We start from the raw sequence: 71,776 nt of genomic DNA, 5'->3' as shown, positions 1-71,776 counted from the left end.
ACGGGAGGTCAACCTGGTTGGAGCTGGAATCTTTTTTTCTACCTTCCAGTCAGTTATCTCTCCTTCTCCTGGGATGAACCCACCCGTCAGTATGGGGGTAAGCAAGCCCAGGTCCAGCAGCTTCCTGCTGCACAGTGGGCAGGCCTGTAAGAGCGGGCAGGGGCTTTACGTGCAAACAAGCACGTAGCCCGTTTAGAAGGCTTCTCCGGAAGGTAGTGCTTGAAAGGACGCCTGGAAGAAGTGAGAGAAGGAGCAGTATGTACAGCCATCAGAAGAGGAATCCGGCTTAAGCAAGGAGCCAGGGCTAAAACCCGAAACAGAAGCTGGCTGTGTGTATCCCAGGAACATCTGGGAAGCCAGAATGGATGCAGCTGTGTGAACAGGGCTGGGTCAGGAGGAGGCGAGGTTGTCCAGGGAAGATCATCACAGCCAGACTCATAGGTCTAACTTGTTTGGGGATAGAAGACAGAGAATCTCCACACAGAACGTATACAGAGGACTCACGTGATGTGATGGATGGATTGATCAGGAGCCCACCGAACTAGGCCACACAGCTTGCAGTTTCTGCTACAGTGGCTGTAGGGAGAACGTCCGTGTAGACTCCTAGGTAGCACTGGAGGCTTGGCTGTTGGGATGAATATGGAAGAAGAGGGGAAAGAGGAGTTGAGATTAGGGGGTTGAGTTGTCAAAAGATAGGTATTGTCATTTACTGAGTTGTGAAAGACAGGAGATCAAAAGCCAGTTTTGGGGTATGTGGGCTTTGAGCTGTCAGTGACTGTGTCTGTCTGTACGAAGGCCTTGCTGTAACTGCTGCAGTCGCCATGGCGCAATGTATTGTTCTCGTGCAGAATGAAGCCTGGGTAGGAGACGCCGGTCTCTAGCTGTGCTTCCATGTATCCTAGGCCGTGGCTCTCTCTCTCCCCTACTTTTGTCACAGTGCATTGCTTTCATGTTTATCACGATAAGATAATGACTCCAGGCACGATAACTGTATATTCCTAGGCAATAATTAGCTGGAATCAATACGCCTGCTGAGTCTGTCTCTTGTAATTTAGAAAGCCCTTTATTGTGGGGAAGTCAGAACCATTAGACTTTCATTTATGTCTCAGGAGGCAGGATTAGAGCATGGCCAGCCTCAGCTCCCTGGAGGCCTGAGAGGTCAGATATTTTTTAAATGGGCACCATCTCTGAAGAATGAAGACCCTTGCAAAAAAAAAAAAAAAAGGAGGGGGGCTGTCAATATTGAGTGAGAATCTCGCACTCCTAAGGCAGACAGGCAAGCAGGCTTGGAATTCTTTCCCCTCCAACTGGGAGGTGCCGTGGTTACCAGGATGGATGGCATTTGTCCCAGCCTGTTGGTTTGTTTTCTAAAATTCTAATATGAGGAAACAGGCTCAGTTCCATCAGCAAGATCCTCTTAATTGCCCCCAACACACTCTACCTCAGCAGACGACACCTGTCTTTCTTCATCGGAGGCTACATTTTTCATCTCTGCCATTGAGTTGGAAGTTTGTCGTACATGGGTGTTTCTTTAACCTTTTCTGGATGGACCAAATGTTATTGATTAGGAACGGAGATGTGGACAGGAGCCATGCAATCTTTCCTGAGCTCTTAGCAGTGAACTCACGGTCGCCTCTTCCCCTCTCGTGTCTCCTCAGGTGTGGCTCAGAGCTCCGGCAGGACCAGCAGCAGCTCTTGGGTGGGATCACTGAGCTGGACATCAACACAGGGTGGGCCCCCTCAAAGTTGCTGGTGCATGGGGCCCTAGCCTTCCCCGTGGGACTCGATGCGTCCCTAGGCTGCTTCCTGGCAGGTGCTCGCTACGGCCGGGGCCGGGTGGTCTTGGCTGCTCACGAAAGCATGCTCTGTGCGCCCAGGTTGAGGCCATTTTTGCTCAATGCTGTTCGCTGGTTGGCCAGAGGCCAGAAGGGCAAAGTTGGGGTGAATACAAGTCTTAAAGCTCTGCACTCGCTTCTGGAGCACGACCTGGAATGCACCCTCGAGTCCCAGCTAACCCAAGACTTGTGTGTCTACTGCTGCAAGGCTTACAGTGCCAGGGGGGCCAAGACGATCCAGGAGTTTGTGGCTGAGGGCGGGGGGCTGCTGGTAGGCGGGCAGGCCTGGTGGTGGGCCTACCAGAACCCAGAGCGCAATCCCCTGGCTGGCTTCCCTGGAAATGTCATCCTCAACTGCTTCGGCCTCAGCATCCTGCCTCAGACCATCAGCCGGAGCTGCTTCCCAGCCCCGACTCCACGCATGCAGAAATACCACCTCCGCAAGGCGCTGTCCCAGTTCCAGGCGCTGTTGAACGGCGGAGGGGGGACCATGGCAAAGAACTACCTGGCGAGGATGGGGGAGGATGGCGCGGCCTTCCTTCGGATTCCTGCACGGGGCCTTCCTGCCTATACCTCCCTGCACCGGCTGCTCAGGAAGATGCTGACCCAGGCCGGCCTCCCGGCTGTGAGCAAGACAAACCCAGTAGCCAAGGACTCCTGCGAGGCCACGCTTCTCTGTCTGGCCACGGAGTTGGCGCACTCGGGCACTGACTGCTCCTGGCTGGCCCAGGGCCTCGGCGATCAGACCTGCTCCCCCAGGCTTCCCCCGTCAGACCATCCCGTCACCGTGGAGGTGGAGGGAGACAACCCAGGTAGGGGTGAGCCGGGCTTGGCGGCTGATTTGGCAAGGCCTGGGTGGGGCTCACCTTCAGGAAGGCCGGCTCCCTGCTTTACTAGGCGTTTTCAAGAAGATAGGGCTTAGAGTTAGTTCCATGTAAGTAAGGCCTAGGAGGGTGGAGGTTCAAGACTAGACTGGGCATAAAAGTCAGACAGTGTCCGGGGGTGTGGACAGCCGGACTCAGTGGGGGGGGGGGGAGCGGAGGGCTCAGCCTTCTCGGGGTCTCTTTGTCAGGCGACGATGAGGCCTGGGTGAGCACGGGGCTCTACCTCCTGGAAGGGCAAAGTGCGGAGGTCTCCCTGCCGGAAGCTGCTGCCTCTGCCGGCCTGAAGGTAAGGCCAGCCCCCTCTCCCAAAAGCCCCTCCCCACCTCCCCATCCAGTTCATGCCCCCACCCCGGGCACGGGGGCTGGGGGACCACCCTGCCCATCCCGGGGTCCGTGGGGGAGCAGTGGCATTTCAGACCCCCTCGGCCCGCTGGAATCTCCAGGCTCCCTTGCAGCAAAGGCCTGGCTCTGCTGCTCAGGCCTGGGAAAGGCCTCGATTCCGCCTGGTAGGAAGACGTCATCGTGCCCTCCCCGTCAGCCTGAGCCCTGGCTTGTGCCTAGCGTCTCACCAAGTCATGCCTGAGGTCTAGCCACTGGCCCGCCTTACCTTTGCCTGGAAAGGAACACACGGGCTTTTCAGTCTGCATGACCTTGGAGTGCTACAACTTGATAGGCTTCTGTGCGTCGCTCACTAGTAGAAAAGGGAAGTTGGGAGCTATGTCTGATTCCCTCCCTCCCTCCACACACACACACACACATACACACATATATTCACACATACATACCCACACACATGCCCACAGACACATATACACCCCACGTACACACCTCAGAGACTTGCCTTCCCCACACACACCGTGGCCCCTGCCTGTCCAGGTACAGATTGGCTGCCACACTGATGTCCTGAGCGACGCCAGCCAACTGTGTCGGGCCCCCGTGGTCACGCACCGGTGCTGCATGGACAGGGCCCAGCGGTCAGTCTCCTGTCTCTGGGGTGGCCTCCTGTATATCATCGTGCCCAAACACTGCCAACTTGGCCCAGTGCCCGTGACCATCAGGGGGGCTGTGCCTGCCCCCTACTATAAGCTGGGTGAGTGGACCGGCCCGGTGGGGAGAAGAGCTGTGGCTCCAAGAGAAGTTGGGGCAGTGCGTAGCAGGTTGGTGTTTAACTCCAGGTAAGACTTCCCGGGAGCAATGGAGGCGGAGTGTCCAGGAGAATGCGGCCCCTTGGGGTGAGCTGGCCACAGACAACATCATCCTGACAGTGCCAACGACGGATCTCCAGGCCCTGGAGGACCCCGAGCCTCTGCTCCAGCTCTGGGATCGGATGATGTGGGCCATAGCCAGGCTGGCGGCCCAGCCTTTCCCATTCCGCAGACCCGAGAGGATTGTTGCCGACGTGCAGATCTCCGCTGGTGGGTACCGAGGGGAGCGTGCCCAGCCAGTGCGCACGGTTTAGTCGGCCTTGCTTCAGTTTGGTGGTGGTGTAGGGGATTGTAATCAGGGTCTCGCATGCACTAGGCCAGAGGTCGGTCATTAGAGCCACGCCCCTTCCTTTTTCCTTTTATTTTGGGGATATGATTCTTGTTGCCCGGGCCAATCTGGACCCCAATCTTACTACTAATGTTTCCCATGTATTTGGGGGTAGCCGCCCGGGCCACCATATCCAGCTTTGTTGATGGAGATAGGGTCTCACGAACTTTGCCTGGGCTGGCTTTGAACTGAAATCCTCCCAGAGTAGCTGGGATGACAGAGCAAAAGGAAGTTTACAGATAGAAGGTAAATGATTGCTGTCTACAAGACCCATTGGACAGTCTCACGAACTTTGCCTGGGCTGGCTTTGAACTGAAATCCTCCCAGAGTAGCTGGGATGACAGAGCAAAAGGAAGTTTACAGATAGAAGGTAAATGATTGCTGTCTACAAGACCCATTGGACAGTCTCAGAAAACTGGTTTTGAGCGGTCACTAATGGTCAGTGGGGAGAGTATCCAAAGTGAACTATTTCACTTTCAAGGAGAGTATCCAAAGTGAACTGTTTTCTTTACATATAAAGCCAGCGTTGAGAATGAATGAGGAAATGGAATAATGAGGTTTGCACTAGGTAGGTACTGAGTGATTAGAAGTCAAAAGGTGGGGCTGGGGATATAGCCTAGTGGCAAGAGTGCCTGCCTCGGATACATGAGGCCCTAGGTTCGATTCCCCAGCACCACATATACAGAAAACGGCCAGAAGTGGCGCTGTGGCTCAAGTGGCAGAGTGCTAGCCTTGAGCGGGAAGAAGCCAGGGACAGTGCTCAGGCCCTGAGTCCAAGGCCCAGGACTGGCAAAAAAAAAAAAAAAGAAGTCAAAAGGTGCAGGAAGGAACTCGAGAGCTCTGTCCCCCACATGGGAAGATTGCTCTGAACTTCTACTTACTTATCTTTTTTTGGGAAAAAAATAAAGGACAAAGCTACTTCTGTCATAGAGTATAAATCTAGATGGCCGTGTAGATTCGGGGGGAAGAAAGGGGTTCACTGAGCCTGGCCTGGCCTCTGAGACTTCGGATGGAGACAGAGGACCCACAAAAGGAGCCCCGGACTCCAGCGAGGACCACTATTGGGAGTGCATTCCTGTACTCCCCAGAGTAGAGCCGCGAGGACAGGGTGGTACGGGAAGCAGGTGCTACAGCAACTCCCTCTGCTTTTCACCCACCAGAGAGAGGCCTTCTGCCATATTAGAGACACTCAGGTGGTGAGGAAATGTTCCATGGCGGAAGGAAGTGGAGGAGAAGGCTGGAGTGGCGCTTCCTTCCTGCTGCAACTCTCCCTCCCCCTTGCCAGGCTGGATGCACGCGGGGTACCCCGTCATGTGCCACCTGGAGTCGGTGCAGGAGCTCCTCCACGAGCCCAGCATGACAAGCAGTGGAGCGTGGGGACCTATCCACGAGCTGGGCCACAACCAGCAGCGCGAGGGGTGGGAGTTCCCCCCGCACACCACGGAGGCCACCTGCAACCTGTGGTCAGTGTACGTGCACGAGACCGTCCTGGGCATCCCGCGGAGCCGGGCTCACAGCGCGCTGAGACCACGCGAGCGAGACAGGAGGATCAAAGCCCACCTGAGGAAAGGCGCGCCCCTGAGTGACTGGAGCGTATGGACGGCTTTGGAGACATACCTGCAGGTGCGGAGCAGAAAGCAGGGAAGCCTTCAGAGGCAATCCACGCCCTCCTCCTCCATCTCCTTGATGACCTCCTCCAGCCTGGGGCACCGCCGCCCCTCCGAGTGGGACGCAGGGCTGTGGGGTGGTGGGTGGGTGGGTGGGTGCTCTTGGAGCCCACGCAAGCACCATGAGAACAACCCTGGTCCCGCTCACTCACAGGGATACCACGGTGCAAGAGGAAATGAAAAAAAAGTATTGCCAGAAACAGAGTATTTGTCTCTATTCCCCAGCACGTTGGTGAGGCGCTTGCGTCAGCGCTGAGTGAGGCGTGCTGAGCCTGAGTCACTGCCTCCGCTGCTGGTTTTATCCTTCATCTCCTAAGAGCTTTCCATGCGAGTCACTGTCTCCTGTGTTTCCCTCCCCTTCGTTTTATGGGTCGCTGGGTCCCATGGATGTTAGTGTCCTTATACAGTGACAAGGACTTGACAACAGGGCAGTTGAATGAGAGTAGAACATTGTAGGAGATAAATGGATTAGCAGGGGTCTCAGATTTCTGTCATCCATCCGAATCAACATACATTTTTTGTTTTGTTTTGCCAGTTCTGGGGCTTGAACTCAGGGCCTGAGCACTGTCCTTGGCTTCTTTTTGCTCCAGGCTAGCACTCTGCCACTTGAGCCACAGCGCCACTTCCGGCTATTTTTTTCTATATATGTAGTGATGAGGAATCAAACCTAGGCGAGAACTCTACCACTAGTTCATACTCCCAGCCCCTCAACATACATTTAAAAAAAAAATAACTGATAATTCCAATAGGACAACACAAAGTCACGAATTAAGCCAGTTTCCTATGAAATAAGCACACATTTCTGTTCTCTCTCCACCCCTAATTCTGTTTTCCATTTCAACCTTTGTGAGTTGTCAGAGCTGCTTCCTGGATCTCATCCCTGTGCTCACTACTGCAGTTCTACTGGTCAGGGTGCTGTGGCTTGCTTTCCAGAGTTTCACGCAAGTACCATTCATGGAGATTATGAACTTAGAACTGAAACGTGGGAGCTGATGACAAGCCCTACCCTTTTGCACCCTTGTCTTCGATGCTTTTGTTTCTTTCAATGATATGCTGAAGGATGGTTGTAAGATTATCTCAGTCCATGCACAATTTTGCATTGTACCCCTCCCTCCCTTCCTTCTGTTCTTCCTTCCTCCTCCTCCTCCTCCTCCTCCTCCTCCTCCTCCTCCTCCTCCTCCTCCTCCTCCTCCTCCTCCTCCTCCTCCTCCTCCTCCTCCTCCTCCTCCTCCTCCTCCTCCTCCTCCTCCTCCTCCTCCCTTCTTTTTGTGGTAATGAAGATTAAACCCAGGTGTTTGTCACGAATGGGTCAGTTAAAACTTTACTTCCATCCCACCCACCTACTTACTCACTGTCTAAGAGGACCCCTGCCTCTTCACATGTCAGTCACCCCCAGTGACTTGTGTCTGCCGGACAGACACAGTTCTTCATCGTTTTTGCCAAGCACCGTGCCTGGCACATTGTAGCCAAGTCACAGATATTATATGTTTAATAAAGTTTATTTTTTTGATGCATTAATTAATAAGTTATAGGCAGGGAGACTGTCAAAGGCCAGTCTATCGAGAATAGATGAATAGTACTGAACTCCGAGGGAGGCTTACCTCAAGCTTCACCTGTCTTGGGTTTTTTCATCCAGATTTCGAGAATTTTCTTCCATAAAATGGGGGAGAAAGGACTGAACTCGGGGCCGGAGCACTGTCCCTGGCTTCTTTTTGCTCAAGGCTAGCACTCTACCACTTGAGCCACAGTGCCACTTCTGGCCTTTTTGTATATATGTGGTGCTGAGGAATCGAACCCAGGGCTTCATATATAAGAGGCAAACACTCTTGCCACTAGGCCATATTCCCAGCCCCTAATTGCAGATTTCTATAATCTTATGTACATGAGTCTCTCTCTCATTTTGAACAGCTTACAATATGCCTGTTTCTTCCCTCTTTGCCTAAAAGACAATAAAAGAGCAGATAGTCAGAGATCATAGGTGGCTTAAAAAAATGCAATTATTATCATGTCTAGAAAGTGTTGGAAGTCACCAACACTGATAGGCCAAATATTTAGGATATGGTAGTTTCAGGGTTGGAGGCATGGCTCAGGCGGTAGAGCACCAACCAATGAGCAAAAACATCAGAAGCTGAGTTCAAGTCCTGGTCTGCAGCCAACAAAACAAAAAGGATACGTGGTGGTTTCCAGTCTGAATCAGGCCCAAGCTCATCCTGAAGCTGAGGAAAACACTTAAGATTTGAGATTATGTTTTGGTATAGATAATAATAACAACCGTCATTTATTGAATATTTCCCTTTGCCCACATATTACGTTTCCCACAAGCCCCTCTGCTAGGCTAAGCATTATTGTTTTACGGCAAAGGGCTGGAGTGAGCCATGGAAATGACATTCGTGTGTGGGAGTAGGGTGGAGAGATGGGACCCTGTGCTGGTGACAAAGGGGAAGAAATTACAGTCAATGAACTATACTCTTGAATATGCTTTGGCAAACCTGACTCTGTTTCTGGCCCTGTTTTCTCTTTCCAGCTCCAGGAGACCTTTGGCTGGGAGCCATTCACCCAGCTTTTTGCCGACTACCAGAATTTCTCTGACCTCCCCGAGGACAACACAAGCAAGATGAATCTCTGGGTGAAGAAGTTCTCTGAAAAAGTACAGAAGAATTTGGTCCCCTTCTTTGAAGCCTGGGGTTGGCCTGTGCAGAAGCAAGTGGCCGAGAGCTTGGCCGGTCTGCCCTGTTGGTTGGAGCATCCCATGACCACGTACCTGGGTACCAACGAGTAAAAGACGGGAGCAGTTGGGGCAGCAGATGGAAAGCAACCCCCTGAGATCCGGCCTGCCGCACTCAGTGCCTTTGAAGCATTTTCTCAACCATATGATTGCTTGTCTTGACAATCAGCCCACGAGAAAGCCTCGTGAGGACAACTAATCTGGGACATGTCCCCTCGCAACTCCTCTCAGCTCATTCTTGTCTACAGTAGGACCATTTCCTTTGCTCTCACTAGTATCCGTTGTTCAAATGGTCAGGAAATAGTTAACTGCAAGAACAATAATGACCGCTGACAGAGAATGAAATCCCGGAGTCGGAATTGGGAGTTTAGACACAGTATTGTCTTTTTTTTGTTTCCCCCAACCATATATTTATTTTTGTTTTGGTAAGCTTTCTAAGAACCATCTTTAAGTAGCTGTACCAAGCCTTCACCATTCAATAAAGCCGTTTATGAATGCAAGGCATCTTGATCAATGTTACCCCTTCCGCGTTCTCCCCCATCCCTCACACCCCCACCTCTGCCCTCAGTTTCCCTAATGGTGTAGGATATGCATTGGATTTTATAACTGCATCCTCACTGCCCCCCCCCCCACCTAAATAACACACTAGCAGAAAATGTGAGAAGTGTTTTCATCTGGGGTGAGGCCTGGGAAACAGAAGGAAAGGCCTGCCTTAAGATACACTCCGAAACAGGCATAATTTGTCATAAAATGGACTTTTAAAAAGTTGAAATATAGCGTTTCTAGGTATGTTGTTATGGTCCCTACACCGATTACAACATGATCTACAAGCTAAAGTTGGACTTTTTGAAGGTCATAAAACGCAACCCACTAACATTCCCCTTTCTTTTTCTTTTGTGGCAGTGCTGGGGTTTGAAACACAAGGTGCTTGCTAGGCAAGTGTGCTCCCCTCTGAATCTTACCTCCAAGTCCTTTCACTCCAGGCACATGCATCTGGGCTGTGATCCACCTATTTTAGGTTTCCTTTTGTAGTCGAGGTAGCATGCATGAAAGCACCAGCGCACTCAGCTCTAAGTTAAGAACTCTTCTGCCCAGGCTGGTCTAGAAGTGTGACCTTCCCAAGCTCAGCCTTCCAAGTGGCTTGGATTACAGGTGTGTGCTAGCTGTGTGCTAGCAATGTTCTTTAATAATAAAATACATCATGCTCACCAAACTCTAACTAGGGCACTGTACAGTTAAAGTAATAATTACAAGGTGAATCATCAGACCCGCACCATATTAACAGATGGTTGTTGTCAATAACCCAAGTTCCCCAAGTCCCCCCAAGACTATAAAATCCCTCCTACCACCAAATGGAACACACTATCCAGACCTGGAGATTTTTCCTTTGTTCTCCTTTCGGGTTTACTGCCTGTGTACACAACCTTGAACAACGTAGTTTATTTTGAATTGATTTTAAGTTTTATAAAAAATATGATAAGGTCGTATTTCAGTATCATCTTTTATGATTTCCTTCTGGTGTCAAACATTGTGACATTCTTCTGGGTTGATACCTACAGCAGGAGGATTTTTTCATCTCCACCTAGTATTCCACTGTATTACAATGATTCACTCACTCAGTTCATCTATTTTGCTGTTTTGGGGACAGTTCACTTTTTTTTTTTTTTTTTTGGCCAGTCCTGGGCCTTGGACTCAGGGCCTGAGCACTGTCCCTGGCTTCTTCCCGCTCAAGGCTAGCACTCTGCCACTTGAGCCACAGCGCCGCTTCTGGCCGTTTTCTGTATATGTGGTGCTGGGGAACCGAACCTAGGGCCTCATGGATCCGAGGCAGGCACTCTTGCCACTAGGCTATATCCCCAGCCCGACAGTTCACTTTTATAAACCTGTTTTCTATGGTTTCTGGTGCAGATGAGCAAGATTTTCCCTAGAATATCTTAAAAATAGTACTACTATATCACAGAATAAGAAAAACTTCCATTTTGATAGATAAAAAAGAAAGTTGAAGACAAAGCCAAGTTAGAGACATGGGGTCACTTAGACTTTATGAATTTCCATTGCTTTCAGCACTCATGATCATGAAGTTATTATACATTTTCAGTAGGTCAAAGTTGTGAATACTTTATTATTGTGGTTTTAGTTTGTTTTCCTGCTAATGAGGTGCCTCATCTTGCATGTGTTACTAATGTGTTTGATGTTTTACTTTTTGAAGTACCTATTCAGACTTCTTGTGCATTTTTCTATTGAGTTTTCTGTGCATCCTATTTCAGATTGGTGATAGATGTGGCTTCAAGTATTTCTGTGTATTGCAGAAGCCTTCTCCAGCTCTGTGAGCTGCCATGTCATCTTCCTTAGAGAGTCTTTCCAGAAATATGACTTCTTAATTTTGGTGTTGTCAGAGTTATCAATTCACTTTTTTATGGCCAGTGCTGTTTGTAGATTGAGTGACAAAAAAATTCTCTCCAGATTTGATTAAGCTTTATGTTAGTATTATCTCCCAAAAGTTTCATAATTTTCTCTTTAAGCTTAGCTCTTTCCTTGAGTCTTGTGTGTCATGAGAATCTAAAGGACAATTTCCATTTTGAAGAAATGGATTCTACTTATAGCAAAGGTCATTGTAAAATTCTTTCCTTCCCCACTGGGCTCTACAATCATTCTGTATATGTGTGGGTCTTTTTGGAGGCTGTCTAGTCTTCTATACTGATTTTTTCTCTATTCTGTGTCAATGCAATAGTTCTGTGATATCTTTATAATAAATCTTATATGGCTCAAATGGTAAACCACTAGCCTTGAGCAAAAAGTCAAGAGGTGTAAGGCCTGGAGTTTAAACCCCAGGATGGGCATATACAAAGACAAAAAGATTTAAACTGACTGAACAGTTTTTTTTTTAATCAAACAATCACATGCTGCTTAAAGAAATTCTCTGGGTAAGAAGAGTAAAGCTAGAAGCATTACAATTCCCGGCCTCAAAACATACTACAAATCTAGAGTAAACAAAATAATACAGTGCTGATACTAACAACAACAAAATTCACACAAGAACAGACACAGAGACAATGGAACAGAGTAGACAACCCAGAAATAAATCTATGTATTAATAATTATTTTGTTTTTAACAAAGATACCAATAAAACACATTGGATAAAGGAAAGTCTTTTTTTTTTTTTTTTTGGCCAGTCCTGGGCCTTGGACTCAGGGCCTGAGCACTGTCCCTGGCTTCTTCCTGCTCAAGGCTAGCACTCTGCCACTTGAGCCACAGCACCGCTTCTGGCCTTTTTCTGTATATGTGGTGCTGGGGAATCGAACCTAGGGCCTCGTGTATCCGAGGCAGGCACTCTTGCCACTAGGCTATATCCCCAGCCCTTTTTTTTTTTGGCCAGTCCTGGGCCTTGGACTCAGGGCCTGAGCACTGTCCCTGGCTTCTTCCCGCTCAAGGCTAGCACTCTGCCACTTGAGCCACAGCGCCGCTTCTGGCCGTTTTCTGTATATGTGGTGCTGGGGAATCGAACCTAGGGCCTCGTGTATCCGAGGCAGGCACTCTTGCCACTAGGCTATATCCCCAGCCCGGAAAGTCTCTTTAATAAATGGTGCTAGGGAAACTAAATAACCTGTTACATAAGAAATAAACTAGACTTCTTCATCCTTTTACTAGCTTGCCAATTAATTCAAAATAATTTTTTAAAACATAAGTGTAATACGCCAAAGTATAAAACTGCTAGAAGAAAACACACGGGAAATGCTTCATGACATTTCCTGAGCAGAGACTTTTGGTTTCAACTTTTAAAGCACATATAATAAAGCAAAACATTGGCAAATGGGATGATAGAAAACTAAACAGTTCCTCTACAACAAAGGAAACAACAGTGAATAAACAACCTAAAGTTTGGAATAAAATATATTTAGACACATCTAAACTACTAAAAGATTAGTATCAAGGACACACACACACGGACCAGACATTCAAAAAAACAAATTCAAAAATGGGCAAAAGACTTGAAAAGACCTTTCTTAAAAGAAGACATGCAAAGGGCCAAAAAATATATGGGAAAAATGTTTCATATCACTAACCATTAAAGAAATGGAAATCAGAGCCATGGTGGAATATCAACTCACTCACAGTGGGTAACAGTTGTCAAAATTATTAAAAATAAAACTACACTGCAAACAAAAGAACCAATAAGAACAAGTCTGGTGAATATGAAGAGACAGAGAGACTCTCAATATAGTTGTGGTAGGGGTAAATTGAGGATGAAAAACTGCAGTGTGGAGGTTTCAAGAAAGGGAACGAAGGAAAGAAGGGAGGGATGGAGGGAGGGAGGGAGGGAGGAAGGAAGGAAAGAAGAAGAGAGAGGAAGGAAGGAGAGGGAGGGAGGGAAGGAAGGAAGGAGGAAGGAAGGAAGGAAGGAAGGAAGGAAGGAAGGAAGGAAGGAAGGAAGGAAGGAAGGAAGGAAGGAAGGAAGGAAGGAAGGGAAGGAAGGAAGGAAGGAAGGAAGGAAGGAAGGAAGGAAGGAAGGAAGGAAGGAAAGGGGAGGGACGGAAGGAGGGAGGAAGGGAAAAGGAAGAAATGAAAAAAAATCACTAGTGCTACACCAGAAACCAAAAGTATTGATCTCATAGCACTATAGTGATTCCCAGAGTTTGGACAGGTGTAGGGGAAGAGGAGGGAGAAAGGTTGGTCAATGGGAACAGGGTATAGGTGGATGAGAGGGAACTTCTCTTGTTCTGTGTCACAATAGAATATAGGCAACTAATATCTGCACATTTCAAAATAGTGGAGAGCATTTGGGATGTGCCCAACACAAAGAGATGTATGTGTCTATATGACTAAGATGATAGACACACCATTTACTCCAATCCCATTATTGTATACTACGTGTATATTGCATTGTCATCATGGACCCCATAAATATGTACAATTTTATTATATGTCAATTAAAAGTGAAAGTAGAATTTTTAAAAATAATAAAATTAGACATCTTTATCTTCTTATGATCTGAAAGGGAAATATTTGACCAACTAATGTTTAACACATATTTTTATATGCACCAATGATCTGATTGGCATATTTGTTTTCATTTTCTATTCAGATTTTTATTGAATGACTTTCAAGTTTAATAAAAAATATTTGTTCAAATAGTGAAATGATCATACATTTTTGTATCTCTTTTCATCTGTTAACATAGAAAGGTTTATAAATTCATTTTTAATCTAAATCAACATTAGATTTTTATATCAGCCTCATTAGTCCTGTACATTATGATTCATATAAATCATTGTTTCTAAATATGATTCTTAATATTCTTATTTCTGTATTTACAGGTTAGATTAGCTTGTGATCTTTCTTTTTAGTGTCCTTGACTTGTTTGATTCCAAATCTACATCCTGCTTCACAAAATACATTACTGGATGTTCCTTCTTCTGCTTTAGTTGGAAAGGTTTCATAAGATTATAGTTATTTGTTCCTTGAAATTTTGAAAGAACTCACCAGACATTGTGTCTGGAATTTTCTTTACAGTAAATTTTATCTTTATTTGCTGATAATATTCCCTTGATAGTTAAAGAACGATTAGAAGCTATACTTTTTCAAGAATCTATTTTTCTGTCTAAATTTTCAAATGTATTGACTTAAAAGTTACCCATGGAATCCTTACATAATTAACCAACTTCAGTATGACCTGCCGCTTTGCTTTTCTGTTACTTCTTATTTCTGCCTCTCTCTTTCCTTGATCTGCTTTAGCAAAGATGAGACTTAGTTTTATTTTTTGCTTGTTGGAGTTGGAACTCAAGGCTCCCTGCCTTCTGGGTACCATTAGAGCCATCCCTCATTCCTTTGCTAAGTTTTAGTTTCATCTTCAAATAGAGTCCCATGCTACATTTGCCTTAGCAGGCCTGCAAAAGCCATCTTCCTGACTTTACCTTTTAAATAGCTGGGGTGAAATGTGTTCAACCATGCCCAACTTATTGGTTGGAGCCACATCTCACTAACTTTTTACTTGGTCTCGCTTTGAACTGTGATCTTCCCAATATACCTTCCTAATAGCTAAAATGATAGGTGTCCACCACCATGCCTAGCAGATTTGATTTCTCAAAGGACTAGGATTTCCTTGTTTTCTGCTTTGGGGAAAAAGTGTATTGTTATTTTCAAACCACTTGTGATGATGTTTTCCTCCATTCACTTCCAGCTCTTTCTCTTCTCTAAAATTAAGTCTTTTCAGGGCTGCCTGAGTACTGTCCTCTTTTGTCAGGCAGAGCAGATTTTCTGATCTGTCTTACTCCAGCTATAATAGCAAGGTTACAGTGAAAAGAACAGTTGAAAATTCTATTAGATGCAGAGGTAAACTATAGAATACAAGCTAGCCCAAACTTAGATGGAACACATATCTCCACCATCCACTAAAATATGTCCCTCATGCATTACAAAAAATTAAATGGAACAAATGCATTCAGTAAATTCATCACTAGGCACAAGAAAAATGGTAGATTCCAGGAAGTAGATGTTTGACATATTAGTTCTTGGTGAGTCTACTTTCATAGTCATGAATCTTCCCAGATCTCTAGAGTTGCACCCAGAGATCTTGTGCAAGGTCACTGCTACAACTGGTAGGGTCTGTACCCCGGGCTAGTTTCCACCTCTCATTGAAGGGACAAATTATATAACTCACACTGCCCAAGTTGGTCTGCAGTACTACTCCAATTTCCTAACCCAGGATCAAAGCACAAATGAAACGTCAAAGACTGAGCCTCCTCCAAGGAAACCAAGAAAAAGGGGCCCCTGAATTTCCTCCTCCCGGGCCTGTACCCCAAGAGTGGGACACTGCAGGCCTCTGGCTTTTGCTCATTTTGTCAAAGGCTTGTCCTGAACCAGCCACCATTTCATAGTCATCCTTGTTTGCAACTAATTGCGACCTGAGCTTTGTCAAGATTGGGTCACTGACCACAGGAAAATATGGGTCACTCACCACAGGACAATAACAAAACAGGGATTTGACTACTGACCAACACTTAACACTACTGGAAAAAATTCTAAAGCCTAAGCCACTTAACTCAGACCCCAAGTAAAAGGCCCCCAGGGGACGCATGACTTGAATGAACATTTGGAGGGTTCAAGGGAGTGTCACCTGCCAAGTGCCACCCTCCCAAAAGGAAGCAGGAAGAAGGATACACTGAAAAGTAATCAGGCTGCTCTCTATATATAGTCTCCAGTCCTGCACTCTTGAATTCTGCACAGACTCTCTTCTCTCCCAGGAGATCTAAACTCCAGTCAGAAGACATCCAGGTGAGTTTCTCTGTCGTTCCCAGAATGTGAATTTTCCCGCTGTGCAGGTATGAAAGGAAGTTGCTGTCATTCACACGCCTTCCTTGTGTCCAGGAATTGGGAGCTGGGTTCTGTAATCCTCTAGTCCTGCTGTGTGCCTTAGTCAATTTCCTATTATTGTGACAAAACACCTGAGGATGTGTGACTCACGAAGAAGTTGATCTTAGTGCACAGATCTGGATGCCGAGACGTTCAAAATAAGAGCGGTTGAATTGGCCAGGACCTTGTATGGTTTTATCTCCTGCTGGAAAAGTGGAAGGGCAGAGAGGGTTAGGGGAGGCCACACTTTCCAAAAACATCTACCTGTAGCAACTAACCCAGCCTCGTGAGCGAAAGAACTCCTCACTCCTGAAAGAAGGAACCCAGTTCCCAGAGAGAGGCCTGGATCTCCAAATCCATTTCCTTGTAAGGCTCCACCGCCTCCTCTACCCAGCTACATTAAGGAAACAATTCAGACGTGAGGTGTGATGGGTCCAGACAAACCTCAAGCCATAGGCCAAGGAGAGGAAGCACGCCCTGGACTCTTGGGTTAGGGGAAGGCGTAAGTAAAGTGTGCTCGCACTGAACCCGCAGTCTGCGCAAAGTGTCTGCAAGAGGGGGAGATTCCACATGTCTCTCTTTTCTCATTCTAGTGTTCTTGCTCCTCTGATTCTTTTCCCTTTGCACAGTTATTCTTGTTAGCTCTTCACAGTCTTTTGTGGCTGTCGTGGACAATCAGAGTCTCAGGGTTCAGGGGGGGGATTTAGAGCCCACCCCTTTCACTGCAGAAGAAAACTACCGCCCAGAACAGTGTAAGAACTGTCTGTACAGATGTCATGGAGACCTTGGGATCCAATAGCTTGAAATGCTCGAGTTCGGATCCCCCGAGAGACCACCAGAGACCAAGACCAATGCAAGCAGCACAAAGGGCGTTTATTTTGGGCTAGCTCGGTCCTCTGTGCACTCAGTAAGCTGGTGACGCTAAGAGGCCCTGAGCCTAGGGCTTCCAGCTGTTTTATACATTCTTTGGGGAAGGCAGGGACTTAGCAATCTTTTAAAAAACCAACATACACCGCGGGAAAATTATAAAATAATTCTAAAGCATGTTTGGTGCATTTGGTGGCGGGAAAGGGTCATTGGTCAGATCAAGGGACTGATGCATTTAAAATTGATTGGTTAAGTCATAGGGGTGTAGCAAGGGGGATAGGTGCACAGCTGCAGGGTTTTAATTAGATACTGGAAACCACACCTGGGTGGGGGAGTTCTGGAGCAAATCCAAAACTTGTTTTTCTTCTCTGTCGGTCACTCTTATGGGTGTTTATGGTTATTCTGAGAACTCTCTGTCCTAGGGCATTTTATGGTCTTTAGGGCTTACAGTAAGGTCAGACAGGTACAGAATGGGGTCTTAGTACACTATGGAGTTACTCTGGTCCTTCACTCTGGCTCTTCAAGATGAAAGATGGAAGCAGCCAAGAAGAGGCATCAGAAACAAAAACCAAGTGCCAGGTGTGGGTGGCTCACACCTGTACTCCTGGATACTCAGGAGGCTGAGATCTAAAGATCACAGTTCAAAATCAGCTTGGGCAGGAACATCCATGAGACTCTTATCCCCATTTAAGTGCCCAAAAGCCACAAGTGGAGCTTCTGGCTTAGGTGGTAGAGTGCCAATCTGAAACACAAAAGCTTGGGGACAGTGCCCAGCTTGAGTTCCAGCCCCAGGACAGGCACTAAAAAACAAACAAACAAACAAAAAAAAAACCCTCACAGTCCCTTGAAATGGAATGGTTCCTCACAGAAGATGGAAAATCCCCGAATCAATGTATTTAAATGTAGTGCCAACCCCTTCCTGTGTCATTTCCTGTACACACAGCTTCCGGGTCCTTCCCTGGGCCCCTTCCACAGAGGCCAGACTCCGTCCTCCATCGTGGGAGCCACAGGGCCCCTGCTACCTCAGTGATCTCTGCGCTTCACCGAGTCCTCTCCATGTTGGGGAATGCCCGGGATGGGGCTGTGTGCCAACAATTTCATTATTTGGTTTTACCACTGAGACCCCTCTTTGCATTTAAATCAGCCACCTCACAGCTCACTTTGAGGAAGAACCTGTTTTGTAGCAGAGACATGAATCTCCACCCATGACCCCTCCATCCTGGGAGTGCTTGGCCCGGTCCCTCACCCCCAGGCGCCCAGGGTGGGGTGCACAACGCCTGCCCCGTGCATGGCTACTGCTATCATAGGCTGGTGACCTAGTGTCTCCAGTCCATGCGACAGGCTTAGTGTAGAGGGGAAATGGATGCCAACTTCTCCTCACTTCCTGGCCAAGACATGATGGCTGATTTAACGGATACCTTCTGCCTTCCCAGGCCCTCCTCCCTCCATTCCTCCATACGTGCTTCAAACACACTGTGCTTCTCAAACAAAGCCAGGAGACAGATGCCTTATCTTTCTCTACACACTGAATCATGTCTCTGAAATGGATTCCCCTCCCCACTGCCCCCCGGGGCTGACCAGTTCTCTCTCTAGAATTTGTCAGGTGAAATAACCGATGACTTTGTCCAAAGTAAAGTTTCTTTGTCTAGGCCTCTGACCAACTCTTTGCTCATGGATCAAAGGTACTGACTAGACAGGATATGAGCTAATCTGCAGGTACTCTGGGAGCCCACAGAAGGAAATATGCTTAGTTCCTTCAGCTCTCAATGGGATAACCAATCTTTTAACTGTTTGTGAGCTAATCCCCTACTATATAGCTACTATATAGTCAATCAAAATACCTTGCTTAGCCTCTGTGTTTCCCATATGAATAAGGTTCTGCTCCCCTCTCTTTACCAGCTCAATAAGTAGGTGCTATTTCGTTGAACTGAGCAGCAAGCAGTGTGTGCCTCTCAATGGTATACCTGCTCCCAAATGGACTTTAAAATGGATTCAAACCATATTTGGGTTGAAAGATCGTGTGTTCCTCTACCATCTATGATATAGACTGTTCTCAGGACAACTAGAGAGACTTCTTCTAGTCATTTAAAATTTTAGAAATGCGTGCTGGCAGAGAGGCAAAAGAAGTGAAGAAAAGGATGGAATTTGGGGAGTGACTTGACAGAGACTAGAAATCACAGGTCATGTCCATATTCTCCATGTCTTTACGGCGCGAAGCAATGGGAGAAAAGGCTGAAAAACTCTGCCAAGGCAACGTCCACAGAGCTCAACTGCCAGACTGAAGAAGTGTTCGTTGCTTAACTGTAGTGAAGCTCGGGGGAGGCTTTGTGAAGGGAGTTGATGTGAGAATTAAGTTTCCAGATTGTTTTGGTTGCAGAATGCGGTGCTGAGATCTTGAACATGAGTCACGGATCATAGGAGCAGTGGCTCATCCTAGACTAGACAAAGTTTGATGTCCACGTCTTCAAGGAGAAGAGTGGAAGAGATTTCTGTAACTGTAAGAACGTGGTGTTTCATGTCCTCTGAGAAACCGCAAAGACTGATAAGCACAGCAGAATTTGCTTTTGATGTTGTCAAGTGCCAAATGCTTGGCTTGTGTTAATCCCATCCATCTTCATACTGACACTTCCCATGGCTGATATTAAGTCTCATCCCCGTACAGTTAGGAAAATCAAGCCTAAGGATTTGGATGTCAGAGTAACTTTTGCGAACACAGAGGTGGTCTCAATTTCCTGAGAATAGCGTTTGAGTTAATAACAGTGACATTCCATATACGGTGCAATAAGGGATGGATTCATCTCCACAAACCCTAGGCGAGGGATTAAAAAATGGGGATCACCTACACTTGTCAGAAATGGACAGTTGTAAGCTCTGACAGGAAGCAGAGGCCTAGCAGATGGGAGAGCTACACCAGTAGCAGAGAGCCTTGGGGAGCCTCTGGGAGGGGGGGGGGGGGGAGGATACAAAATAAAGGCTGAATAATGAATAGAAGCCAGGACAGTGAAGAGTCTTAGAAACCAGCCATTGGAGTTGATCTGGAGCTCAGGAAATCAATAGGCAGGTGAGGACTCTAATTATACCAAGGCTGGCCACAGCCACCTCGCAGTACTATAGAAGAGAAAGGCCTCTCGCTTTCCCCAGCTTCGTTTTTGCTCATTTGCTCACTGTACTCAATTGTTGTTCCTCTGCAGCAGCTGACCCAACCATGGGAGAAACCGAGCACACAAGCAACGAGGAATCTTTTGCAGATCTCATGGAGGGAGTGTCACGTTGGGATATCAGTAAACAACACATCCCCTCTGAACTCCTCCTTGTGGGCAAGAATTCCTTTCCAGTGATGGTGAATGAGAAGGGCCAGGTGCTGATTGCCGCGTCCTCCTACGGCGAAGGGCGCCTCCTGGTGGTGGCCCATGAGTATTACTTGTTTCAGCCTGGTTTCACTCCATTTCTTGTCAATGCAGTGAGCTGGCTCTGCCCCGTTCTTGGGGCTCCGATTGCAATCCATCCATCCCTGCAAAGTGTAGGAAACCTTCTGAAAAAACATGGAGTTGATACAAAAGTGGAGTCGGAACCTAGTGACCCCCAGGGGGTTTACTGCACCACTGCCTACCAAGAGAACTTAGTGGAGAAGCTGTTCCAATTTCTGAAGGGTGGAGGGGGCCTGCTCATGGCGGGCCAAGCCTGCACTTGGGCCAATAAGCATGGCCATGACAAAGTGCTGTCCAAGTTCCCTGGGAACCAGGTGACAAGAGTGGGTGGCGTGTACTTCACGGGCATTCAAGGGAACAGAGACAACTTCAAGGTCTCTCAGAAGATACCTATGATTCCACTGGACGTCAGGTGAGCAAGGACTCTCTGAGGGGGGGGGGGGGTCTGAAATATCTGCGGTCCTGGGAGGTTTGAATTCTGGGAGGGCCTCAGGAGCTTTCAGTCCCGCAGAGGACAAATTGGTTACTGCTCAATCCTTGCAGATTAGTAAGGTAACTGTGGCCTTTGCCACAGTAGTCTCTGTTTCTCTACTGAGCACTCCCATTGAGAGAGGGCAATTTTTCTGTTTGGCTTACAGTGGAGCCTCCCAATTATGAATAATTAAGAAGTGGTCGGGAAGTGGGTGAGAAGTGTACATGTCTGTGTTGCCTACCATCATACTGCTAATATCTCGGGTAGCCCTTGGCATAGTTGATGAATGAAGACATGAAAACAAAATTGAGCCTCAGTGTATTTCAAGGATAGCAAAGAAATGCAATATAAGCCAGGCAGCTTTGCAGCAGTTAACGTTTCTCTCTAGAAGCAAAGTGGGATCATCGGAGGAGTGTTCTAGCTGACCCAAAGCAGGTCAGTAATAGAGTTGATGGCTAGCATCAGTCTCCAGAGTGGAGCAGGATTTGCTGAGAAGTTCAGGGAAAACCTGAGAACTAGATAAATCAATGTTCTTTCTCTTCTCACTAATTCGTATGTGTGTGTATACATGAACATATATATATGTGTGTGTGTATATATATCACTTTGTCACAGATGAACAACTTTCTAGAGAGTGTCTATGGCATAAGTTATTTAGCAATAGGAATTTGGATCTGAAATAATACCTGCTGTTACTTAAAGTTTCAAAATGACTTGTGTATAATTGCCTATAAATGTCAATTTTTTGTGGGAAATGTCTATTTTTGTACTTTATTTTTTTACTTACTCTTTGTCTTTTTCTTGTTGATGACAGAGTGCATTGTTCTGTGTTGTAAATATTACTTCTTTGACTATTTTACACATTTCAAGATTTTCCTCCACCATTTGCTCTTTCTGTTTGTGGTTCTGGTCTTTGAACTCAGGGCTCTGAGTTTGCCAGGCAGGTGCTCTATCACTTGAACCTCAGCCTTTTTTGCTTTCGTTATTTTTTAATAGGTCCTTGCATTTATATGTCTTCTGCTCTAAACTGTGATCCTCATATTTTATACTTCCTATGATAGGCACAGGCCAGCATGCCCAGGTCTGATTGGTTGAGATGGTCTGGAGACACAGGCTGTGGTAGAACATTTACCTAACAAGTACAAGGCCCTAATTCCACCTCCAACACAAAAATAGGAAGGAAAGAAGGAAAGAAAGAAGGAAGGGAGGGAGGGAGGAAGGAAAAAACAAAGGAGGGAAGGAAGGAGAAAAATGAAAATATAATAAAAGTCAATATAGCTCTGATGGAGATAATTTGAGAAATTCATTGCCTTTTTATTTGTGTTACATGTATGTGTGCACATGCCCATATGACACATGTCTTCTACACTTATGGACAAGATCGTTCTCTTTAGAAATGATAGGCTGTTTTCCCAACTTGATTTATTTCATATGTCTAATGATCCAGATACACCGCAGGCAAGTCAGAATCATCAGCAAAACGTGGACTGAGACAGACGTTCATCCTAGGACATTTCACTGGGAGAATTTATATGTACTTTTCAACACCTATTAGGCCTAGAAACAAAAATCTCACCCTTATAGTGTTAAATACTCTCCGGTAAACCTGATTTGAAGATATAGAAATCATCGTGTATAATTCATTAAAGCACTGAAATGGCTTCTTGGGCAGTTAGAAAAAAAATGGAGTGATTTTTTTTTAACTCGACTGGATTGAGAAGTAGAAAAGAACTGCACATTTTTCTCTATGTGATAATCCCAGAAATGGAAATGGCAAACCTCGGTTGGGTTTTCCCTTCCTGAACGTTTGGTACTCAATGAGCTTGGGTCTCGGGTGTTGCTCGCCTCTCTGTTTTCCACTTCTCCCACCGGCTCTCACGTGGGGAAATGTCCTTTTCCTAGGTATGATGAAGAGCTCAAAGAGGACCAGAAGCAGCTCCTGAAAGGAATCTCGGAGCTGGACATCCGGGCGGGGGGCATCCCCTCGCTGCTGCTGGTGCACGGAGAGCTGGCCTTTCCCCTGGGCATGGACAGCTCCTTGGGCTGCTTTCTGGCAGCTTCCCGGTACGGCCGTGGCCGCGTCGTGGTGGGAGGCCACGAGAACCTGATCCTCAGTCACAGGATGCACCCGTTTGTGCTCAACGCTCTCCACTGGCTGGCAGGGAGGAAGAATGGGAAAATCGGCTTAGACTCCAAAATGAGCGCTCTGGGCCCCATGTTAACCAAAAACAAGTTGGAGTGGACCAGCACGAATGTGCTGAGCAATGACTTGAGTGTCTTCTGCAGTTTTGTCTCCCTCACCCATATGGACCCCCAGAAGGTAGAGGAGTTCGTCGCGGAAGGCGGAGGGTTGTTGATGGGAAGGCATGCCTGGCTGTGGAGTCTCCAGCACCCTGATTTGAAATGCATGCTGCATTTGCCGGAGAATAAGTTCCTTGCCACCTTTGGCCTTGGCATCACGGATCAGACAGGGCAACGAAACCGCTTCCCAGTCCCCAAGCCTGAAGACACAAAATACCACATCCGTACCGCTCTCTCCCAGCTTGCCACCTACCTGTACAGCGAGAAGGGCTCCATGCAAGATAGCTGGCGGGAGAAGCTCATCAAAGACTGTTCCTACCTATTCCAAATCCTCAACTACGATGCACCCATCTACAAGTCCATGAAGTGGCACATACTGCAGATGATCAAGTGGGATGGTTTGCCACACGTGGGCAGGGAGAGCCCCATCACCAAGGGTAGCTCGCAAGCTGTCCTCCTATCTTTGGCTATAGAGCTGGTCAATTCAGGAATTGCCAGCTCCATGTTGCTGGACCACCCTGCCTTTCTACCCACCACGGAATCTCCCGTCACTATTGAGATCCAGACAGGTATGGACTGGAGGGAGGGCTGTGTAGAAGATGGGGGGGGGGATGGGGAATGGTAGAGTGGACAGTTTCCGCATTATTCCAGAAGGCCTTTCCTCTCAAAGGTCAACTCATTTTTTATCTTGACATCTTACAAAATGTGTGTGGTGGTATGAGGGCTTGAACCCGGGGTTAGGGTGTCTTCCCTGGGCTTTTTTCACTCAAGGCTGGTTCTCTACCACTTGAGCCACACCTCCGCTTCTGACTCTTTCCTGGTCTATTGAAGAGAAGAGTCTCATGGACTTTTCTTCCAGTGGCGGGGGCAGGGGGGGGGTGTTGGGGGCTGGCTTCCAATTGCAGTGTGCGGATCTTAGTTTCCTGAGTGGCTAGGATGACTGGATCCTAGCCCCCATGAACTTTAAAGAAGACATACTTTAGGAATTCTGAGTGGGCGTGGGCAGCCTGAGTGGGTTAGCGAGTGCCTAGCAGAGCCCATAGCTCTTGAAGCATCTGTGCGAATTGTGGATGAAGGTGAAATCTTGCAGATGGAATGACCTCAGTGTTTCTTACGACTCTTGTCAGAAAACCACCACTCCTGGGTGAGCACTGGCCTCTACCTACCCGAAGGGCAGACTCTAGAAGTAACAATGCCTGGTAAAGCTGTTGGTGCTAACTTGAAGGTGAAGTATCTGTCCTATTATGTCAACTTCTGGCATTTCCAAAGCCCCTTCTTCTCCCAATAGCTTCTTGGATTCTTTCAATAGTCCTACTGGCCATACAAGGAAGGTCCTATTCTCATTTTATAGACATTTTTAAAGCCTGTCCTAAGCAACAAGTAGGGTACAGAATATAAAACACTTAGCAGAGTCTGGCCCATAATACAGACTTGTGAAACACTAATTCCTTTTATCTCTTCTTTGCTAAGAGCCAAAATTCCACAGACAATTGTTTCTTTCTGTAGTACCGGAAGCATTATCCAAATATTGTCTAAGCTCCAACATGTTAGAATTACTTCCACAGAACCAGACACCAGTGACTCACCCCTGTAATCCTAGATACTTAGAAGGCTGAGATCTTAGGATCTGTTTGAGGCCATCCCAAGCAGGAAAATCCATGAGACACAGGAAAACAGAAGTGATGCTATGTCTAACATAGTAGAGTGCTAGCCTTGAACAAAAAAAAGCCAAGGGACAGCTTCCAGGATCTGAATTCAAGCCCCATGACCAATAAAAACGAAAAAGAGAAGAAAAGGAAAAGAAATAATAATAAGTATGTCCACGGCCTTTCCTTACCTGAGACTCACAGAGCCGTATTTACCATGGGACTGGTTTTGTTTAAATACAAATGATCCCTGAACTTTACAGAAAACAAGGAAGAAATGCTCTGGAGCAAATAGATGAATATTGCTGTTCTCTATTCGTTTAAGCATGTAGATGCTCTTTTTCCCACCTCTGCTAGGGACAAGAGTGGCCCCAATTCTCTCTAGCCTAGAAGACTTACATGCATAGGTGAAAGAGAGACAGAGACAGAGAGGTGGGAGGGACAGAGCGATGTTCAGGGGATGACTTGGGCTCTCTCTGACAGGTCCTCATTGGCTGCCACACGGACAACCTTAGCTATGCAAAAACTTACCACCGCCCCCCATTGGTGACAAAGACTTACACCTTAGATAAACCGAAGAAGTCCTTCTCCTGGCTGTGGGGAGGTCTCATCTACATCCTTGTACCCTCGAACTATAAACTGGGTAGTATACCCATCACCATCCGCGGGGCCTCCTGGGCCCCGTCCTTCAAACTGGGTAAGGAGGAAGTTGGCTTTCACTGCCCTTGGTACCTGGAGGGTGGAAGGGGGCCATGTGATGGGGAGGGGATGGGAGAAGGCTTCAGGGCTTGAACAGGAGATGAGCGCCCCCTGGGATGTCTGGGGGGGCGGGGGAGAAGGGATGGCAAAGGACAGGGGTTTGGGTCTTATGCTAATACCAGTGAAGACTTGACTGTTGATCTGGTCATGTTTCCACATCTCCTGTGAAACTCGGGAAAAGTGGTAGGGGGGCCAGTTTTGCAACCTTTATTCCAGGTAAGACCTCGAAGGAGGAGTGGAAGCATCTTCGCCTGCAGAACCCAGCGCCCTGGGGAGAGCTGTCCACAGAGAACATCATTCTGACTGTGCCAACTACCAGCCTGCAGACTCTGGAGGACCCGGAGCCCGTGCTCCAACTCTGGGATGAGATGATGCAGGCCGCGTCTGGGCTGGCGGCCAAGCCGTTCCCTTACCGCCGACCCGAGAGGATCGTGTTTGACGTCCAGGTCTTAGGAGGTTGGTGCTTCAGAGTAGTAGTCTGGAAATGCGTGTGCTAATTGAACAGGCATAACTGAGTTACAAACCATGTATTTCCACATGTGTGGGTCAGCGACTTTACATTATGTCTCTAAAACCAATTACTAAATAAACATAAAAAGGTCTAGGGTAGACCTATCAGAGGATCACAATAGCTTGACAGCTCTGTACATATGATTATATAGGATGAGGCTAAGCAAAATGAACTCCAAGAGAAGGACACAGGAGGATTCTATTGTTGTCATTACGTTTAATGTACTAGGTGAATTTCCTTTGGCGTACACCATGTGGTTACTGTGTATGATTTTGGTACACTGGATATTGTATATATGCTTACCTGAACTAGGGAAGGGTAAGAAAAATGAGGGAGGGTGTAACAAATGTGACAAGAAATGTGCTCACTTCCTTATTATGTAACTGTACCCCCTCTGTACATCACCTAGTCAATAAAATTTAATTTAAAAAAACCCCAAAAACAGTAATTTGGCAGGAATTGGTACAAAAAGAAGGGGGTTCATAATGGCATTTTGGTCCCAGCAACCCTACTTACATTTTAAAAGACAGAGAAATCTATTATGAGTCTCTGATCTCTAGTTAATCAACAAAAAGCTGGAAGTGACGGGATGGCTCAAGTGGTAGAGGGCCAGCCTTGAATGAAAAACCTAAGGGTCAGCAACTAGCTCTTGGGTTTATACCCTCGTATGCACACCCCCCCCCCAAGTTAGTCATTATTTAAATCTTCAAGAAGCGAGAGTCATGCAGTAGTAAGAATAAAATGTAATCATCCACAAACTCTTCATGTGTGGCCCCTGGGGAAGAGATAAGAACTCAGTGAGCTCATAACTGGCTGTGGAAAGGATAGTTGGTCAATTTAAGCAGAGTTAGGAGGGCTTAGCAAAACTTGGGAAGAACTACAGAAAATATATTTAGAAAAAAATAATAACTGAGGAAGCCTGATTTGCATTTTCAGGCTTTCAAACTGATTGCCTAAGCTACAAGACTGAACTGGGAAAGGAAAAATCTTGCTATCCCCCAGCCAGAACCCCTGAGGTCGATAGTCAAACAGAGGGCATGAAGTCATGGACGCAACAGAGATAAACAACACTTAGATTCACACTGTCCAATAAGAACAAGCATGGCAGACTCTGCCCAGGAGCCTGAGCAGGAAGGAGGCCCAAGGGGCTGCACAGAAACGTGGATAGAGCGCAGGGTCCGGTGCTATTCTGCGTGATAAGGGGATAGGCAATGTGTTGGAGGCCTTCCTCTGCATGATGTGGCGAGTGCAATCTACGAAGTGCGGCAGCCACCCTTGAATCTCTTTCCTGTCACTTTCTTCAGGCCTGTTGCACGCCGGATACCCCATCGTGGGCAGAATAGAAATAGTAGGAGACTTTATCTCTGATGCCGCAATAAGGAAAAACGGTCTTTGGAGCGGCCTCCATGAGTTGGGCCACAATCACCAGCAGAGTCCATGGAACTTCCCGCCCCATACTACCGAAGCCACCTGTAACTTGTGGGCGGTCTACATCCACGAGACGGTTCTAGACATCCCCAGGGCTCGGGCCCATCCCGAGCTGAAGCCTGAAACTCGGAAGAAGAGGATCAAAAACTATGTGGACAAGGGTGCCCCTTTGCGTGAATGGACGATGTGGATAGCTCTAGAAACCTATCTCCAGGTACTGGATAGATAGGGAAGGAGGCTGGGAACCCCCAAAACCCCACAGTTGGGCATCTTTCTGGAGGTCTTGAGTTGTACAATTTCTTCACCAGCTCCAATGGCTTTGGAATTCATCTCTTCCTTGGACGCAAGAGGGCGGGGTCTCTTTGTGGCTCAGGTGTCACACACATGGGGTGGGTAAGAGGAAGACAGTGAGTGTGCCCCCGTCCTCTCCTCCACTCCACAAGTTAGTGGAAATAAGTAAAAGTAGGTAGAGTCATTATGAAAAATACACCATAATTATGAAGCTCTCTTCAGAGCTTGGAAGATGCTAGCATTGCCACACTCCAATCAGGTATTTTTGCCTAAAAAAAAAAAAAAAAAATGACAACCTCCAACCCAAACCTCAAACGTGGATGAGTTCTGGTTTCTGAACACCTTCCTTTCTGTTTCCTTACTAGCTGTGGAAAGCAACACGGAGGAAGTATGATCTCTGTAATCCATTCTGCAGGTTTAGAAACCCCAGGTGAAAATATGCAAGCAGTTGGCCGTTGGTCTGATAGAAGGAATAGGTCCAAGGCCCGCTTTCTGCATTAGAACACCCTGTTTGGGACACTATGGCACTGTCTCTGGATTTTCACCCTGCCTTTATGATTCCAGCAAGATGGAGATTACTTTTGGATATACCAAGTTCCTTATTAATAAGTCATCAAGATGAACATCTGCAGAACACTGCTATAGAATCAGCCAGACGTTTCAGATCCAAGTTCAACTCCTGGCCTCTGGGGACAGAGTCCTATCTCTACTCTGAGTGAAGATGCCTATTGCTCTAGAGTTAGAGGCTGACATTCAGGCCAGTCAGGAACCTTCCCTGACTCCTTCCCTTCCCTTCCCAACAACATGCCCAAATTCACCTCTCCTCTTACCCAGATTGCTTCAGTATCCTCCTTACAGACTCCTGACCCCTAAGCCCTGGGTCCACTAAACTATCTTCCAAAATGCTGAGAGTGGGCGGGGGATGAATGACATAAATTTCATCCTATCATCTACCAATAGCTCCATGGCCCTTCCAGTAGAACACTAAACCTTTACTATCTGGCTCTGTCTTATCCTCTAGTCTTCCATAGTGTCATAGGCGCTTCAATGGTGGACCAGAAACCAGAACTCTGTGGGCCCAGCTGTACATCTCCAAGCCTGAGCTCACCTCAGTCAGATCTAACTCCTTATTAGTAAGCTTAGGAGTGAGAGAATTAACAATACTAACGGGAGTCCATTTACTGAGAATCTGCTATCTGTCACATGATGGTCAAGTACAAATTCTGTGTCCCAGGTTGGACTGAGACTCAGGAAATCATGGTATCCATCTAGGATAAGCTTGTAGAAGAGGAGGGAGGAGAAAGCCACCAACAAGAATTAAATTAATATTACAAGTTGGTTAATAACTAAGAGCCACTGTGTAATGGAATGTGAATGTTTCTGAGTGACTCTCTTGGCCATGTGCTTCCTCTTTGTCTTTCCAGCTCCAGGAGGCCTTTGGGTGGGAGCCATTCACCAAGATCTTTGCTGACTACCAGGCCAACTCTAAAGGTCCCAAAGACAACACTAAGAAGATGAATCTTTGGGTAAAGAAGTTCTCTGAAGCAGTGAACAAGAATCTGGTTCCTTTCTTTGAGACCTGGGGCTGGCCAGTCGAGAAGGAAGTGTCAGACAGCCTGGCTTCTCTGCCCGAGTGGGAGGAAAATCCCATGAAAATGTATGTGTCTGTATGAAAGTCAAACAAATGAAATATGTTCTTTCTGTAATTACTCATTAGGCACAACAAATACTCACTTAAATTTCAACTTTCAGGGTTTTTTTCCCTCTCTCAGTCTTATGCAGCATAATCTTAATTCTTTCACGAGATAGAAATTATATCAGATAATAACTTTTTAAAATTACCGTAATGAACAAATTAATCATTTTCCCTTAGATTGCTATTTTTAAGACATTCAAATTTGTTCCTTATTTAACATTAGCGTTTTATTTTCTGAGTTAACAAGAGTTGCTTAAATCTAGAGTCACAGGAAAGCCTTTCTCTGGATCCATTGTCAGTATTTTTTATCCTAATTCTAAACTTATTTTCCAAATATTATTTGTGTGGATGACTTAAACAGAGGTCCACAAACACTTCTTGAAAATGAATAACAGTAACTACCAGCTGGAGAATGTACTGTGTACTACCCCCAGATAACTGGACTATAATAGTCCTTCATTGTACCAACCCAAGGAGCTAGGACCTATAACATACAGACCCATCTCAAGTTAGTGTATTACTGGAAATAAGCTCGAATACAAATGACTAACTAAACTTCATGTCGACATGTCTGTGTAGTTCTGTGGAGGTATTGATTCATATACCTTTAAAATGTTCCTTAAAATTTTTTTCCTATCACATATGCCAACTTATCTATTTAGAGGAGTCCTGCCACATTGCTTCTCTGGGTAAGAATTCTGTGACTAACAGCTAGAACTGTGTTGTCTTAGACGATTTGATATGAATGTCAGCTAGAAGGCCTAAAACGAGGAAAGAAAACAAATAATGGTGGGTGCCACTCAATCCCACAAAAGCTGTAAAATAAATAAATGAAAAGGCTGTGGCCTTAGGTGAAGAACTTACTGTAGGAACTTCCATGTTAGAAGGTCAGTGCCATTTCCAATCCATGAGTCATGAGCATACCAAGCTCCGTGTGTGTGTGTGTGTGTGTGTGTGTGTGTGTTGTATAATCTCTACTGTCAAGCACAGACACTGAAATTTTAAAGCAACAGACTAAGAGTGCTAGAGCAAGGATTGAAAAAAGATCATTGTATGCTAGATCCAGAGCTCATAACTAAAAGAACTGCCATAGTTATGCTCATAAACTGGAGGCATGCTTACAGAGGAGTCTGCCTGTAACAAGACCTAATTCATCAATTTGCCTTTCTTTATGATGGATTCTTTTATTTATTTTTTCATGTGTTCCATGAAACTTCCTGTGGAGCACTGGCTTTTCTTTCCTTATGACTGAACTGCGGGGTGGAGGGGAGGCAACAGCAAAGGATGCTCAGAGTTCTTATCACGAAAGCACTCCTAAGACCACTGATGAGCAAGCATAGCGCTCTAGCCCCTGACCCTAGGACGTCAGCATGGCTGCTCACGAGGCCTGACGAGATAAGTTAGTGTCCTTTTTTGGTGACTCATAAAGGCACCAGCGGGAGATCATGTCTTTCTGAGATCATGATTTCTATGAACCATGTTTGAGTCTACAAATAGAACAGCTTGTCTCAATATCACTGCTTTCGCATAAAGAGGAATTAATGGATAAAGAAACCCACAAGCAAGAAAACACGGAGAAGTTAAAAAATAAGATTATATCCCCAAAGATACTTCTCAAACATACAGATACAAAATGTGGTGGCTCATGCCTGTAAGCCTAGCTACTTGGGAGGTAGAGATTAAGAGATCCTTGTTTCAGGCCAACCCGGATAAAAATTTCATTTCAATGTCCGTCTCAATCCCCATCCATTTCAATGTCCAGAAAAGCTAGGGGTGGCTGTATGTGCTTCCCAGCCCAGCTACACTGGAGGCAAAAAGTATCAGGACCGTAGGCCAGCCAGCCTGGTGGAAAGCAAGATCTCCCTTTTAAAAACATCGAAAGCAAAAAGGGCTAGGAGCTGGTTCAAATAGTAGAGCACCTGCCTTGCAAGTGTCACCCCTTGAGTCTAAACTCCAGCACACAAAAAAATTAAAAGTTAAAAAAGAAGAATCTAGCTATCTCAATACAATTGTGATTTAAGCTCCAGGTCCGTACTTAGGTTGTTTTGTGGGTTTGTTTGGCTTATTTGTATGTAAATTTACTGAATCAATAAATTGCTTCTTTTGGCTTCTTGCAAATTGAAGTGAGTTCCTATCACTTGTCATCAGAAAAGTCGGTTTCCCCAAGTCCTCTCCAGTGTGCGGCTGGAGCTGAGAGGATGGTACCTCACTGTTCCCACGGAGGAGCTTCCTGGTTTCCTGCATCTTCTGTTTTCTGCTCATGTGGGGGCTTCGACATGGGGCTCAGAACAATTAAGCACAAGCGAGGTTACCGCTCAGAACAAAGGCGGCCAGTGGTCTCCAAGGCTTCCACGACTACACTCCCAGGACACTTGCCACTCCTTCCTTCATTTCTAAGGGGTTTAGACATGAAAAGGACAGACACAGAATCTCAAATCACATCAGTTTTTCAAGCTTTGGAAAAGCAGGAGTCTGGTTGGGAAGGATGACTAATAGCTGTTTATTTCCTCTTTTAGACCTCAATTTAAGGACATTTTCTTCCTTCCTTAACTTCTTTCCTTCTCTCTAATTCTTTCTTTCTTTCCTGCCTGCCTTCCTTCCTTCCTTCCTTCCTTCCTTCCTTCCTTCCTGCCTGCCTGCCTGCCTTCCTTCCTTCCTTGTTGCTTGCTTTTTTTGGCCTTATTTCTTTGTGGTGCTGGAGATTGAATCCAGGATGTTGAGCATACTAGGCAAGCACTTTCTCCCTGAGCTACATTCCAAGCTCCGAATATAATTTTTAGGGGAACTCCATACCCTTAGAGTATTGTATCTGAATACATCCATGCATTCATCTGCAGTCACACAACACATGTATTGAATTCTCACAGTTATACTTACTTTCTGTTTAATGCCCTCCCCCGCCCTCCAAAGTCCAAAGCCTGCATATTTCTTAGACCTGAATCCCCAGTTGGTTGCACAGTGCCTGTTACATAAAATCATAGGTATGTGTAGGTGGCATAAATTACACAAGCGTGACTAACACCTGACCCCATTTGAACACCCTCTAGAGGCCTAGGAGATTTACTGAAAGTCAAAGAAGTCTGTTTACTCTGCAAAGAAATGGCAATGTTACTTTAATCTTTCTCCCATTTTTTTTCTCCTTAAGAACAAGCTACACAGGCTGGTCCAATGGTACTGCGTTATCAGAACTTATTAACATTAGTATCACTAAAGAGCAAGCTATACAACTATTTTTTTTTACTGTAGAAGTAATGTACAGAGAGGTTACAGTTACCTGAGTCAGGTAATGAGCATGTTTCCTCTTGAACAGTGTCACCCCCTCCCTTGTTCTCTCCCAATCGCCCCCCCCCTCCGCCCTTGGTCGTATAGTTCATTTCCAACACAGTGTCTAGTGGATTTCACTGATGAATTGGTTCACCCTTTGTCCCACAGTTTCTGTGATTCTCCTTTCCCTCTCCAAATCAGATAAACTTAAATACAAGACAAAGGGTACAGAAATAAAAATAGTCACAGAGGGAATAAACAAAAGAAAAAAAGGAAAGAAGAAAAGGAAAGAACCATAAATGGCGTAACAAAAAAACCTCTTAGTTCCATTTCTTGGAATTCATTGCCATAAGCATTATTTCCTATTATCTTATGCACATAGCTATTGAGCCCTTGTGATCCTCTCCTAAGAATATCTTCTCTAGATTAGTCATTTCCAGATGTAATAATTTGTCTTTTTACTATCCATCTAATTTACTGGTAGATTTATAGGCACTTTCTAGTTATTACAAAGGAAGGAAATCGTGCAGCTTGTGTTTCTTGGGGTCTGGCTTACTTTGCTTAGTGTAATTTATTTCCAAGTCTTTCCATTTCCTTATGAATGGGGCAATGTCATTCTTTCTGATGGAAGCATAGAATTCCAGTATGCATATATACAACATTTTCTTGATGCGTTTGTCCACTGAGGGGCATCTGGGTTGATTCCCTATCTTGGCTATGGTAAACAATGCTGCAATGAACATGGTCATGCTCGTGGCTCGAGGCTAGACAACTTTTCATCATATTCATCTCAGGTGGGATGCATTGATGCCCCTCTCTCCCTTTTCAATATTAAGGGATCCATTTTTATGAGGATGTTGTCAGCAATATTTGGTAGGAAGTGGTGATGGAAACTTTCAGGAGAAATAATCACCTTTTTTTTTTTTTGGCCAGTCCTGGGGCTTGGACTCAGGGCCTGAGCACTGTCCCTGGCTTCTTTTTGCTCAAGGCTAGCACTCTGCCTCTTGAGCTACAGCGCCACTTCTGGCCATTTTCTGTATATGTGGTGCTGGGGAATCGAACCCAGGGTCTCATGTATATGAGGCAGGCACTCTTGCCACTAGGCCATATCCCCAGCCCCAATAATCACCTTTTAATTAAATTCCTTTAAACTTTAACATTTTATGATTTCTGTTTTCACTGCTTCCCATATGTTTCTTTTCCTCTCCTCTCTTGAATGTCAGCCAACATTAGTTTTGAAAATGCTCATCTCTCTTCTGAATTCTCACCATCTCCTGTCCTGTAATGTGGCACTTGGTCAAGGGTATTCCTGTAAGTCAGGAAGATCCCCAAATCTCTTCTTACCATCCCTCAAAATAATTTCAGCCCATTTCTGTCTGTCCTCAAGATGGCACACTAAGCACAGGATATAGTCTTTTCAACTGAAGGTCTAATATTGCTAGATAAACAAGCTCTCCTCTTTAAAAAAAAAAAAAATCTAACCCAGTGCTAGAAAACCAGAAGGCAGGCTCGCCCTAAATATGTCATGTGGAAGGAAAGCAAGAACCAAGAAAAGGTATTGTAAAGGACAGGAATAGTCATGAAAGGTGTTAAAATAATAAGACACTGCATTAGAGGAGTAGACTCATTCCAGTATATCTTTTATACTTAGTATATTTATTCTAGTATACTCGAGTATATCTAGTATTGAGTACACAGATTGCAAGGAAAATCCTTCATGGTCAGGTACAAAATCAAGCAAGGAAAAAAATTAGGTCCTTAAGTGAGGTCAGCCAAGCTCAGAGAGACCATTGGCACGTGTTTTATCTCATATGTGGAAGCTAGATCTAAAACACAACTGGAATGTTGGATGTGAGCTTTATAACTTGTGGGGGAAGCGGTCGGGAGGGAAAAAGCCGGGAGAAAATGAGGAAGGGGTGACACTGTTCAAAAAGAAATTGACTCATTATCTAACTGTAACCCCTCTGTACATCACCTTTACAATAAAAATTTAAAGATATAAAATACAACAGGAGACGATCACTTATACTGGATTCTAAACATTCACACACAAACAGACTACAGAAGGATCTGCTTAGGGGAGAAACCCAAAGGGATAACTCCTCCGAACATCTAAAATACTATTTATTAAAATGACCTCCAGGACCATTTGTAAGGAAATGGAAGGACTTGGAAAAAGTTATACTAAGTGAAGTGAGCCAGACCCAAAGAAACATGGACTCTATGGCCTCCCTTATTGGGAATAATTAGCACAGGTTTAGGCAAGCCACAGCAGAGCATCACAAGGCCCAATAGCTATACCCTTATGAACACATAAGATGATGCTAAGTGAAATGAACTCCATGTTATGGAAACAAGTGATATATCACAGTTGTAACTACTTTCAACGTCCTATGTGTATGTGTAGTTTCTATTATTGATGATGTTCTTGTATCACCTTCCTATGGTTGTACCTACACTATCTCTGTAATCTTATCTGAGTATATTGGAAACCGTGTTTACTGGTATTGGAAGTAGGAAATTCAAAGGGAATACCAAATTTGAGAGACACAGGGTAAAAAAAGAGAAATAACTACAAAAGCAATACTTGCAAAACTGTTTGGTGTAAGTGAACTGAACACCTGGGGGGGGGGAGAGAAAGGGGGGAGGGAGGGGGGCATGAGGGACAAGGCAACAAAGAGTACAAGAAATGTATCCAATGCCCAACGTATGATACTGTAACCTCTCTGTACATCAGTTTGATAATAAAAATTTGAGAAAAAAAAATGACCTCCAGGAAACTGAAACATGGGAGAGGGTCTTCCTGGTTGTTATTGTTCGTGGTGGTGGTGGTGGTGGTGGTGGTATTTGTGTTTTGAGGTTTGTGGGGTTTTTAAAGTCTTTTTAGGGGACCAAAAGGGGGCACAGAAATGGTGAGAAGAAGGGTTTCAACAAATGCAGTCATTGTATTGAATATATACTACGAACTATGCAACTTGTGGGTAGGGATGGGAGAGAGAAATTGGGAGCGCGAAGGAAGGGTGACGCTGTCCGAGAAGCATTGTACCTGTTCCCTCACTTATGGAATTGTAACTCCTCTGCACAAGTTCCTTCAAAACTCATCCAGAACTTTAAAACATTCAGGTCCCAGTAAGAGAAGAGCCCAGACAACTTATGTTATTATAGTATTCCAAAACTGTGGGATGTTTGGGGTTCTGATGTACTCGGGTTTGAATTTTCTTTTCTACCCATTCAGGATTAGAGTCTGCTTTCATTTGACAGGCTCTTCAAACAGCTGCTTTCCTCAGTGCAGCTGTTAAACCTAGCAGGTGCATTGTATTCCCTTCAACTCTCCTAGCTAAAGCATGGCTGGTCTACGGAGACCGAATCTTCCACAAATGGTGCCAAGCAGAGCTATGAAGCCAAAGGCTGCATTCCATCAACGGCCACCAGTGGCCACAGATGTCACGTGACGTGTTGCCGTTGCTGTTGTTACTGTTTTGCTGTATTTCTGAACATCTAGATCTTGGTTTCTAGCACATTCCCGGCACAGGTGTCCCACTCCATCAGTGATGATACTTCTCCAATGTCCTTCTGGTAAATTCCTTTCCAGTAGTTTGCCCAGCCTTTCTCTTCTGTAGATTGCCTGCTACGACCCCTGAGGGGTACACTACATATACTTGCAATGAACCCCGCCCCCCAGCACCTCTTCCTTCAGGAATTCTGCTTACCTCTTGGAACCTAGGGAAGCCTAGAGACTACCTACATATTTCCCCCTTTGTATTTGGTTCTGTTTGGCTCTTGAAGATCCGAATCTTGACCAACTCAAGTTGGTTTTAGAATCATGCAAAGGAAAATGGAAAAGTAAGAACATATTTCAATTTAGAGTACATACACCACTAAAAAAGAGAGCTCATCTCTACTTCATTTCTGTGTGCCGCAGCTAATGAGGCCATCATAGATGGAAAGTTCTTAATAAAATGAAGAGGTAAAATAGGTCTAAAGCAACATTGCTCTCAGAAATTCCTTGATTAGGGAATAAATATACTGAAGATTGAGTACGAAGATCCTGAAATTTGGTGTGCAAATTGAAATTAATAACACTTGGGAGAGAAAAACTGGGGTTGGGTTTCATTAATTTTGTTTTTGGTAGCACACGGTGAAATAAGGGTAGGTTTTCTTAATAGCCAAACGGACTATTTCAGTTTGCTCAAATTGGGTCATAAATGTCATTTCTGAGAGCGGAGCAAATACATGTCCCAGTAGCTTCCCTTGTCTGTTTTTCCTTCTCCTGGATAAGCTCATTGTTGCAAACTGCTCAGCGGGGTTCTAATTAAATCTCTGCTCTCACTGTCTCTTGGGGGGATTTCCACCCTGTGTACTTTGCTTCCGCTTCTTTCTCTCTTAGTCACCTCTCTTTTCTCTTCATGCCCTCCGCAGAGGCCCATAGTAAGAATGGCTGGCAATAATGACGCCCTATGACCTAGTTCAAAGCCTGCTGTAAAACTTTTTAAATTAAACCCTTGGGATTGTAAGAGTTGTAATTAAGGTGCATGGTTTGAAGTGACCTAACATAACCCTACCATCAAGCTGGCATCTTATACCCATGGGTGTGCTGGGCTCTGGGTGTCAGAGGACAATTTACAGTCGTTGACCACTCTGCACCGGCACTGGAAATCAACCACCTGGAGCATCTTGAGATATTCCCTACCTCTCCTCTGGTTGGACAATTTCTGGTTGGACAATTTCAGGGCACTTTTATTACTTATCCTGTATTTTTATTTTTGTTTTTTTTCCCATTCATCTTCACCTGAGTTATTTATGGATACATGTTATTGATTTTCTTTAACCTACTTAAATGTGAATTTAATAAAAATTATATTGTCTCTGTTTTACTTATAGATGCATCCCAGGGCCTAAGTTGATACTTGGCATGCAGTTTACATTTAAAAACTATTGAACTCATAGAAAAAAAACACTACATGCACAGTATGTAGACCATTATAGGCAACATTTTCAACCTAGCGAGTGATTTCCTGGGTTAGGCTTCCGAATGACATTACATGCCCTACCTGTTCTACATTTTTATCAACAATACTGATCAAAAATGGTAAACAGTGTCACAAAGTGTTGTGCACACACTTGTCTCAGAATCCACTTCTGCAGTGGCTTTTTCAAAACTGAAGGTTACTTACTGTTGTGATAGTAGGCTGTTAAGTAGCAGGCTGCAAACAGCCATTTCTTAGAAAAGGAATTCTTTTTTAATACAGGCTAGATCAGAATAGGGTTTTTATGTAAAACAAAAAAATCATTATATGAAATACAGGTGTTTTAGGAAGATTATCAGAATTATATGCATTTTTATTTAACTGTATGCATGATGATCTAAGGTGTGCTATAAAAAGGAATCTTATTACAAGCAATATTTTAAGTTAAAAATAAATTACCAATGATTCCTGGGAATTAATCCTAGTAGGATCTTTTGTATACCTTGACAAATTAATTCTAAATTTTACATGGAAAAATCAAAGGAACTGTAAGAACTAAAACAATTTGGGGAGGAGCCCAAAGCTAGAGAACATAAATCCTCATTTTGAGACTGAGATTAATCAAGAGTGATAAATCAATACAGAGTATAAACCCACATTAGTGAAGACAGTGTAGTCTTGATGAGAGGATAGACACAATCAATGAAACAGAAGACAGCCCAAATACAAACTCACACACATGGCTAGTTGTTTCTGACAAGAGCACTCAGGACATTCAATAGAGAAAGGATAATCCATTCAACAAATCAGTCTAATTGAATTGGATACCTGCAAATGCAGAAAACAAAATAAAATCTTAACATATCTTTTATACCATACATAAAAAATAAATGCAAGTGTATTATTGAAAACTCTAGAAGAAAACATAGGGCAACATATTTAATGCCTTTAAGTTAAACAAAAAAAAATTGTTTAGATGTGACACCAAACCCTAGCCTGTGAAGATAAAACATATTCGTAATCATCCGAATTGAAAATGTGTGCCTTTTTAAAAAGATGCTGTTCAAAACATGACACGCGGAGCTACACGCTATAAGAAAATGCTCTCAAACATCGTTTCTGGGCCAGGTGTGAAGTTGTAGACCTATCATCCAACCTACCCAGAATGTGGAGAGTAGGGGCTTACACTCTGGGGACAGCCCAAGTAAAAACAGAGGAACACCTCATCTCAATAAACAAGTCCAGGAGGTGTAGCGGACACATGTAGAAGGGCTGTGGCCCTAAACTGTCCTGGTGGGGCGGGGGGGGGGGAGAGGAAAAGCATAAGACTCTCTCCCCCAAATAAGTAAAGAACCAAAGGACTGGAGGTATGACTTAGTGATTGATTCCCTGTCGAAGGAGATCTGGAGTTCAAACCCCAGTACAATCTGAAAGAAAAAGGGAAAGAGAAAAGGAGAGAAGAAATGAAAAAGAGAGAAAGGGAAAAGAAGGAGAGGAGAAGGGAGGGGAAGGAAGGATGAAGGGAGATGAGAGAGAGGAGTGGAGGGGGAGGGAGCGAGGGCTGGGGAGGGAAGAATCCTAACAATGCTTTTTCCAGGACCTAACAACCTCAATGGACACCTTTTTATATTATCCCTGCTGTTACTGATAGTGTTCTGGGCATCATTTCATCAAAAATGTTCACCCGTTCAAGTACCATCATAGGAGCATAGGCCAGAAGGGAAATAATCGGGAATATAACATACTTTTCCGAAATGCTAAAGAAAAAAAAGTGAGTGTTCTTCTAATACCCTTAAGGCTGGCATTTAAAAGGAACAATAATAATTTTTCTCAATTTTCAAAGAAATAGAATTCTTGTAATTTTAAGGACATCTTTGTCACATATACATTCAGGCACTGAGAGAATCAGCACTGTACTGGGTTTAGAGCATTCTGATCTATTTTGATACAGACTTGATATGATTAAGTTGCATCTCATGAGCCTTTCTCTCTGGGGAAACTATGGAACTCAAAGCCAGTATTCGATGGTCCCCATAGGCTCCACAGCCTATGAATGTAGTTTATAGTCCCTTTAGTGAAGGCATGAGAGAAGTTCTGTGTTCGTCACTTACGTTCAGATTAAAGAACCAAGACCATGATTCTCCATTTTTACAGCTCAACAGTCCCTAGTTTGTTAGGACTCTTGCTATTGTGTTCTAAGAATGCAGCAACCATTCAATGGGACACCCACCTATTTTGTCTTTCAGAGCCCACAGAATTAACTATAGGCGGAATCTGCCAAAGCTGCCCAGCTCTTGTTTATCATGCAGCTCTGCTGCTTTCTCTTCCCATGCCTACTTGGCCTCTGAGGATTAAATGTGACTCAGTGGTTTTCATCACCCCACCCATCATGGGAAGCTAGGGCCCAGAAGAAATGGACCATGGAAGAATGTATAGAACTCAGAAGTGGCACAGCCAGAAATTGATTCATTGGGAAATGGGTGGACTTTTGAAAAGTGATATGGCTCATCTCTTTACCTATTGATTAAAAAAATCTTTAGCAAGCCTCAGACTATGATGTAGCCAACAACCTGGCAGAGTCTCTACCCAAAGCAAATGGACTGCTGTAACAACTAAGTGCCTCTCTGAAACACTAGGAAGCACTGGGCCACTATAGAACAACCTAACTTGTGATTTGCTGGTGGAGTTCTTAATCAAAGTTAAAGTAACTTAAGCCTCGTCCCAATTGTCCTTACGAACTGGGATCTGCTCATTTCACTCAGGAAGCTCATTTGACTGTAGTGACTCTATCCATCAATCATAGTTTGGGCAAGACTTCCATTATATATCTCCAAAAATACATACTAGTATGTTCCATGTAATGTTTGCTGAAAAAAGACTCTCCTAAATCTTTAGGTATTGGAGGACAAAGGGAATGAGAAGACCAAGGCTCCTCAGGATGGAGTCCTTCAAATGTTCTAGCACTTAGTTACATCAGCCATTTTCTTTCCCAATTATCCAATGGATTGCAGGTCCCTTACTACCTCTTGAAGTTTGTGAATAATAGGCCTGTGTTTGTATTCACCAACCCAGCAAACCAGTAGACTCATGTAGATACATATGTATATACATATGCATATACATATATATATATCACACAACTCATCCAGCAAATGTAATCAAGAAATCCAGTGAAATCTAAAATTATGTTTTCTTCTTTCGCCAAGTGCTATCGAGATTACGTAATTCCAGATGCCCCACAGTGGACAAATGGATCAAGAAAATGTGATATATATGAGTGTGTGTGTGTGTGTGTGTGTGTGCATGTATGTATGTATATGTACATATATAATGGAATTTTAATCATCTGTCAGAAAGAATGATATTGTACAGAAATGATATCATAAGGAAATGGCAAGACTTGGAAAAATATATTAAGCAAAATAAGCCAGACCCAAAGAAATATAGTTTGCATAGTTTCTCTCATTTGTAGTACCTAAACTGTGCCTCTAAATCTACAAGTAAACACACTAAATGATTAAAAATCTACCTCTCTATGTATACATATGTATGTGTGTACAGACACTGGGGCATGAAAAACTATATGAATCTCTAGACATTCACACATTGAGGCCAAAGGCACATATGCATAAGAGCTGATGACAAAGGCTCCATAGCTATCTGCATGTAAAATCATGTAAAATAATATTTTATGAAATGATCTCCAAGAAAAGGAAGCAAGACATTCTTCAGTTGCTGCTGTTGCTGTTTTTGTTTTCTTTTCCTTTTATCTTGTTTGTTAGTTTGTCTTTGGGAGGGCCAGGGGTCACAGAAAAGGTGGAATAAAAGGATGAACAAATGCATCAGTGGTGCTCACCAGACACTATATGGAAAATGGACTGTACATCTTGTGGGTGGGGACAGGAAGGAAAAACTGGTTCAGAAAGAATTGTACTCATTACCTGACTCATGTAACTGTAACTTCTCTGTATACCACCTCTATAATAACAATAAAATATATTTACATTGTTAAAGAGACTTTGTAATCCATTCTTAGTGATATTCCCAGTCAACACAAATCAAGGAATTACCACAAGTATTTTAGTATGCTATATTTATTTTAACTCTGAATCTCTGTTTGCTTCCCCCAAAGGGCTGGAGAAATGAAAGAAATTATTAGTTCCTTTCCACAAAGGAACTATTCAGTGAAGGAAGAAATAACTTCTCCAAGCCAAAATTAACACAGAAGTAAATATTTCTCCAGAGGATGTACATCTTTGAGAAAGAAAGTCTTGTTTAGCGGTTCCATGCTCCAGAGAGATTGGAAGACTCAAATTGTTAGTGGCAATGTAGCATTCCCACGTAGCTGTGTTAAAATTTGTCCTTTTTCTCAGCTTCACGGTAATAGAATTCACTCTTCTCCCCTATGGTGGAGACTTCTTCAGTATCTCACATGGTGAGGTGAATAAGTTAGCAAAATAACTTGTATATGAGCCAAGCCTGGTAATGTTGCTTGTGTGGTTGGACTTGTGCTCTTCCCTGCTGTTAAGCATGAAAAGAATCTACTTCTTCCCCTCACCACTGCTCTCCAGCTTAAACTCCAGGATGAGAAGCTGAGAACAGAGCTGCCCCAAGCAAGCGACACATAGATAAGCAAGAAACATGTGCATCTCCGTTGCCTTTGAGACCGGCTGTTATCCATCAAGAGCTGACTGGAACTACGTGAGTTGATACGACAGGTAGAGTAATGCCATAACTGAAATTTTAGAGGTGTTGGCTGCGCAGGCCACTGTGAGGGCAGTGGCCAGAAAAATGTCAGTGAAAGCCAGTGATATGTATTATGTGATATATAAGATCTGACAGAAATGCTTGCCTGAGAGAACTTGGAAGAAAGCAATGTATTCAATACAATTATTTTATTATGGATATTTTTATTTCAATTTTTATGATATTTAAATAGCTGTTCAAAGGGGTTTGACGTCAACATGTCAGTTTATGAGTACAATGCATCTTGATGAGTGTCAACCCGCCTATCTTTCCTCTCCATTTCTCCCAACCCCACCCATTCCCTCATTAGACAATCAAGTTGTGAGGAAGGAGGTGGAAAGACGAGTCAGTTGCTACATTTGGGGGTTATTAATATACTATCTTAAAAGAAAGAGCTGACCTTATGAAAGAACTAGCCAACTTTATAAGAATTCAGAGGGACATTAATGTAAGAATCTGCAGAATCAAATAATGGACCAGTTTCTCACTAACTCAATGGTACAGTCATTTTTTTAATGTCACTTTAAAAACCAAATTAAGAGCTAAGTTTAAACACTCTGTTAAGACCTCTTAAAGCATTAATGTTTCATCTTAGTTATGCAAAAGCTTTCGAGAACGGTGCAAAGATGATGAGTCCAAATTATATACCTATGATGACAACTCAAGAGAGAGGAAGTACCTTACAAAGGATTGGGGGGTTTGGGACAGGGCACAGAGCGTTACATGGAAGAAAATACATAGAAGACTCCTAATGTTTTGAGAGAATGTCACTAGCCTGGAATAAAATTAGCTGAGGTTGTATGAAGTATAAAATGACTTTCTGAGTCTCTGAAGAAGCTGGATAAGCCTGAGATGGAAAGCCATCTGATAGGACTGCATATCAAGATGTGGAAGAATGATGGATTAGGGTGTCACTCTTAAAGAAAATAACCAGAAGATAATCCAGAACCATTCTCCTGTGTAGAGAGACTCAGAAATAATTGTCTTCTCAGAAGGACTTCAGAAGTGCAGTCGAGTAGTAAAATGCCAATTTGCCTTCCTACTGGAAGTCTTTATTTCTGATATGCGCCCTTACCTCCTGATTGTATACCAAATGTTAAAAAAAAAAAAAAAAAAAAAAAAACAGTCAAGGGGCTGGGGATATAGCCTAGTGGCAAGAGCGCCTGCCTCGGATACACGAGGCCCTAGGTTCGATTCCCCAGCACCACATATACAGAAAACGGCCAGAAGCGGCGCTGTGGCTCAAGAGGCAGAGTGCTAGCCTTGAGCAAAAAGAAGCCAGGGACAGTGCTCAGGCCCTGAGTCCAAGGCCCAGGACTGGCCAAAAAAAAAAAAAAAAACAGTCAAATTGTCTTCATCATTCATAAATCTCTTACTCAAGGGAAAACACACCCAGACTTTATGTACGTCATAAAATTCTAGATGCTAGGACCGAACATACTTGGATAAAGCTAGAAGGACTTTGGAATGATACGGATAATCATTACCAAAAGGGGTAGAATGCACTGGAATAAACTACCAGTCTAAAATGTTACATTCCTGTCAGGGCACCAAACATCCTCTCTCTTGCCCTGGCTGCATGGAAATGCAGTTCCCAGGCTTGACTGTGAGCTCTGCTAGGTGACTGGCGCTGGCAAGTGGGGTATTAGCTATGATGTGAGCAGAGGCTCAAAACAAGCCCATGTACACTTCTGCCCTCATTGACTATAACAGCCTCTGCCTGTGCAGTGGGGTTCCCAGAGTGAGACACAAAGCATCTAGAGACAATCTACACATGTGCTGCTCCCAAGAAGAGATGTCTCAACGAACTCCTAGACACAGGGGCAAGAAAGGAATGCTAATTGTTGGTGAATTGTAACTAATGTTTTTATCTATAACTTTTTTGGTTGTACCTTAATAGCAAACTCTTACAAGGATCTACGTCCTTAATGATCTCCAAACATTCACAAGGTATGTGAATTCTAGATGTGAATTCTAGATGTGAATTAATTCAGTACCTTAAAAGAAAGCCCTGAATTTTTTTTTTTTGGTTTAGCCTTAAAACTACAAAAGACAGGAAAGATCTATGAAAATGATTCTTAGGATTGTTTGTGTATGATTACGGTAAGTTAAAAGGTAAGTCATTGACGACATCAGAAGCAAATAGAACTAATTGGAAGCCTGAAGACTGATCTGAAATGAAAAGGAACCAAGGAAGCTTCTAGATTCTTGAAGGCAAGAACACAAGAGATGATCTAATAGAGACGCCATGGTTAAGATGCAATGGATGAAAAAACTCCGAATATAGTTCTGAGTGGGTCTTACCTCTTCTAAAGACTTAAGCTCCAAGGATAAAGAATCAAACTTCCTCAGCCTGAGTCAGTCACTTACCTATCACCAGTGAAAGAAAAGGCAAGACTACAACTTCTCAACTTGAAGACTTAAATCCTTTTTTTAAAAAAAAAGTACAGAGGGCTGGGGATATAGCCTAGTGGCAAGAGTGCCTGCCTCGGATACATGAGGCCCTAGGTTCGATTCCCCAGCAGTGGCAGAGTGCTAGCCTTGAGCGGGAAGAAGCCAGGGACAGTGCTCAGGCCCTGAGTCCAAGGCTCAGGACTGGCCAAAAAAAAAAAAAAAGTACAGAGAGAAAAGAAGGAAGGAAGAAGTGAAAGGGGAAAAAGAAGGAAGGAAGGAAACAGTAATCAAACTACTAAATGAAGGAAAAGAAAACCTATATAAAGGAGCAATGGAGCATACCTGTGTATACCTGATAGAATATAATGAAGTAGTTATAGACTTTGCACTTACGTGTGAACTTTATAATACGCATTAACACCATCTCTTCCCCAAGCCCCACTAAAATGATAATTAAGGGATTACAAAGGGTGTAACTCTTTAAGGATTAAGATAATGAGAATAGAGATGACAGCTACCCAATTTAATCTTTGGGTTCGATTGATAGGATACCAGGACGTGGAAAACAGAAATCCACGTGGAAAGTTCAGTCCTCCTAAGGCCCAGTGCAGATTCATAGGAAGACTCAGGGACTAAGGAAGAATGGAAATCAGAAAGGAATAAGGCTAGTTTCAAAGTCTTCACTACAGGCAGTGAGCTGTCTCTACACCCAACAGAAGAAAGGGTGGGTTGAGTGACTGAACTCTGTCTTCAAGGATACCATACATAGTCAAGAGCACTAAGAGAGACTCTCCTCCTCCTCCTCCTCTTCCTCCCTCAGACTTCTCATCCAAGATATTCTTAGGATACTCAGGTCAGTAGACTATGTTCTGAGTACACTGACACGTGAGAGGACTTCTCCCTAACTTCTAGAGATTTCCTAGAGAAGTGATTGAGACACCTCCCAGCTATTGAAGCCACCAGTCAGAAAACTCTGTCTACACTTCTAAGAAGCTTATACTGATTCCTTCATAAATATTAACAAAATCAAACTATACCAATCACTTTTAAAACCTGGACTATAAGGAAAAATATACACAGAAAGAAATCTCGCGAGGGGACACAATATGACAAAATAGATAATGCATTTCCTCAGAGAAATTAGAAAAGATAGTTCATCTATAAAATAAGAACACATTACTCAAAAAGAAGAAAACATTGGAAATTACAGTGCTCTTTAAAATTATACATTGGGCAATAGAAATGAAAATTCAATTAAAATGTTGGGAGAAAAATAAGGGGAAAATCTCCCATAAGCATAATCTTATCTGAGTACATTGGAAACCGTTTATACTGGTATTAGAAGTAGGAAATTAAAAGGGAATACCAAAATTGAGAGACACAGGGTAAAAAAAGACAAACAACTACAAAAGCAATACTTGCAATACTGTTTGGTGTAAGTGAACTGAACACCTCAGGGGGGGAAAGGGAAAGGGGGAGGAGGGAGGGGGATATGAGGGACAAGGTAACAAACAGTACAAGAAATGTATCCAATGCCTAACGTATGAAACTGTAACCTCTCTGTACATCAGTTTGATAATAAAAATTTGAAAAAAAAGAGTATGAATTGGTATAACTTTCCTAGAAGAAAATTTGATTATATTGAAATATATAAAATATACAGCCTCTGACAAAACAAACTGCATAAGTGTTATTTGGGAAATGATCATTAATGTGTATAGAATTCATTTCAATAATGTTATTGTAATAAAGTTTATTAATACCTAAAAAAAGCATAAAGATGAAAAAGTATGAGAAAATCTAGTGAACATACATATTTTTGAAAGAAGAGAGAGAAAATGGAAGAGTTCACAGTTAGAGGCCAGTGCAGGCAAAGGTTAGTGAAGTTTTATCTCAAAATAACCTAGATAGGGCAGTCTATGTCTGCAATGCCAATTATGGAAGAGGCATACCTACAAGAATCATAATCAGATGAACTGGAGTAAAAAATTAGACCTTATCTCAAAATTAGCTAAAGCAAAAAATGAATGAATGAAGTTGGTAGAGTAATTGCCGCACAAGGTTCTGAGTTCAAAACACTAGTACTGTCAGAGAGACAGACAGAGAGAGAGAGAGAGAGAGAGAGAGAGAGAGAGAAAGAGAGACAGAGACAGAGAGACAGAGACAGAGAGAGATTTTCCAGGAGGCCCAACCCATAAAGTGTCAAAAGAAAGAATAGATAAGATGGAAGGATCAACAGTATTATACAAAACAATAAAATATAAGCACACTATAGACCTTATGATACATTTTTCAACCACCCCAAATCAAGACACGTTCATCATGTTGTTTCATGTTATTCTGGACAAAGAGAAGACCCAAGATGTTTCTAGAGTACAAAATAATCCCAGCTGAATTGGATTCCATTTCTCAAAGGCAACCTGGGAAACCAGTAATGAGGGCCTGACCCTTCAAGGCTCAGTGGGAATTTTTTTCCAACATGGAGGAGGGTAGAGAGAAAGAGAGAGACAGAGAGTGGGGGAGGAGGGAGGGAGGAAGAGGTCCCAGGAAACAATGATCACATGAGAGAAAGTGGCCTCCAGGGTGGTTGTGATGACAGGCATGCAGCGAGCAAAGACAGTCAACCACAGAAAAGGCAGACTGGGAAGGTTGCTGGAGAACATCTCTATGACAACAGTGGAAGAGACACACTGCCTGGTATGTTCCAATGCACTCTGCCTTCTCCCGTGGGCTCAGTGTTCAGGGTAAAGCACGGATAGCCGCGTAGAAAACCAGGCAAACAAATGAGGTAACTCTTCACTCCAGAGGAAACAAAAGTTTTACAAGAAAGACAATGTCATAATTGCTGATAACAAAGTCACCTGTCATGGCTACTGTTGAACACAGTTATCATAGTTTACATCGTGATGTGATTATCATATGAAGCGCGCGCGCGTGTGTGTGTGTTTCTTGTGTATGTTTGTGTTGGAGAGAAACATAAGAAATCCAGCTTACCATCAAGGAGTCTGACAGTGAAAAAACAAACACAAAGTGCTAGTTTCAAAATACATTGACAGAAGACAACACTTAGGAAATTGAAATTGATGAGCATACAATAGAGGTAGGGCAGGACGGAGGGAGGGATTGTTTTGTTTATTTTTATTTGATAACATTATAAATGAAGTAAATGTGCCCATTCATTTTCTTCCCAGGAGAGGCATCCCAAAGAAATGTCTGCAAGGGGCCAGCTGCTGAGCAGCCTTCCCAGGGCGATGGGGGCAGCATCCTTAGACCAGCCACAGGAAGGAGGTAGGGCTCCGCTGCCCGCAGCTACGTTACAGCTCTGGAATGAAACTGCCTCTCCTTATCTTGGAATCTGTAACGAGGTGGAATTCGAGATTCATGTCCCGCTGGAGGTCTTCTAAATTCAACACACACAAGCCTTGGAAACCTGCAGAGGTTTTACCCTCTGGGGACAGGACGTGGGTGGCAGACTGCTGTTGCTCTGTGCCAAGTACATAAGGATAGAGCAAATCGTGAGGACTCACTCCATGCCTTGCGTTGTAGCAGCACGTTATAGAATGATCACTCTGCATTCTTCTTACTGCTTACAAACCCTCTGACTCTATATAAAGAAGGGAATGTTGGCTAGGCACCATCCAGGTCTCGGGCATCATGCCAATCTTCCACTGACTCTTCAAAATAACCCATCCAATCTCAACAGATAGTGGAGGAAACCTCGTACATGACAAGGAATTTAGATCCTACCTCAAACAGATAGGGAGACCCACAGGAAGCTTTTCAACAAGAAATGGGGTGGTAAGGGACCAATGTGCAGCTAGTATAGCTTTAAGATGAATGAATCAGGTGGAACCATGAGGACCTAAATTGGAGCCCTGAGTCCATAAATGGAGAGAAAAAGACAGGAATGGATGGCAAAACAAATAACCTACAGTTCCAATGGATAACTCCAAGCATGGGGGTAGAATTGAAGCTGGGATCTGAGGGTTGGAACCCAGGAGAAAGTGGAGAGCTTTGACAGAAGTGGACTGCCTACAATGGGCCAGAGAAGAGCTGGTGAGCTTGATGTGAAGGTCACAGAGCTGCCTGACCTCGGAGAGCCACTTACACAATGGGCATGGTGGATAGCTTGACAAATGAAACAGAACATTTTCTAAGAATCACCTCACTGAGAGTTTAAAACTTCCTTTTTCATGTCCTACCATTAGACAGCAATAGCACAGCCCCCTAGAAAAGGAATTTTTCCTTAATAGATTCCCATGCATTCCTAAGCATTTCTACAGTGTTTCCTGCTACCGATTTTTAAAAATTTTATTCCATTACCGTGTGAGAAGACACAAGACACACCTTCTGTGTCTTGTATTTGTTAAGACTTGTTTTCTAGCTTAAAATATGATCTGTCTTCTACATGCTTCCATTAGCTCTGAGAAGAATGTGGTGTACTTGTCTCAGCAATTGGAAGGTAGATCTGTTAAATCCATTTGATTATAGTACAGTTTGATTTTCTTTGTTGACCGTTTTTTTTTTTAATCTGGATGAGCTGTTGGTGACAGAGTGATATTAACTCGCCCCCACCCATTACTGTATTGGAAGCGTATCTGATCCAGTAGTGTTTGTTGTAGGAAATTGGGCCCAAAAACATTTAGCGCACATACATCCATAATGGTTGTATTTTTATATTTTTGATGGATGATTCTCTGTTACTATATAGGGACACTCGTTATCTCTGCTGGCTAATTTCTGTTTACAACACACTCTTGCATTTTTTTAATCTCATTTTGTACCATGCCACTTTCAATCTCTGTGTGTCTTTGCCTTGGGAGGCGAGTATCTTCCTTTTTTATTATTTTTTAAGTTGCAAGTGGTGTTTTAACATGTCAAAACATTTGCACCATCCTTCTTACATATATACATATAGATATAGATAGACATGTGTGTGGCTCTGTATGTGTTTTCAAATGTATTTATATTTTAGATTTAATTTCCATATATGAGAGAAAACATACACTCTTTATCTTTCTCAGGCTGGCTTACTTCACTCAATATGGTGGGTTTTTTTTTTTTCAGGATCCATCTATTTCTCTATACATGAAATTATCCTTCCTGAAGGATGAATAAAATTTCACTATAAAGGAAGATCCATGTATCACATTTCCTTTTTCCATTATTGACTGTTGAACATCTGGGCTGTTTTCACTACTTGGCTATTGTGAATAATGATGAGCATGGTCATGCAAGTGCTTTTATTGTATCTTGACTTGCATTTCTCCCAGATAAATGAGAGGGTTTGAATTTTAAATCTAAAAACTTCCTTGGATGACTTCAATATTCTCAGTATACATATATTAAATCAAAAGACTAGGCCTTTATGAATTGCAATTTTTTTACTTCCTACGGGTTCATCATATGGTAAACCTAGTAATAATAAGTTAGCACACTTAGCAATAATGGAATGTTGGAGTGACTATGTGTGTTCTACCAACTTTTCTAAGCTGCTATAGTGGTAGTGGAGGAGGCAGAAAGAAGAGGAGCAGCAATGAGAAATTTTTGTAAAGTTAGCACAAGTACATTAAGGAAAAAAACAAGGTGGGTTGACAGAGATAGATACTATAGCATTTTCATAAGTAACTACTGTGGTCTGTAGAGACAATGTAGGTGTGGGCACTAGAAATGTTTGCTAGGTATCTGGTAAGTAAGCTGGAGAAAGGGACAGGACACCATAAGAACCATTTTGAACAACATTGATACATTTAAGGATCTGAATATGTAACTACTCAGTAATTGTGGAACATTTATTACCAGAAATTATAGAAGATGGTCAAAAGGGATCTTAGAATTTTATGGCCAGCAGTGATGAGACTTTAAGAACGTGTGCTTACATGCTGCATGTCTCCACAGGTGTGAAATGGGTGAGTGAGGAAAAAAATTAAATTCCTCCAAAACAAAACCACAAAGAACCAACAGCCCCCTCAACAAGTGGGCTAAAGACTTAAGAGACTTCTCTGATGAGGAAATGAGAATGCCAAAGAGACACATGAAAAAGTGCTCTACATCACTGGCCATAAAAGAAATGCAAATCAAAACAACATTGAGATTCCACCTCACCCTAGTAAGAATGTCCTTTATCAAGAAAACTAACAATAATAAATGTTGGAGGGGATATGGCCAAAAGGGAACCCTACTTCATTGTTGGTGGGAATGTAAACTGGTTCAGCCACTCTAGCAAGCGGTATGGAGATTCCTCAGAAGGCTAAACAGAGCTCCCCTATGACCCAGCAGCCCCACTTTTGGGCATCTACCCAAAAGACTACAAACAAGAACACACTAAAGCCACCAGCACAACAATGTTCATTGCAGCACAATTTTTCATAGCTAAAATATGGAACCAACCCATATGCCCCACAGTAGATGAATGGATCATATACACATTGGAATTTTATGCCTCTATCAGAAGAATGACATTGCCCCATTCTTTTTTTAATATATATTTTTATTATCAAACAATTACAGAGAAGTTACAATTTCATATATTAAGCATTGGATACGTTTCTTGTACTGCTTGTTACCTCGTCCCTCATTCCCCCCTCCTTCCTCCCCCTTTCCCTTCCCCCCCATGAGTTGTTCAGTTGTTCGGTTCATTTTCACCAAACAGTTTGTAAGTATTGCTTTTGTAGTTGTTTGTCTTTTTTTTACCTTGTGTCTCTCGATTTTGTTATTCCCTTCCAATTTCCTAGTTCTAATATCAGTATACCCGGTTTCCAATATACTCAGATAAGATACAGAGATAGTGTAGGTACAACCACAGGAAGGTGATACAGGAATATATCATCAATAACAGAGGCTACAGTTACATATGGCATGTTGAAAGTGAGTACAACAGTGATATAACAGTTGTTTCCATAACATGGAGTTCATTTCACTTAACATCATCTTATGCGTTCCTTACTTAAGGAAATGAAAGGACTTGGAAAAAGTTATACTAAGTGAAGTGAGCCAGACCCAAAGAAACATGGACTCTATGGTCTCCCTCACAGGGAATAATTAGCACAGGTTTAGGCTAGTCACAGCAGAGGATCAAAAGAGCCTAATAGCTATGCCCTTATGAATGCATAAGATGATGCTAAGTGAAATGAACTCCATGTTATGGAAACAACTGTTATATCACTGTTGTAATCACTTTCAACATGCCATGTGAAACCATAGCTTCTATTGTTGATGATCCTCTTGTATCCCCTTCCTGTGGTTGTACCTGCACTATCACTGTATCTCATCTGAGTACACTGGATACTGTATATGCTGGTATTAGAACTAGGGAAGTGAAAGGGAATATCAAAATCAAGAGGCAAAGGATAAAAAGACAAACGACTTCAAAAGCAATACTTGCAAAACCATTTGATGTAAACCAACTGAACAACTCATAGGGGGAGAGGGAAAGGGGGAGGGGGAATGAGGGAGGAGGTAACAAACAGTACAAGAAATGTACCCAAGACCTAACGTATGAAACTGTAACCTCTCTGTACATCACTTTGACAATAAATAAGAAAAAAAAAAAAAGAATGTGTGAATGAGAGACCAGTCATTAGTAATTCTATTCTTCCCCATTCCTACTGATTTCAAGGTAGAAAGAAAATGTAAGTTTGGGAGGACTGAGATTAACAAAGAACAACAAACTGTAAGTGACATATTTAATATAAAACAAATATGTGTGTCACAGACACACTGACCACAACTCTCTCTAGTTTCCAATACTTCCATTTATAAATATTTCTTTACTTATTCTGGTAGCTGGAGAGGCAGAAAACTAACTTGAATTCATTTGTGGGACATTATCATTAGCCTTGCAGTGTTCTTTTCATTTTGTACCTAAGACTATTGTATATTAATTCATACACAGATACTGATTGTACTTAGCATACCTGGTTATTTCTCCTTATTGGTTTTTACATCATTAATAAATGTTAAATGGACATACTATATGAATGTACTTCAATCTAGTTAATTGCACATAAGCCCTATATGGCAGCCCTTAACTGCATATATTACATTTTGCATATCCATTTCTCTATCAATGGGCATTTAAATTATTTCCAATGCATGCTGCATTAAGTAAACCTCTGAGATATCTCTGTGCGTGCATGTGTGTGTGCATGCGTGCGTATGTGTGTGTGTGTGTGTGTGTGTTGCTGGGGAACAAACCCTGAACCTCATTTATGTTAAGCAATCACTCTAATACAAAACTATATCTTTCTGAGAATCAGACACATTTAATGTATTTTCCAAAAGCTGACATTTTTACAAGGTAATGGCTCTCTGTTTATGAACATTGCATGTGTCTACATTTACTTAAATTTTCATATTTGTCTTTCACTAGAGTTTTGTAGTATGCTTTATAAAGCATTTATGATTTTATTAAATCTCTATACATTTATGAGTTTTGTTGCTACTTCATGGTATCGCCTTTCATTTTTGTCTCGTAGAGAATTTCAGAAAGTGTAGTCATCTTTTTAGGATTTTCAAATGCTCATCTCAAGGTTTTGGTAATAGCCTCCTTTTGTTTCTTTTCTATGCCACTGATTTCTTGACATATCATTAGGCTTTCATTACTTTTAATAGTTTAGGTGTACTCAAGTTTTTTCCCTAATCATCTATGAACTTTTTATATTAAAGAATTTTTTGTTTTTGCAATTTTTTTGTTATCAGGGTAGCTATACAAAGGAGTTTCCATTTAACAAAGCAGTTTATGAATACAGTGCATCAATAGCACCCTTTTTTTCAATAATTTCACTTATCCCTCCCCTCCCCACCCCTCCCCTTACTCTTCTTAATTTTGTATTATGTACATTGGTTTCTTGACTGCATTCTCCTCTTGATTTGCCTCCATCCCACCTCACCCTTTTTCAAATATCCTTTCCTTGGTGTTTCATTTTTCTAAACTTAGACTTTGCTTTTCTAATGAATTACACTATTTTGAGTTCTCCCTTGAATCTACTGTATTTCAGTTAATACAATTGTATACACTTGTATACCAACCAACATATTTACAGGTTTATAAATTAAATGAAGCACACATACAGAAAAACATGCATCCTTTGTCTCTCTGTGCCCAACTTACTTCACTTAACATAGTTTCCCCAGGCCTTTCCATTTCTTTGCAAATGGTACAATATCATTCTTTCTAATGGATGAGTTAACTTTCATTGTGTATATACACCACATTTTCTTGATCCCATTTGTCCACTGAGGTGAATCTGGACCAACTCCATTCCTTCACCCTTCACTGGGGTGAGCAGTGCTGTAGTAACATGGCTTTAATGGTGGCCTTATTGTATCCTGGTTCATAATCCTTTGGGTAAATGCCCAGGAGTGGAGTTGCAGGATCATGGGGTAGTTCTATATTTAATCTTTTGATGGCTCTCCACGTTGCTTTCCAGAGTGGTTGAACAAGTTTACATTCCCACCAACAGTGTATTAGGGTTTCCTTTTAAGCTACGTCTTCACCAGCGCCTGTTATCTTTGCTTTCTTGATAATGGCCATTCTCACTTTCTGTTTTGCTCACTGACCTGTACTCCAATACCAAGGGCAAAGCATGACACATAATAATTCAAAGAACATCTGTTGACTCATTGATAACTGAATGGGTAAATTAATTAGAATAGATGTCCTGTAAAGCCCTGTGGTCCTGAAGCAGATACAAATATGCAAAATAATATCCAAACAATGAAGAGGACATCTTCAAGCCCCAACTTTCTGGAGCTTCATCTCAATTGTCCAGTCCATACTCTAGTGTCAAAAGCATCCCTTGATGGGGCTGGGGATATAGCCTAGCGGCAAGAGTGCCTGCCTCAGATACACGAGGCCCTAGGTTCAATTCCCCAGCACCACATATACAGAAAACGGCCAGAAGCGGTGCTGTGGCTCAAGTGGCAGAGTGCTAGCCTTGAGCGGGAAGAAGCCAGGGACAGTGCTCAGGCCCTGAGTCCAAGCCCCAGGACTGGCAAAAAAAAAAAAAAAAGCATCCCTTGATGTATACTTCCTAGAGCATTTTCTTGGGTTTCTTGGACACAAGTGACAGCCCGGGGATCCATTCACATGTCTTAATGGCAAGGCCCTGCTGAAAACACTGGACAAATTAAGACATCAGACACCTGATCCTTTACTGTGGCGTTGGAGCTGCTGCCTGGTCCAGCTTACAGAAACAGGGATTGCCATAATGAGCATAAATCAAGCAACACTCTAGGGAAAGAGTGTGGTACCAAGGGGACCCACCACACTCTGGACAGATGGGCAGCCAGAGACAGGAACAGCTGTGTCTCTCTGGACAACTGCAGAGTTGTGCATGTGCCAAGCCCATCCTAGATTTCTAGACTTGGGAAGGGACTTTGTGGGGAGTAATTAATCACAGGATGCTTTTGCTGTCGCCTCCCTTTGGAAGGAACCGTTTTACTCTTCTCCTCCCCATCGCCTCAACCCTCCAGGGATACAATGCAAGCTGAGGTTATAGTTCTGACCAGACTGAGCTCATCAGGAACTCCGGCAATGCATTTGGGTACTTTATCTTCACTCGCTCTTCCTCTCCTTCATCTGCGTGCTTCGACTCTGTACTGTCCCCACCTCCACTTTACCTAGGGTCTCACCAACCTCCACCCATCTCCAAGTCATCTTCTCTCTGAGTCCAGGTAAGCAGATATCTGAAAACTGGGACTAGGCTGGCAGACGGAGAACAAGAAACACTAAGAATCAAACATGGAAATAGAGAAATAGAGCATTCTCATTACCTAGGTTTACCTCAACAAGATCACATTTCTAAGACATTCATTTAGTCCCATACCTTCACTGTTCTTCCTTTGTGTCTGGTGGCTCACTGACGTGGCCATCCATAAATCACAGTGCACAGAGGTACAATGTGCTCTGCACTGCACATTCCTTCAGTCCCAGGTACAAGGAAGTAGGGTGCCGTGAGAGGAGCACACGGCAGCTATTTTTATTCAGTCATTTTTCCCAAATGAATATATGCTACTTCAGACTTCTCATGCAAAAGTAGGAGATTTGTGGTCTTATGTGAACAGAGGTTTTCATGGCAAAAGATCATTAACATGTTATTTCTATAGAAAAACATAAAAATGGAGCTGAGGGGAATATAATTTCTTTAACTGTAAGAGAGGCAGAGTAGAGAGTCGTCAAGAAGATGGTTTTGTAATTACTCAACTCTGTAGGAAAGGAGAAACTTTGCCATTGGTGGTGCCAAGAAAGGAAAAACTTCATTATTCCATTTATCCCTACTGTCTTGGCCAAAGATTAAAATCCCCAGGCCCTGGGCCAGAACAACAGAGGCTTTCATTGAAGAACATTTGGGACCCCAGCTGGCTGAGTCCTAAACATTCAATGTCATTTGCTATGCATCTTTGGCAGCTATAGAGGTCTACTTGAGATAGGAGGAGGCAAGCAACTGGGTAGCAGGGAAAGAGGCCCATTGGAAAGATTAAGAAGAATTACTAATGCCTGAATTATTTATATAACTTTCAAGGTGATGGCTGTGATTTTCTTGGACAGGGCTCCAAAGCTACCAGCAGACTCTCTCTTGGAAAGTGGCTGGCTAGGCAGAACATTTTCCCCTGACAAGTATTTTATCTTATTTTTCTTTTCTGTCAGTGAATCATGAAAATTGCCTCTTAGTGCTAAGATAACCTTGTTTTCCTCATCCAAGTAGATTCCATCCTTTCCCATTGCTTAGCCCCAGCTCTCCATCTGTGGCTAGCAAGAAGAAAACCAGAGAACCCTCTAGCTAACAAAGATGCAGCTTCAGTATTAAAAGCATTCTTCAAGCTTACTGAAATCCACTTCGTAGAACATTGTCGTGAACTTAAAAATTAAAATTTGAGCAAAGACGCTAATACTTTTCAAGTAGACAAAGCAACTAATCCCCAGGCTTAGAAGACTTTTTAAAATGTAACAGCACCACAATCACTCATTTCCTGTGATAAAGTCCACCTCTCCAGCCCCAGAACTAGGCCAATCCCTGCCCCAGACAGTTTTGATGTTGAACATTAAAGGTCCCATGTTTGAAGCTTCTCCTCTTCCTGTGGACGAAGCCTGAGTGGGAGACATTCATTAAAATGGGTGCTGCTTCCAAGCCAGCAGTCCCTTTCAGGGCTTCAAAGGCAGCCAGCCAGCTCTAAAATCAATAAGACTCCTAGGTTCTCATAGTTCAAAGCTCCTTTCCAGGTGAAAATAAGAAAGCACACGAAGCCTGAAATCATACTTTTCCTAAAGCCCTAATCCAGGATTGACTTTTGGTGGAAATGTTAAAAAAAAAAAAAGGAAGAATCAAAGGGAACACTAAACAAATTGCTAAATTATCAGGACACTTGTAGGGGAAACGTTGCTCAAGATTCAAAGCCCACAATGACCAGGAGCTAAAGGACTTCAAGGTGGGTCATGTGGCTATCATTGTAAAATACAACTCTAGGGAACCTACAGAACTATCGAGAATATCTCCTTTGTATGACATGTACAATGGTTTAAAACTTCAGAAAATACCAGAAAGGAGGGAAGCAAGAATGTTTCCATGCCCTGTACATTTTCAGAAAGATAATAGGAAACCTAAGAAAATGAAGTGGAATAACAGAAGACAGACTGATAGGAGACAGATTCCATCCATATCTCTGTCTATTTACCTCCCTATGAGATTCCCATACCCAGCAGATACTACGTTTCTCTGTCCGCTAAGTCAGATAACAAAGGCACAAGGAAAGCATTTGAGCCAACCTAAGGGCTGAGGAGATTTCTATGATGGAGAGATGAATACTCAGAGGCTATACAATGTAAGCCTGCCAATGAAGGATGAAAGTGAGAATGTTTTCTTTGTTCCTGTGATCCTGCTACAGGCCAGCTCTGTTCTAGAAGCTTTTCCATATTCTCTTGTAGAATCTTGATCAAGTCCCATTTTTGTTGTCTCCAGGCAATGCTGAGGAGGTTGGGCCTTTGGAGTTAAATAACTTGTTCCCTCGCCTCCAGACCAAACATCCAGAAAACAGCACAGAAAAATTGACACTTCTTTAACAAGAACTTCTAAAATATACATAACAACTTTTGAAGTATAGCGTATTGTTCTTTTTCTAAGAAACATTGGTTAAAATAGGTTTTATAAATCATGATAATTTATAAAAGGTCATAAGAAGCCTGTGACAAGTCACTAAATGAAGTTAGGAAATACAGGCATATTCATGATCTTCTAAGCTTCACTTCCTGAAGGACAGGGATATAATTTTGCTATTTTAGTGCTTTTGTAAGCTGTAATTTTTTTTTATCAATAGGCTCTATTCTACCTGGAATGCATTCAGCATAAATAGATCTACTCAATCAAGAGCTCTAGTCCAGTTCCACCAACTTAGAGCAGTACCAGGCTGGCTAGTGACCTCTCTTGTCTTGCTGTCACTTGCTATAGCCTGAGCTCTAGACCATATGTCCTGAAAGCACCATTCCAGCTCAGCATTCTATGAAATTCTCCAGACCGGATGGGGCCTGGCCTTTCTGTTACAACTCCAGTTTCCCCTGCCTCTTTTGGAAGTGTTTTGATTGACTATTGAAGTGACCAATGAAAACTATCATTATTGCAGATAATTTTCATTAGTCTGCACTACACAATTGAATCCCATTTCTGCACCATTAGCTCAGCCAGGCTTCCAACCACATCCAGATGTCCTGGGCCCCCAGCCAGCCATGACTCTGGGTTGTCTGTGAAGCCTTACACAATTAGAAAAGCAAATCTGCCAGAACAATCACAACAGCAATGCTGAATGTCAAAGCTAAGGAGAAATTATTTTTAGATTGGATTTCTTAAATTATATGCATTAATGTTCACATCCACATGTCCTCTAGATAAAATTTTAGTGAAGGTAAAGCTGAGGACAAAAACGTCTAGGAGACTGTGGGTGATGATGTCTTTCTGGGGAGGGTGGGAGACATGGAGAGAGGTAAAATTTGTGAGAGGTGAGGACGAGTTTGGGAGGAGAGATAAACAAAAGGATACAGTAGATAAGAGCAAAGATCAGCATGGGATAGACTGCTTGCGTGAAATTTTGTCTTTGCTGCTAGCAAAGTATATGACCTTTAGTTTATTTAGGCTTCAATTTCCTCATCTATAATATTGCTTTACTGGGTGATCACCAGGATTAAGTGGATTCAGTGAGTAAGGTCCTGGAGAACATTTTCCTGCCATTCTCCTCAATGCTGGTTATTATTGGTGGTATAGTATTAATTTCTTGCAAGAGTGAGAATATCTGTACTCCAGTCATTGGAAGGAGGTGGCACAGGTGTAGAAAGGTCTTGTGCTTCCTCCACCCCCCCCACCCCCAGCTTCTCCTGCTAATATAGGGCTAAATTTGAATCACTGAAGCTCTGAAAATCTGTCCGTTCTCCTATTCTGCAGGTGTCTCTATAATACATTCCTATCATTGTGACAATTGCTCCTAAAAGCAGAGCACATGCACTAATTGGGCTCTTCCTTCTTCTTCTTCTTCTTCTTCTTCTTCTTCTTCTTCTTCTTCTTCTTCTTCTTCTTCTTCTTCTTCTTCTTCCTCTTCCTCCTCCTCTTCCTCTTCCTCTCCTCTTCCTCCCCCTCATTCCTTCTGTCTTCTTCCTCCTCCTCCACCACCTCTCTCTCTCTCTCTCTCTCTCTCTTCCCCCCTACTTCTAGACCCAGGGCTTTAACTCAAGAACTCTCTGCTAGTCTTTCTTGCTTGTGGCTATTGCTTTAAGCCATACCTCCAGCCTTGCATTTTACTGGTCAGTTGGAATTGGTCCATGTCACATGAATTTTTCTGTTCAGGTTGGCTTTGAGTTGAGATCCTCCAGATCTTGGCATCCTGAGTAGCTAAGATTATAAATGTGAACCACTAGTACCCAGAAGTAGTTATTCTGTCCCTAGTTAACTGACCTATTATGGTAGTTTAATACAGCACAGGGTGACACTGATAAAGGAACCCTTGACAGGGAGACATCCATAGCAAAACCCAAGTTCTCCTTGTTCACACTAGCTCTTTCATCCAACTTACACGTTGCCCTTATGGGATTACACCTGCTTGGACAACTAACAACTCCACTACTGATGAGAAACAGTGAGGATAAGAAGACAGAGTCGAAGGCTAGAATTAACTTTTGAGAAGAGATAACGAAATAAAACAATAGCTATTACTAATGCCTATTGCAAAACCCAAATACCCTCTTCCAGTTGACTTGATGCCGTGTTTCTGCCACCTCACCTCTGCTCCATTCCAGAGGACGCCGAGGAAAGCAGACGACCTACACACTGTCAGTGTGTTGCCTTAGAATGAGTCATGGGATAAGGGCCTAGAGAGAAATGGGGGTCCAGTGGCAAATTTAGAAGGTACTGCTCACTCTGAAAGGTGAGTCAGAGAACACACATGCCACCGTTTCTCATGTTGACAGAGTACTCATCAAAATGTCAGGGACAGTTTGTTCCTGATGCTCCCTGCACAGCCTTCCCACAGCCATCCGTTCGGCCTGTGTGTCAGCCTCAGTGCTTGGCCCAGATTGGAGCCTCGAAGGCTAAATGAATATGGACTGTCTGGTCTGTTCCTGTGACTTGATTCCAGAAGCCTTGGACAAGTGGGGAAAGTTCTCGATTCCGTCTCAGGAATTCGGACTTGGTTCCCAACTTCCATGGAGCAATTAAACTCAGCCCTAACTCAATGTTATTTTTCTTCCTTCAGATCATGAAGTTGGAGGCCAAGAATGGTGAATGCAATCTGTAATCCCAGAGACTCATGAGCGGAAGATAGGAGGACCCCAGCCGCAAGTCTGACAGAGAAGCAGTGTAAGACTTTATCTGAAAAATCAAACTAAAAGGCAAAAAAGGACTGGGGCAAGGGGGAGAGCAGAGGATCTGGTTCATATGACAGAGGGCCTGTTCAGTGAGCAAGAAACTCCCCAGTTCAACTCCCTAGTACTGAAAGAAGAAGAAAAGGAAGGGAAGAAGAGAGGGAGGGAGGGGAAAGGTTTATAACGTTACATGACATGATCTACAACAGAAAGCCCTAGGGGACGGAGAGGGGCTGGAGGTGCTGAGTTCAATCCCCAGCACCACCAATAAATACAAACAAATTCCTCATCTGCACAGCATCCTTTTGGTCATACAACAGACACCACAGAAGGTAATTCAGCAATGACCCAGGGGGTGGGGAAGGGAGGGGAATAGAGAAGTAGAGGTTCAAGACGGATTTCCCGCCAGGGAGGTTTTAAGCAGCTGGAGTTATCCTGGCTAGATAGAATCCACAACATAGTTAAGTGTGGCGGCCCTGTGAGTCACCAGGTCAAATCTTGGGAAAGTTCAGAAGGCAGCTAATGCGGGTCCAGTCCTGGAGTCAGAGACCGCAGCTCAACCATGATATTTTTCTCTCCCCAGGTGCATGGCCACCCCCAACACCACCATGCCCTGTGGCTTTCTCCTGCAGGGCTTCTTCGAGTTCCCGGGCCTGAGGCCCTGGCTTTTCCTGCTGCTGCTGGCGGTGCACCTGGCCACGGTGGGCGGGAACGTGCTCATCCTCGTGGCCGTGGCCTCGGTGCCCACCCGGCCGCCCATGCTGCTTTTCCTCTGCCAGCTGTCCGCCATCGAGCTGTGCTACACGCTGGTGGTGGTGCCCCGATCGCTGGCTGACTTGACCCTGCCGGGTCCCCGCAGGGGCAGCCCCATCTCCTTCGTGGGCTGCGCGATCCAGATGCAGATGTTCGTGGCCCTGGGCGGAGCCGAGTGCTTCCTGCTGGCCGCCATGGCGTACGACCGCTACGTGGCCATCTGCCACCCGCTGCGCTACGCGGCCGTGGTCACGCCGGGCCTGTGCGCTCGCCTGGCCCTGGCCTGCTGCCTGGGGGGGCTGGCGGTGTCGGCGGGGCTCACGGCGGCCGTCTTCCACCTGCCTTTCTGCGGCTCGTGCCTGCTGGTGCACTTCTTCTGCGACATCACCGCGCTGCTGCACCGGGCCTGCACGCGCAGCTACGCCGACGAGCTGCCCTTGCTGGGCGCCTGCCTGCTGCTGCTGCTGCTGCCCTCCGCGCTCATCCTGGCGTCCTACGGGGCCATCGCCGCAGCCCTGCGCCGCCTGCGCGCCCCCGGGGGCCGGCGCAAGGCCGCCTCCACCTGCGCCTCGCACCTGGCCGTCACCTTCCTTCACTACGGCTGCGCCACCTTCATGTACGTGCGCCCCAAGGCCAGCTACTCCCCGCCGCTGGACCGCACCCTGGCGCTCGTCTACACCAACGTCACGCCGCTGCTCTACCCGCTCATCTACAGCCTGCGCAACCGCGAGATCACAGCCGCCATCCGCAGGGTGCTGGGGTGCCCTGGGGGGCTCAGGTCCTCCGGCGGGGAGTCGGGGGCTGTGTGAAGGCTGAGAGGGAACCAGGCCAGACTGGGCAGGTGTTTGCGTAGGGACCACACCCCCCCTCTCACCCCACCCACACTCCCATCCCATCCAGGGGACACCAGGAGGGTACTCGGGAAAGAGAACTTGGACATGGTCTACACTGGAAGAGCCATCCCGGATGTGCCCCCAAACCACCCCCCCCCACCTCCATCTTTTCCTGAAGAAATGGTGGACAAGGGATGGTAAGGCAGCCGAGGCCTGGAGTTAGTGATTGCTTAAATAGCCTGCTGAGGGGTCCCCATAATCCTGTACAAGATCATGCACAATGAAGGAAGCCTCACGGAGCTCCAGGCCCGTTGGGTGAGGATGGCCAGGCAGGAGGAGGGAAGAGAAGACCGGGAGGGTGGCTCAGAGAACCATTCCCGGTGCTGCAGGCTTGAAGGACTGAGGGGAGCCAAGGAAAACATCTTGGAGGGAGAAGTGTAGGGGGTGAAGAGAAGCACGGGAAATGCTCCGGGTAGGACTGATTCGCACACAGGGCTAGAGCATCCTGGGAAGTCCTTGGAAACCATTAAAGGAGCTAAATTCCTGGAGTGGTGGCTCGCTCCCTGGACGCTGGCTCAAGAGTCAACATGGCAAATGGACTGGAGATGCGAGCTCTGTTTGGGAACTGGTGGCCATGTCCTAAGTGACATGCAATGGAGGCTATGCCAGAGGGTCTCCATGGGGAAAGAAGTGAGGTAGGGAAGGTCAAAAGATGAAGAAGGACAAACTCACAGGACCCTTGCTAGATTGGGTTGAGGAAGAAACAGGAGTTAAAGGTCATTTCTAAACCAGCTCATTTGGTGGATGGTGGTGCCATTCCCTGTTGAGAGGGAGAGTGCAGGAGTAGGGAGGAACGGAGCGGAGTGGTGGCTCTTTGGGCAAACCACCGACCCAGGATGAGCCAGTGAAGATACTGAGAGTAATAGACACAAAGCTAGGCCTCAGTTCCTCCACTGCAAATTTAGGGCCAAGCCAAATGACCTGTTAAGGCTTTGTCCTGTTCGCTGAGCCCTTATGATAAGCCATGCAGAAATTCATATGGGTCACTTAAAAGGGAATAAAAGAAAACAAGTGTCAGTAACTTAGTGCCAACTGAATAAATACGGAATGACAAATAGGTATGAGGCCCCAAAACCACAAGTGCATGTAGGCACACACTGATGACAATATACAAAAGACTAACTGTGTTTATAGAACACCAAAAAGCTAATTTCTCTCCCTGTATGGTGAAATGATGGGTTGTTTTTATTTTCTCTAGTATGTATTTTGAAAAGGTCCTAAAATCATTTTCAATATATATTACGTGTGTGTGTGTGTGTGTGTGTGTGTGTGTCTATTAAGACAATACCATCAGAGCCCTGCCAATGAACCAGATTGCTCTTGGCCCTCCAGTTCCTGAATACCCCTCTCCAGCCCTGAAAGGAAAGGAAGGAAGCTAGTGCCATCTCTACAGGGGGTGGATCCCAGAGTAGACACGGAGCTGTGTGTAAGAGTTAGAGTGCATTGAAGTATTTTTATTCACCTGAAGCTTGTAGGAAGCAGTGCTGTGTTGAAAAGGAGAGGAAACATTAAGATTTTTTTTTACATTGCCTTGTGAAAAATGACTAGAGAAAATAAATTCCCTTCACTTGACTGTTTCTGTACAATGTCACATCAATGTACCCTCACATAGACACAAATTGGCACAGAACTTAAACTCTAGAATTTATTCGTTCACCCACAGTTGCAGCAAACAGATGCCAAGAACTAGACAGTTGGGGATCCAGTAGCAATTATACTGCCACTGTATTCCTCATGCCTATCCAAGGAATTGAAGGAATGAAGCTGAGGCTCTTCTGGAGCTTGAAGTCTGGGAGATTAAGACAAACAGGCAGCTGCATTATTGTGGTGAAAGCAATTACACTGGGGAAAATCTAGTGTAGACCAGTCTAGGGAACTTTGGCACATGGTAGTCTGTCATACTCATAATGGGTAGAGGCAGCAGCAAGCACTGGAAGAGGAGAATCAAATTACAGGGAACAGCAGATACACAACTTCAAGACAAAAGAGACCAAGCTACAGTCTAGAAAATAATCATCATGACAAGCTCTTATTGGTAGTGATGGGCTATATATATATGGGCTATATATATATATGGTCCGGGGGACCATATAGCCCATCACTACCAATAAGAGCTTGTAGTACAGTGTGTGCTCTAGTAAGAGATGTACTAATACATGAAAGTGGATTCTTTTGTCTAACTTATTTGTTAGAAGAAAAAAAGACTAAGAAGCCCAAAGAAAAATGGACCGAGAACATGGACAGGCTGTTCATACAAAATGGAAGTGCAAATGTCTTTTGCACAAAGAAAAGGAGTTTCAGTCAGATTCTAAGAGAAATGCAAATAAAATTGCATAATGGTATTTGCAGTTGTCAAATGGACAATACTCTAAAAGATGCTTAGGTTGAAGAAGGGGGCAACGCAGGCATTCCCCAGCATTATTGGCAAGAGTACACAGTTTTTACAACTGCTATGGGTAGTGAGTGGGCAGTATTAACTAAAATTAGTGGTATTTAATTTCATTTCAGTCATTTTACTTGCAACATTTGACTTTATTAATTGATTTGCCTTGAAGGAAAAAAAGTTCAAGAATGTTCAGATCAGCATGACTTGGATGAGCAAAAGGTTATAAATTTGTTTCCTAATTGACATGCAATGATTGAATTTGTGGAATGCAATGTAAATTTTTGATACATATATTCTTGTATATATGCACAACATCTTGACAGGATGTTTATACAACGACCAAATTAAGATAATTGGTACATCCATCACCTCAAGTATTTATCATTCCTTTGCAGTGAAACATTTAAATTTCTCTCTCTCAGTTATTTTAAAACACATATGACATTATTACTAACTATACTTACCCTACTGAACAATCAAATACCGGAACTTATTCCTTCTGTTTATCTGTAACTTCTCCCCATCTCCAATACAGGTTGAACTAGGTTCATTTTTATTATCCCTATCTTTTGATCCTATAGCATTGCCAAAAAGAAAAGAATGGAGTGGTTTTGTCTGTGATAGGTGTGCTTCCAAGTATCTGTATATGTTATTAAGTGAAAATGCAAAGTGTATAATACAATATGGGAAAAAGCCATTTTATTGCTTTACCTCTTAACATAGCTGAGTGTTTAACCTTTTATTTCATCTCTGTAATGCTCTTCCCACTGAGCTTCTGATGCTAGCTTGTCAACTCAATTAGTGACTCCACAAAAAGCTCTTCATGGACCACCCTGTATAATGTCACCTCCCTGCCTTCCTTCATATTATCATGAATTAATTAATAATACCATTAATTAATTTCCTCACTTGTGTTTTATGTTGTAATTATTTTGTCCCAGCATAATGTAAACTCTATGAAAGGCTTGTGTTTTACTTACCATGGAATTCCCAGCTCCTAAATAATGTCTAACCCAAAGTGGCTTCACAATAAATTTCTAAGGGAATGAATGGATGGATGTTAATACAATGTTAGCCTTTATATACAAAAAGGCACAGCACATGCATGCGTGTGTGTGTGTGTGTGTGTGTGTGTGTGTGTGTGTGTGTGTATTCTGGTATTTTATATGGACACATACATGGGCATTTGTATAAAGAGAAAAGACTGAGCTTGGAAAATACAGGTGTACCGGACCTCTATTTTCATTGAAAAAATTCCTATGTATACATGTAGATTACTGATAAATGCTTTTGAAATAAAAGTACAAAAGAGGCAGAGGAGTAGGAATTCACAGCATGCAGAAAAAAAAAGAGCAATCAGAAAAGTATAAGAAAATCCAAAAAACTGTGGTGCCATGGAAACAAAAGAAAGAGGAGAGAGGAGAGAGTGATCAGCAGTGCCAAATAGTGCTCTTATTTGTAGAAAACCATGACCCTGGAGCCAGAGATGGCTTCAGAATTTATAACGCATTCTGAAAAGCAGCAACTTTGTACAAACCTCAGCAAACCATATGCAATGCCCAGTTATTGGCCAGCTAACAATGCTCATGTCCAGAAATGCTGTCAAGCCGAGTCTCAGCCAGTGCTGGAAAGAAAGCTCCACCTCTGGATTTTTTTGGTAGTTTAGTGGAGATATGAGTCTCGGAGACTCTTTCCTGCCTAGCCTGGCTTCCAATCATGTTCTCAGATCTCAGCCTCCTGTGCAGCTAGGATTACAGGAGTGAACCACCACCACCCGGATAGACACTGAATTTCTAAAAACTTCATATCTATGATTCTGGGATGAAATTATGGTTGGAAACCATTACCTCCTCCATCAGATGCCTCCTTCCTTAACTGTAGAAGAGTACACCCTCCTCCAGATTAAGTGTAAGCCTCTTGCTTGGCTTCCAGAACCATCTTCCCCCACATCCTCAGCAAGCATTTACATTCCTTACCTCTGCTTTCTCCCATGCTTTGAACATCTATAATTTAGGAAAGTTCCCATTATTCTGATGGCTTGGGTCCTTTTTCTTGAAAGGCCAGCTTCCAGCTGAGGGGAGGTCATTTGTTAGATTTGTAAGACTTAAAGATTTATAAGAAAAGAAAAAGAGCAGACAGACCAACTCAACCCTCCCACCGGTTTTATTCGGGCTGAAAATCTGGGAAGGGCAACCAAGTCTCCTTAAGCCCAGCTGAAGAGAAAATGGCACAACTCCTTACAATTAGGGTCCTTTTAAATATTACACAGAAAAAGCGGAGTCAGGCAGTGCAGATGAAGCCAGGAACAGAGAGCCATCTTATCTTGAGTGGAGGGTTTCAAGGTTTCAGCGGCATCTGTGGTTCCCAAGGGCACCAGCACCAGCCATGGCCTTGCTCCCAGACTCTCTTCCAAGACCACTGGGTGCATTTGTTCCGAGGGAAGGAGAGGGGAGATCATTCAGCGGGGACAGCAGCAAGGACAGTTCTCAAATCTGCCTGTCATGGGGAAGGGGAAGTGTGTCAGGTTTTGTTCCATCAAGATTACCAAGAGGTTGTGAAGTTGTCAAGGCAGTAAATTCTTCTCTGGGGTTGAGAGGGTAATCAGATAAGCAGACGGTTAGAAGACAGGGGAGTAGAAGGGAAATGAACACCAGCATCAAGAAGAGGGGTTAGGGAAAGCTGACATAAGTGTAGAAAATACAAATTAGATCTGGAATGAAATTTCTCTGGATATAAAAACATTTTCATACCTAAGCCACAACTCTCAGAAGCAATATTTGTGTGGCCCTTTGGGGGGCAATATTACTCCAAGAAATAGGAGTTGTAGATCATAGAAGAGCCTGTTACCTGACTTAAATCTTTGTCTAGAGATTAAGAAATCTAAGATTTAAGACTATCTGGCAATAGGCAAATCTATTTTCTTTTTATTGCAAAAATTACCATTTCCTAACAATACCATTTCCCTTCATCCATCAGTTGATTCACTCAGCTGCACATGGGGTCCCGATTCTGTGCAGTCTTCCTCCTCACCAACTACTCCTAACTTGCTAGTTTTAGTGTCTCTTCATGGAAGAAGATGTCATCTTCAGCTTCCAGCTGATCCCTAAAGGAGCTGATGCTTATTTTTTAGTTTACTTCATTGTTTTTATAGAGGGGGTATGCAGAGGAGTTACATTTACATGCATCAGGTAATAAGTGCCTTTTCTTTTGTACAGTAACATCTGTTCCCTCTCTCTCTCTCCCATTCCTTCCCTCCTATCTCCACCCACAGGTGGTAGAGTTCACTTTCATCCATGTGCAGTGTGAGGATTCTTCCAGAAAGAATCCACAAAGAAGACTTAATCCATCCCGTGTTATTGAAATGAAGCACTCACCGAGAGAAAAGGAAAATCCTTCCTCTGAAAGTTTCAAAACCCAGTATTTGATCCGGCAAGCCTGGGTCTTGTAGAGAAAGGAGAGAGAGTCATGGGCCAGACTACTCGGGTCTCAGGTCCTACTGTGACCTTGAACACGTTACTAAAAACTCATTTAGCCTCTGAGTGTTCCACAGTGTGAACTGGAGTTGGTCCCAGGACTGTAATAATTCACATTCATACAGAAAATGTGCTTGGATCAAGATTTCCAGGCAAAGAAAATCACCGGCCTTATACTCTATGCACTCTTGTGCATTGAGCTGAGATACCTTGGAAGAAACATGTAACTTTTTAATTATTATTATTCTGAAGGTGATGTACAGAGGGGTTACAGTTATAGATGTCAGGTAAAGAGGACATGTCTTTGGGGACAATGTCACCCCTTCACAGTTTCCGCCTATCCCCCCCTTTTTTTGTTTGGGCTTTTTTTATTGTATTTTCTTCTGCCTTTTTCTTTTTTGGCACTGGGGGTGGAACTCACAATGTTGCATTTGCTAGGTAAGGCCTTTGCACTGAGACTGAGCTACATCCCTGCCCCCTTCTTCACCCTTTTGAAATGGATAAAGGCTAAGTGGAATTCCCTTAGCAAGCTCGGAGGTAGAGGACTGTCCTCTATGGCAGCTGGTGAAATTTCTCCATCCATCAGCAGCCTTGGAGGTCTGGGAAGGAGTGTCTCAGGCTAGCACTCCTATTTCTACTCTTGCTTTGGGACATTGGTGACATGTTTGCCTTGCTTGTGGCTTCATGGTCCTATGTCCATCCTCCATGACCAGAGGAAAGCTTCCAGAACTGGAATCTATTCTCCATTTGGACTCTGGACATAACCACTGTCTCCTCCAGCTCCCCCACCCCGCCCTCAGCTCCCCATTGAGCCACAGTCTGCTTGGGGCTGGACACTGGAGCTTTTTGCATGTAATGCAAGCCCCGAGGAACAATAGCAACCAGCGGGATTTTATAAAAATTGCTTTTCAAATACCTCTTTCCACCCCCCAGCTGAGGGTGTCATAGAACACTTACAGTTTGATGCAGAGAACTGTTGGAACATCTTGTGTTTTGCAAAAGAAAGAAAAAGAAAAGAAAACAGTGAATTTACAAGACTCAATAGGATAGAAGTCAATGTGTGAAGAAATAAAAAAAATTAGTTTTTCTTTCTAACATTGGCTTGGCTAGCACCTTTTTTCCCTTTAAAGTGCTGAAAGTATTTCAATGGAAAAAATACTTAACAATCCTGCAGTGTTTAACAGAGATTGGATCTTTACTAAGAGCTATAACATGGATTCGCTCATCTTCCCAGGGCGACAGGAAGCAGGTATTATCATCCCACTTACCACAGGAGAAACTGAGGCACTAGACACTTTAACTTGCCATTTCTGTGGAGACCACAAAGTGTGGAGCCAAGAGCCAGATGTAGCAACTTGATGCTCAGATGCTAGAGACCATTAGCCACCAGCCTGTGTTGCCTCTGGAAGGAAATCATGGTCTGATAAAGCACAGGCCAAACCATCTCCATCGCTCAGCGTGAACCTGAGGATGAAACCATTTTTGAGTCTTAGGAAACATTCTGGGCTGGGAATCCCAGGCTCAAGACCATTATCATCACTGTTGTCGTGGTTATCATCTCCTCTCTTATTATCCTATTCCGTTTAGTGCTGGACACTCAAGAGAACTTACTAAACAGATTACAATCAGAAAGTAGCCATTTCTTATCGTCAAACCTTCAAATGTACACTGTGGAGATAGTTGGGAATTTTTTGTTTTTGTCCTTTACCATAAGACAAAACCCATAATACGTAGTATAAAATCCTGGTTCCTCCTGGAAAATAAAAGAGATTCTATCCACTTTTGGCCTCTCAAGTACTGTCATTTCAGTCTCAAAAATACCGAGTCCATTGAAAAATCAACGCGAAGCCTCATTCTACAAGAGAGTCAGACAATTTGATGAGAAGCACGGAGAATGACCCAGATCTAACTGGTTAGTAAGGGCTGGAGTGTCCTAGAGAAGACCTTGAGGACCTCTGAAGAATCTGAATTCACAAAGTGGTGTGACAACTTGCTTCCGGTTTGCTAGGTCAGGCAGGATGCAGGGTGACAAATGGACAAGATGTGGAGATCCATTCAGAAGCTGATTGCTAGATCCTAAGTGATATGCAATGGACTCTGGGTTAGAGTATCTCCACAGGGAATTAAGTGATATAAGGAGAGCAGTCAAAAGATGAGGAAGTAGAGACTGGTCAGATTGGGATAAGGAAACACCAAGAGTTAAGGATCATTTCTAACCCGGGCTCATTTGGTAGATGGTGGAGCCATTGCTGAGAGGGACTCCTGAGGAGACGGAACAGTGGGAAGAAGGAAGAAGTGGATCTACTTTGCAAAGCTGTTAGGACAAGTCAGCAAAGAACTGAGGACTTAGTTTTCTGGGAAAGGCAGCAGAGGAAATGCACCCTGCCAGTGCCTTGACCTTAATCCAGTTGAAGTGATTTTAAATTTGAGGATTTCAAAGCTGGAAGAGAATTAGCTTGTGTTGTTTGAAGTCACCAACCCTGTGGTAATGTGTTACAGAAGCAACAGCAAACTTACACAGATTCTAACCTCCCTTGTCCAAGTCCCCAGCTAAGGGTCGGCCTGGCATTAGTGTGTACCACCCAGGATTTGTTTCCATACCTTGTCTACTCTTCTCGAATCAGAGCTCCTTCTTGCTCTCACTTCTGTCCTTCAATCCTGTCTTTGGATTTTTTTTTTCATTATCAGCTTTCCCAGCGAATAATGCAAATGAGAATCGTTTTCCCGGAATTGGTGACTGCTCATTCAGCTTTGATGAAGGAATGCCCCTTGCTGAGTCACTAAGGAAGGTCCTTCCTTTCATCCACACTGAGAGTTTTGATTCCCTTGGTCCCCAAGCTGTTTCAGGGGTACAATTTACGACATCCCTATAACTTCTGGACTTTCCAGATCCCAGTTTCATCTCATGCCTTGATATCTTCTTAAGTATCTGTCATTGGATAACAGAAGATCTTCATCTCTAATGGCTCCCTCCTGTGTATTCAGACTCTGCCACTTATATAAAAGGATATTAAAATTGATTCTGTCTCAGTTTTGTCTTTGTATGAGAACAACCAGATCGATGCGCTGTGTGCCGTACTTGCACCTTCCAAAAGGAAGTGTTTGCTTACCTAAGCAATGTTCGAAGTTGCAGTTTCCAAAATTGATAGGAAACTCTTGTATTATTTCCTCATCTCAGAATGAAATTAAAGAAGTGGGGGGAAATATTGACGGGAACCTCTAGGAGGAGGTCAGATTCTTTGAGGCTTTCTTCTCCCTCAACTCGGTGCCTGAGTGGAGGAGGTGATGTTTTTTTCTTTCATTTTTAACTGACTTATGCTTTTGAACCATCAATGTGATATGGGGAACCGAAGAGCTGGAGAGGAGAACAGAACGACCGAGAAAGCAGAGCAGAGAGTCAGACAAAGAAACGGCATGTCTCTCAGAAGCATAGCAGAGGTACTCAAGGGTCTTGTAGACCTGATTCAGCTCTGTGAAAGCCAGTGGTCCATATTTCAATTTCTTCCTAAGAGCCTCTTCCAAGGAGCACTATAACCCCAACCAAAGAAGGGGACCTGAGGGGCTGGGAATATGGCCTAGTGGCAAGAGTGCTTGCCTCATATACATGAAGCCCTGGGTTCGATTCCCCAGCACCACATAGATAGAAAAATGGCCAGACGTGGCAC

At 43.8% G+C, this 71,776-nt stretch overlaps 3 protein-coding genes across 3 annotated transcripts in view; all 3 read left to right on the top strand.

The window, feature by feature from the left end:
• Nucleotides 1-9,131, top strand: part of LOC125347269 (TRPM8 channel-associated factor 2-like) — a 12,787-nt gene extending 3,656 nt beyond the window's left edge. Inside the window, exons 3-8 of the mRNA XM_048340404.1 lie at nt 1,659-2,647; nt 2,908-3,005; nt 3,596-3,809; nt 3,895-4,134; nt 5,538-5,875; nt 8,444-9,131. Coding sequence (XP_048196361.1) covers nt 1,659-2,647; nt 2,908-3,005; nt 3,596-3,809; nt 3,895-4,134; nt 5,538-5,875; nt 8,444-8,698 — 2,134 coding nt within the window. The 3' untranslated portion in view covers nt 8,699-9,131. The remainder of the gene's footprint in view (nt 1-1,658; nt 2,648-2,907; nt 3,006-3,595; nt 3,810-3,894; nt 4,135-5,537; nt 5,876-8,443) is intronic.
• Nucleotides 9,132-20,067: 10,936 nt separating this feature from the next.
• Nucleotides 20,068-48,169, top strand: LOC125345685 (TRPM8 channel-associated factor 3-like). Its single transcript, XM_048337734.1, has 9 exons — nt 20,068-20,702; nt 22,665-23,632; nt 24,191-24,288; nt 25,193-25,406; nt 25,685-25,924; nt 27,284-27,621; nt 29,123-29,365; nt 39,277-39,396; nt 47,957-48,169. The coding sequence occupies exons 1-9, from the start codon at nt 20,068-20,070 to the stop codon at nt 48,167-48,169; spliced, it is 3,069 nt and encodes a 1,022-aa protein (XP_048193691.1).
• Nucleotides 48,170-61,193: 13,024 nt separating this feature from the next.
• Nucleotides 61,194-62,168, top strand: LOC125345684 (olfactory receptor 10AC1-like). Its single transcript, XM_048337733.1, has one exon. The coding sequence runs from the start codon at nt 61,194-61,196 to the stop codon at nt 62,166-62,168; it is 975 nt and encodes a 324-aa protein (XP_048193690.1).
• The last annotated feature ends 9,608 nt before the right edge of the window (nt 62,169-71,776 follow it).

This window comes from Perognathus longimembris, chromosome 2 (genome assembly GCF_023159225.1).
Source record: "Perognathus longimembris pacificus isolate PPM17 chromosome 2, ASM2315922v1, whole genome shotgun sequence".
NCBI classification, from domain to species: domain Eukaryota; kingdom Metazoa; phylum Chordata; class Mammalia; order Rodentia; family Heteromyidae; genus Perognathus; species Perognathus longimembris.
The sequence above is the reverse complement of the archived record's forward strand: the minus strand, read 5'-3'. Positions and strand labels throughout refer to the sequence as shown.

Excerpts from the sequence above, each read along its gene's own strand:
- LOC125345685 (XM_048337734.1), top strand. The coding sequence starts at position 20,068 with ATGGGAGAAACCGAGCACACAAGCAACGAGGAATCTTTTGCAGATCTC. Across the intron at positions 23,633-24,190 it reads CACTATTGAGATCCAGACAG|AAAACCACCACTCCTGGGTG; the intron begins GTATGGACTGGA and ends GACTCTTGTCAG. Across the intron at positions 27,622-29,122 it reads CTCTAGAAACCTATCTCCAG|CTCCAGGAGGCCTTTGGGTG; the intron begins GTACTGGATAGA and ends TTGTCTTTCCAG.
- LOC125345684 (XM_048337733.1), top strand. The coding sequence starts at position 61,194 with ATGGCCACCCCCAACACCACCATGCCCTGTGGCTTTCTCCTGCAGGGC.